This window comes from Temnothorax nylanderi, unplaced genomic scaffold, assembly GCF_030848795.1.
Source record: "Temnothorax nylanderi isolate EJ_2023f unplaced genomic scaffold, tnyl_v1.0 TNYL_tig0651_pilon, whole genome shotgun sequence".
In the NCBI taxonomy this organism is placed as follows: Eukaryota; Metazoa; Arthropoda; class Insecta; order Hymenoptera; family Formicidae; genus Temnothorax; species Temnothorax nylanderi.
The window spans coordinates 307-72,395 of record NW_027249713.1 but is presented as its reverse complement, the minus strand read 5'-3'; the positions used below and the strand labels follow the sequence as shown (position 1 = coordinate 72,395).

The following is a 72,089-nucleotide window of genomic DNA, read 5'->3' as shown; positions in this document are numbered from 1 at the left end:
CCTTTTCGTGAGATGCTACACTAAAGTGCAACGGCGCGACTTGGCTTTCGCACTCGCGTGAACCAAACGCGTCGCTGCATGCAAACTTCGCGCAAGCGAACCAAAAGTCACTCGATTCGCATCGAGTGACTCTCAACGTCACTACAGACGAATCCTATGAAACCAGGTAAGTATTAATTTTCTCTTTCTTTCAGGTACCCGGGATCGCTATGGAATCGTCTCATCTAATCACCGGAGTCGGTGTAATAAAGGTAAGTATAAAAGGTAAGTGTAACGCGGCTTAAAATTACCGCACGCATAATTGCATAATAATGAATTCTTAATTCGACAGGGAATAATGTTTAAGTATGAAAATCATGAATATAATATCAAATTGGCTGAATGCCGTCTAAAAGTGTAGCAAGTTCACAAAAGTGTAATAAAGTGTAACTGAATATAATGAAAATTAATGCAACATGCAATGTTAAATAAATCTTTGCCTGGAATAACTCCATTTGGCTGTTTTCTCTTCCGTGAGATGTAACTGTAAATAATATCTAAGAAATTTAATGAATTTAAGGAATCTGCACTCAGAGTGCTAAAAGTGTATCGAAAGTGTAATCGCCTTGGCTGGCTCATCTCGCACGCTTATTCTAAGACGTCGAGTGTAGAAAGTGTAAAAAGTATAGCACCTTTCGGTGACTTTGTCTCGCACGCTGTCATGCAAGTGTAGAAAGTGTTAATAGTGTAATCTAAAGTGTAGAGCCTTCGCTGACTCGTTTCGCACGCTGAATCTAAGAAACAGGTGTAGAAAGTGTTGGAAAGTGTAAAAGAGTGTAAAGCTTACTAAATGTCTTAAAATGTTATAAATAATCGTAATTGACTTTATATTGACTCGAAAGGTCATTTCTGTATTAAAATCTTTGAATCTCTTGAATAAAGTGTAATTTGAATTGTACTCGTGCACCTCGTGCATCTCTCTGGCTGAAGGCCTTAATAATATTGTTTAAATGTTGAAAATGTTAATAAAACTGCTAAATATATTGATTTGGAATCTCTTCCGTGTACAGATTGTCTCTGCGTGTTTCTATCGGCTTTAGGCCTGTAAAGTGTAATTATCGCTGTAAAGTGTAATACAGGTGTAGTTGTAAATAACGCTTGTAAAATTGAAATAAAATATGCTCGTATTCAGGAATACGTCCTGCTCGCTATTATTGTCAAAAGTGTAACTTAAATGTTATGCATAATAAAACCGTCACTCGCGGATCGGTCGCGGATCTACTCCCGCTCCTAATATTAATATGTAAAGTGTGAATAATGCGTAAAGTGTAATGACCATGTCTGTGTCTGGAAAGTTTATTATTAATGGAAAAAATATAATCACTGAAACTATTAAATATTCTTTTAATTTCATCTTGTTGTACTTAGGGTAAGTGATATGGTTGTGACTCTGGTAGCACTTTGTGCGAATATGTAAGTAATAGAATGCAGACTACTGCGATTGCAAATAAAACAAATATAAATGATAGAACTATTATTTTAAATTTATCTGAGTCCATATTGATGTTTTTGGATTTGTGGAATAGGTAGGTAAGTATCTTGTACTTTGTATACGTGTATCTATCGTTTTATTATTTCGTGTGTTGTACTTTGCGGTGTACTTAGTGTAAATGTTTCTTACAAATACTGTCTTAATCACTATAGCGTCGAATCGCTGTCGCATCGGTAATAAAATTATTAAAATAATCAAATCTTAAAAAAACATAAAATTGTCTCAACATATGCACTTCGCGTGCTCCTCTCTCTTTAACTTTAACTCGACTGCTCGTCGATGTGCGCTCAGCGCTTGTAAAACTCTATATTGAATAATTATTAATAAAACATGCTTAAAATAATATTGTCTTGTTACATTAGAAAAACTGTGTGTACACTTGTGAGTGTAACACCTCCTCTTCTTGGTCCGGCTGGCTGGCCTCCTCGTGGTACAGCTCCTGCTGCACTGCTTCCGGCGTTGCAAGAATCCGTGACCCGGGCGATGACGTCTGTACTATGCTGGCGACGCCCTTTGCCATAAGCCTTTTGACCTCCTAGTCGTCTACCTCCGCTTGTCTCTTAGTCTCGGCTGCTTCCTGGATTTTCGTCAGGATCGCCTAAGATCCTTCCGATTGCTCCCCGATCTGTTGGTGTCCCTCGCTCGGTTGCACCACTTGCACCTCCTGCACCTCGCTCGCGTTCTCGGGGTCGTGGGACATTGTACGTGTCTCCACAGATGATTCCCGGCTTTCCTCGGAAACGGGTGCTCTGTCATACGGTTCCAAGGTGTATTACACCTTATTACTGCTTGTATGTTGGCAAGGTTGGGTAGTATTCCATTTTCTGAAATAATGTGCCCTAAATATAATACTTCTTTCCGCAAGAATTCGCACTTATTTGGTTGAAGCTTGAAACGATATTTTCGTAATCGCTGTAATACTTCGATTAGGCGCCTGTTATGTTCGGTCAAAGTTGCTCCGTATATTATGATATCGTCGAGATAAACGAGACATTTGATTCCTTCTAGACCCATTAATGCTGCTATTATTGCTCGTTGAAAGGTCCTTGGCGCGTTCTTTAGTCCGAACGGCATTCGGTTAAATTCGTAGTGTCCATTGGGAGTGGAAAATGCTGTCTTCTTTTTATCTTTTTTATGCATCGGTATCTGATGGTACCCGGATGCGAGATCTAGGGTTGTAAAATATTTTGCCTTTCTTAATTTATCATGTATTTATGCAATATTCGACAATGGGAATGAGTCTCCGATTGTAAGAAAGTTTAGCTTGCGGAAATCTATAACAATTTGAAATTTTATTTTACCTGAGGCGTCCGTTTTTTTTGGTACTACTAGTATTGGGGAATTCCACGGACTCGTGCTAGGGCGGATAATTCCGTCCTCGAGCATCTTGTTAATTTGTCGGTTTACTTTCTCCTTGTGTTTCTCCGGCAGGCGATAAGGCCGGATGTTCACCGGCGCGCTATCAGTACGCGTCGGGATCTCATGTTTCACCGCTGGGGTACACGTTAGTTTGTCGTTCTCTAAGTGGAATACGTCACAAAAATCTTCGCATATTTGCTCTAACGCTTTTCTTTCTTCGTCATTTAAATGCTCCATTCTTAATTTACGACGTACCTTTTCGCGTCTTTCTGTGATAGATTCGCGCTCTTCGGTCGGTTGTAACGTGAGTATGTCGGCCGTGTCAGTCACCGGTGCCTCTTCTAGAGTTACATGCGGCGTGATAATTTCTACGGTCTTTTCCGTAACGTTTACGATGCTCACCGGACAGATAAAGTCTACCGGTTTTACCATGCAGTTGCCGATAAATACTCCCGGAATTACCTCTTCGCTCTTTACGATACCTACTTTATTCGTGTTGGTTATCGCGGATATTATGGTTTCGCTACGCGGGGGTAAGGTAAACTTTCGGTACGGCTGTAGTTTAAATGTCGCGGTACCGATTTTTAATCGATTTTCAGCGTGGTTGGGCACGGCTTGATGTTTTTTCAGGAAATCGATTCCTAGAATGCCTTCGTAGTCCATCGGGAAATCGTCTCGTACTACGTACATTGTATGTCGTATTATTTCCTTGCCTATTAGTATAGATGCTCGTATTTTCCCTAGGGTGTAGATCTGATGTCCGGTTTTCCTAATTTTATGAAGGTGACGGCGGCTCCGGAGTCCAGCAAAAAATTTAATTTTCCCTTAGTTGCTTCTAGCATCGGGAGAGTGACGAGGTCTAGTTTAGAATTCTTATCGGTTTTACCTGTCACTTGAGCTACTCGATACTCGAGCGCGCGTCGCGCCTTATGCTTTCTCTGTCTCTCTTGTTTATCACTACCGCTGCTGTGGCTGCTGCTGCTGTCGCTATTTGACGTTTCCTCTTCTGACTCTGGGGTCCTGGTTCCTTGATTCTTTTCGGTCGCATTTATTTGTTTCCCTTCCCGCGGGTTATATTTAGATGGGCGAGTCCGTTCTTTCTCGGGTCGTCCGTTAAGCGTCCAACAGTCTTCCCGTTTATGCCCCTCTTTCTTGCAGTGGAAGCAATATTTCTCAACGGTATTTATTCCGTTGGGGTTTTCCGCTCTCGGGAGAGAATACCTATTAGCGTATCGGCTAGTACGGCATTCTTGTCCGCTATGGCCTATCTTTCCGCATTTATTGCACTTAACTCCGACGCTCTGAGCTTGTCGGGTTTGCTCTTGACCGTTTCTGCTCCGGTCGGTATAATATGTCGAGCGTTGAGGAGGTCCTTTCAATTTCTCCTCTGACGTGGCGCCCAAAATTGCTGCTGTGAGGTTAGCATAGTTTCGTGATCGCACGATAGTTTGAATGTCGTCTCGGAGTCCTAGCTGGAAATTTTCTAGCGCTAGCTCCTGTATCGTATCTAATATCGCTTTTCTTTGTTCTGGAGACTGTTCGCGGCCTTTGATCATTGATTGATATAGCTCTATTGATAATTTGTCTACACGGAGTCCGTATTCTCTCGCGCTTTTGCCTGGCTTTTGCCGGAGCATATTAAATTCTTTCTGAATGTGCGTGGTGCTTTGCTTTGCCAAATAGCACATTTCTATTTCTTGCTTCAGTTGAGCGAACGAGTGTATGTCTCGCGTTTGGAAATCGTACATGGCTTTTCCTGTTAATTTCGTGCAAAGTATTGCTTTTAATAATGATTTTTCCTCTGCGGGGTTAATTTCGTTCATCGCATAGGTGCTTGCGTTTAAGAATTTCTGTACTTGATTGCGCGAAGTTCCGTCAATTTCCGGAATCATATCGCAAGTTTCCTTTAATTTAAGGTACGTATTTACGGGATCGTGTTGGTTTCTGACGTCTTCCACCGTTCGTCCGTAAGTTATGTCGAGAGGACCTTGGCTGCGTACGCGGCGACCTATATCGTCGGGGCGATTGTAATTTGCGGCTTCTAGCCTGCTTACGCGGTCCTGCATATCGCGCATTGCGCGAAGGAGTTCTACAGAACGATCGAATTCCGCGGCCTCTGCACGGTTGATGCGATCCTGCATGTCGCGCATCATGTTCAGGATGTCGTCTAGCACGGAGTCCTGTGCTCCTGGACCTGCTCGCGCCGGCTCAGGGGCTCGGCGTTGGTCAATTTCGGACGGTCGCCCGTTTACCGAGAGTCGCGTTATTTCCGCGTCGATCTGCTCTGATGTCCCCGGCATATCTCGAGTTTCGTCTCGGGGTGTATTAACCGGAGCCGCTCTTCCTGGCTGGCTCATTTTGTTGGCCCGGGGGGTGTAATCCTCTTCCGTCGGATCGAATATTTCGCTATCGTACGAGGTCAGGGAGAATTCTCCTCGTTGAGAGATTCTGCTAATCGTACTGCTTGCAACGTCGGAGTGTGCGTCTGCTTGTGTCGGGGTCAGTCTATCGTCGCCGTTACCGCAATTATTATTGTTATTTTCACGCGCTAAACTTGCGTCTATTTCGTCGAACGGAAATTCCCGCTCTATAATGACGTTCAGGTGCAGTTCTAGCACCGGTGTGCTATCGTCCGAAAATTGCGAGTCTAAATTCTGTCGCACGCGGTCTAATGTTTCGCTATTGGTATGTCTAGTGACGCGTACGGGGCTTCGCGAGCTATATTCAATCGCGCGCCGTGCTGGCTCACTGTGTAGGAACGACGCGTTACGGACGGGGCGGAATGGGGTGATTTCGCCGTCTGACATTAATCGGTTCTCACTAGCTTGTTATGTCGCTCGCGAATTTTTACATTCGGCGCTCGCGGTTGCGGGGGACGCTAACAGATTCTATTCGCGGCGCTTGCCGTTATCGGCTTACAAATTGGTTCGGACTTACAGTATCGCCGCGCTGCGCATCTTGTCCGTTTTCCGCTGGGTTGTTGTCCTACAGGGCCGCTTCGTTGCTCCGTCGTCTCTGCTTCGCTGCGTCTCCGCTTCGCTGTTTCGCTGCTTCCCTGCTTCGCTGCGTCTCTGCTTCGCTGCTCCGCTGCGTCGGGTGGCGAGTCCGTGCGGTAGGTCGGGGCCTTCTCCGGTGTCGCTGATAACACGCAGGGGCTACTACCGTGGCTTTTCTCGCTCTGGATCTGGTCGGCTGTTCCTCTCCGGGATGTTTTACCGCCTTTTGATGATCCGCTCCTTTTTGCAGGCGTAAGTCTGGCAGGATGTCCTCTCGTCCGGTTAGCAGATCCTACCGCTGCCACCAATTGTTGTGCCGCCGCCTTGAATTGGAGATTAGGGCCGGCACCAAGTTCTTTGGATCCGCCGATTAGAGGGAGGACACTGGCGATATTTAGTTAGCAGTCACGTTTAATAAAGGATGGTTTTATTAATACACTTGTGGATATTCACTACCCTGACTTGCGGGTTACAATTAACGTTTCGTTGACTCGCGGTACGCGCTCTGTTCTTAGACTGCCCGCCGTTCCTTGGAAGGGCGGGCTTTTTATTACCTCGGTATTTGCTGACCTAGCAGTCAGCGGATTTTGACTTCGCGACGGCCTAACGGGCAGGTGATGTCCGACCTGCCCATATTTGGTCATTCCCGAGGCTTGTGCAGGTCTTCAGCCGGGCGCACGACTTCAGCTCACGACGATTTCAGGTTAGGTTTCCCTCGAGCGTGATTCTATCTTTCCTTGCACGTGCGTCAGTTTGTATAGGAGGGAAATGGTACGCACGTATTGTCGCAAAACGGGTGTTTTGGCCGACCGAAAAGATGGCGGACCGTTGTTTTTGAGATCGCTCGCGCTCACGGCACGTTGGCGAGGTACGGCGAGGCACGGCACGGCTCTGAGATCCTGCAATTTCCGCGCGAGAGTTGACATGCCGCGCGCGCGGTAGATCGTCGTTGTTGGTCGTTGTGTCAGTGACAGTCGCGCGTGCGACCGCATCGTCCAACGTTCGCCGCATCGTCTCGGCGTCATTGTCGCCGGCGTTGTAGTGGTGGTGGTGTCGGTGGTGGTCATCGTCGTCGTCGTCGTCGTCGTCGTCGTCGTGGTGGTCATCGTCGTCGTCGTCGTCGTTGTCGTCGTCGTCGTTATCGTCGTCGTCGTCGTCATCGTCGTCGTCGTCGTCGTCGTCGTGGTGGTCGTGGCCGTCGTCGTCGTGGTGGTCGTGGCCGTCGTTGTCGTCGTCGTCGTCGGCGCGTCGAGGAATCGGCGCGAGGACGCCGTCGAGTCGGTAAAATGGTCGCGCTCCACCGCGAGCTTTTCTAACCCCCCTGTCGCTATTTATCGCTCCCCCGCGAGAAACGCGGTTTGGTTAGGTTGCTCGAGGGTCCGCGCTGATCCTATGGCACCGGAACGCCGTCACGCGTGTTCCCCGTGGTTGCCCGCGTTGACAATATGACGTGCCGTTGGGGAGTTTGCGATTTGGTTAACCTCTGTATTCACCTGCCTAAATTGTTTTATGGAATAGGTAAAACAATTATTTTTTAATAATGTTTTGCATAAAAATTTTAAATAAATTTTTATATTTTTTTCTTAAAAAACAATTATTAAAATGTATCCTATCATTTTTCCGGATTAGATGTACGTATATGTATTGAAAATGCAGTGTGACTGATTAGCCCCGGGGGGGTGACGCTTAAATCCCGGCATTTTTTAGATTTCAATTTTTCCACCGTTGTCGTTTTTGCTCTATACCGGTTAAACAAAGCGACGCACAGTGTGATATTTCGACAATCTAGGGGGACTTAATTCTTATTCCGAAAATAATGCGTCTTTTTAAACAATATATTGAGGAAAAATCTTTATAATGACATTTAACCCTCAAACACGGCATTTCTTAGGCTACTCATTAGCATGGCACATGAGTTAGCGAAGTTAGCGTAATCCAGAGTTTTCTTGTGTTAGTATTTAATGCACCAATTTTTCTTTTTCTTTTATTTCAGTAGTAATTTTTGCAAAACTTTTGCAAAATATAAGCAAATGTAGCATCAAATCTTACTGTTGATTGTCTATGTTCAGCCCAAATATCGAAAATGGTCTAGCGCAAAACTGTGAAAATTCATTCTATAATTGAGGAGAAATGTAAAAATCGCAAACAATCGCAATAAATTTTCAAATTTCTAGATACCTTATATATAAGTCCTATTTTAATATAAATTTAATAAAAGTCCTATATAATACCGTATAACAAACTTAAAAATTAAAGGAATTTAAAAGTGAAAGAATTTTTATGTTATATGGTATTATATGGGACATTGATTAAATTTATATTAAAATAGGACTTATAAGGTATCTAGAAATTTGAAAATTTATTGCGATTGTTTGCGATTTTTATATTTCTTCTCAATTATAGAATGAGTTCACATTTTGCGCCAGACCATTTTCGACATTTGGGCTGAACATAAGCAATTTAATATTTGATGCTATATTTTATTTGCTTATATTCTGCAAGAGTTTGGTAACGTTTCGTTTCCGGATGATGCATCATCCGGATGTTCAACCCAAATGTCGAAAATGGTCTGGCGCAAAATGTGAACTCATTCTATAATTGAGAAGAAATATAAAAATCGCAAACGATCGCAATAAATTTTCAAATTTCTAGATACCTTATAAGTCCTATTTTAATATAAATTTAATAAATGTCCCATATAATACCATATAACATAAAAATTCTTTCACTTTTAAATTCCTTTAATTTTTAAGTTTGTTATACGGTATTATATAGGACTTTTATTAAATTTATATTAAAATAGGACTTATATATAAGGTATCTAGAAATTTGAAAATTTATTGCGATCGTTTGCGATTTTTACATTTCTCCTCAATTATAGAATGAATTTTCACAGTTTTGCGCTAGACCATTTTCGATATTTGAGCTAAACATAGACAATCAACAGCAAGATTTGATGCTACATTTGCTTATATTTTGCAAGAGTTTTGCAAAAATTACTACTGAAATAAAAGAAAAAAAAATTGGTGCATTAGATACTAACACAAGAAAACTCTGGATTACGCTAACTTCGCTAACTCATGTGCCATGCTAATGAGTAGCCTAAGCAATGCCGTGTTTGAGGGTTAAATGTCATTATAAAGATTTTTCCTCAATATATTGTTTAAAAAGACGCATTATTTTCGGAATAGGATTTAAGTCCCCCTAGATTGTCGAAATATCACACTGTGCGACGTAGATAAAAATTTCCTATATAAATTTTGTAGCTAAAGGTTCACTCTTTACAGTGGTATACCACATTTAACTAAAATTATTTATTTTCTTGTTAAAAATCGGCACCGAAAAAAAAACTGACCTTTTAGCCCCGGTCTCCCCTACATTTTAAAAATCGGGAATTTAAAAAGAATTCTTTTTCAATTCTCCGTGCTATCTGCGCGTTATCTTTATTACGTGCTAAGTGAAAATGCAAATAATGCAATGGCAAATAATAATCTTAAGGAAAACCTGTCATGGAAAAAGGAGCAAATCAAACTTACTCTTTGCAAATTTTACTTTATTAAATAGAAATATAAATAAAAACTTATTATTATCATAATTAATTATCAAAAACTAGAAAATACGTTGCCAAAACAAACATTTGGAAATATATTGGTATATTGATCACGTTCCAATGTCGCATAATTACATATTAAATTCTTAAATACAGCTACAATCAAATGCATTACAATTATATATTACGGTTATCGTAGGAAAATTAATAGTTTGTGGAAATGTGTGCAAATAAAAGTATCACGATAAGGTCTTTTATCACCTAAGCTAAATTAAACCGTGGCGCGGTATGTCTTTTGATTGTTTCGTTGTTCATATAAACGCATAGTTATCAATGTGATTTATGTGATCGTTATATTTATCTAATTTATATGATTATTACGTTGATGAATAACTGCAATCTCTCGTTGGTATCACCACGTCGATAGCACACACACCGCAAGCTGGTAGGCTCAACATCCCGCGCGACGGAGAGTACGCGTTCACTCAGCTCGGCCAAGACATTCGGACGAACGGCGCCGACGACGACGACGACGACGGCAACGTTGGGGAGGACAACGCGACGGTGCACGAGACGGTGTTCGCCCGCTCGGACTGGCAAATCCACCCGTGCCGATAGCGAGCATCAACGCGGACGTTGGATGCGCTCGACGCTCAAAAGAAGGTAAGTGGCCGTGGAACGAAGAGGCAGTCATATATAGGTATGATTGCCTGGTATGGTCTATAAAAAGAAGAAAAATAAGCTCAATTTAATTATTTATAAACTTTTTCTATTTTGAATTTTAAAAAGTAATTTACTCAAAGAGTAATATGTTTCAGGTACGGTGTCTTACCTGAAGTGAAAACTTCTCTTAAATATATATAGGAGACCGATCATGACGACGGTAGTGGAAATTTAAAAAAGCATAAATTGGCATCTTTAAAATTATCTCGGATAGCTTTTACCTTAGAACGCTCTTATTCAATATTAATTCATTCCTTCAATCATTCATTTATTCATTCATTCCATTCATTTTATATTATAATTTAATAATGTTTCTATATTTTAAAATATAGAAACATTATTAAATTATATTATAATATTTCATCGAGATTGTTCAAGCTACAATCATTCAATATCAAACATTCATTCATGCATAATCCATGGAAGGTCACATAGTATTAATACCGCGTGACACTTCCATGGTTCTCTATCACCGCAGTTCATCTTTGGGGCATAGATTGCACCAAGTTCTGGAATAACGCGGGCCTTGCGCGGAAACCCTCCCACACATTAAGAACGTGTTGCTCAAGTTCCTCGCGTGTACGCCGAATTCGTGGATTCCACTCTTGAACAATTATGCCCTAAAGATTTTCGATCACATTTATATCCGGAAATTTGGCTGGCCAATCCAACGTCTTAAGGTTGGGTTGTGTGGCCAACCAATCCTGAACCAATCTCGATCGATGCACTCCTGAATTGTCTTGAACAAAATTAACACGAGGTACACCAGGAAATGTTTCCGCCACGTATGGCATCATCACATTAGACAATATGTCTACATACTCCGCACCGTTCATACGTGGTGTGGTGCGTACCAACGGTCCAGGGCCGCGCGAGGTCATGCACCCCCAAAACGCTAATGTGATGCGGCCACTTTGTTCGCGGAAATACACATTATTCTCATCGTACCTCGTGCCTTTTGTTCTCCACAATGTCACACGTCCAGATTCATCCGTTGAGAATACTTTTTCATCAGAGAAAATAATATTCTCCCATTCATTCTCCCAAGGCAAATGTTCTAAGGCAAAAGCCATCCGTCGGTCTTTGTGATTATCCTTTAAAGTTTGCTTTTGAGCAGGGATACGATGGTGATATCCCTGTTCTCGCCATCTACGCCGAACAGTTTCCGCGGAACAATTCAAATTATTTTCCACTACCGTCTGTTGTGCTGACCGGAATCCGTTCGCTTGCATCAAATTGTGGAGAAGTTCGTCGTCTTCAGCGGAAGTACGTCGCGGTCAACCTGGTATCGGTCGTGGTTTCACGTGCCCTTCTACTTTCATTTGTTGCAGTAATCGATATACTGTATTCCTCTGCAAAATACGTTAAACATATATTTTAAAGATTAAATTAAATAACGCAATAGATGAGTTTAATGACGTGTAACTTATCCAAATAGAGAAATACAGTAACACAGAATAATAAATGCATGGATACTTTACATTTACGTGACATATTCTCGAAACCTCTGTTGGCGTCAATCCTGCATTTGTATATGCAAGTATTTCACCTCTTACACGTTGCGAAGTAGGACCAGGCATTTCAATATTGTATTTACACAAATATTTATCGTTGTCTCAGTCATCAACTTGTCTCAGTTTAATAACATAAACACGTTGTCAACATAAACAAGTTGTCAATTGTTATTATATAAGGAGATATATAATATTATATAAGGAGATATATAACCCAGGTCGACCGCGACGTACTTCCGCTGAAGACGACGACACTTCTCCACAATTTGATGCAAGCGAACGGATTCCGGTCAGCACAATAGACGGTAGTGGAACATAATTTAAATTGTTCCGCGGAAACTGTTCGGCGTAGATGGCGAGAACAGGGATATCACCATCGTATCCCTGCTCAAAAGCCAACTTTAAAGGATAATTACAAAGACCGACGGATGGCTTTTGCCAGAGAACATTTGCCTCGCCCAGTAAACATTGGATATTCTATGTATATACATAGAGTGTCTGTAATGTGAAAATAATATCATGTATTTGTCATGTACATACATAGAATATAGGGAGTCCCCCCGTAGCCTTCGGCGGGGGAACAGGTAGAGCAGAAAAAGGGAGGATAAGAGCGGCGATAAAAGGTGAAACAATGGAGAGGGAAGGTGGAGGAAGAAAGATAGGTGTGAAGGAGGCAGAAAGGAGGTGGAGTAAATGGAGGCGAGGTGAAAAAGAAAGTGGGACGGCAGAAATCAGTTTGAGATGAGGAGGCCGGAGAGTGAGATTAGGACGACGGGAGCTTGGGCGAGGGAGGAAATGGCACGAGAGGCGAGAGCAACACAAAAGGCTAAGGCGGATACGCAACTCGCGTCTTCGCATCGTGTGTCAATGGATAAACGGCGAGATCGAGAGATCGAAGGAAGGGGTCGATGGAGCGAGGTGAACAGGCAAGGTAGGCACGTGGCGGCAGTAGAGCGGGTGAGCCATGAGACGAAGCGAGAAATAGCAGAAAGTAAGCGGTGTTTAGCGAAAGAATTGTGTGCGGAAGGATCGAAGGTAAAGGTGGAGGAGAAAGAGATAAGCGGGATAGGTCGGAGGGAGAAAGGGGGAAGGGAGAGAGAGTAGAGTAATTTGAGTAATTTAGGTACTGTTACAGATAATTTAGGATGGAAGGAAAGGGAAGAGCAATAGCAGAGGCGGTGGAGAAGATTGTAGAGGAGAAAGTAAGGAAGATGCTGAAGGAGGTGAAGGAGGACGATAGAAGGAAGGACGAGAGGTTAGAGGAGCTGGAGGAGGAAGTAAAGAGATTGAAAAGAAAGGTGGAAAGAATGGAGCAAAATGGAGGCAAAAGAAAGAGGGATGATAGCGAGGAGAGTAGGGCTGAGAAGAAGAAATGGTGGGTAGTGGGGGGTGAGAACGAAGACGAACTGAGAAAAAGGAACGTGATACTAAGGATAGAGAAGGAGAAATGGGAAGGCAAGAAATCAAATTGGGAGAAGGTAAAGGAGTTATTCACGGTAGGTCTGAAAGTGAAGGTGGAAATAAGAGAGGTGAGGGTGGTAGGGCAGAGAGGGGCTTGGCTAACGATATTAGTAAGATTGAGAGATGAAGAGGAGAAATGGCGGGTGCTGGAGGCAAGGAGGAAAGCAGGGAACAGTATAGGTGTGAAGATAGACGAGGACAAGTCGGTGGAGAGGAGGGATAGGGAGAGAGAAGAGAAAGAAAGGAGGTTAGAAAGGAGGAGGGAAGATTGTAGGAGCGCAGGGAGATCCGAGGAGGAGGAGATCACCAGAGGGATGGAGGAGAAGCTCCTCATGGAGTCCGACGAGGACAAGGAGGACAAGAGGAAGAGAAAGTGGGCCAAGTAGGAAGGGACGTGACAAGAAAGAGGGAGGCAGATGAGCGCAGTATCGGAGGAAGCAGAGAAAGAAGAAGAGGAGAGTATAGGGACGCGGAGAGGGAGGGAAAAAATAATGTTTGTGAGGTCGCAAGAGGCCAGGATTACGGGAAAGTAAACACTGTAAGAGGTTTGGGTACGTTCCTCATAAAAACGCCTTGTAAACCCTACGGGGAAACGCAATAAACAAATCATACATACATAGAATATACAGGAATGGATATACATTTATAGGACATACATAGAATATTGTATGGATATATGTGATATGTATATTTATTCGAGATGATAGCTGAAATATACGTGACACATACGTCTTGTACATTTCATGTATGTACATCGAATGCACATACATGCAACATACATGGATGTATATATTGGGTGTACAACTTAGTTCGGTCCGTTTTCAAAAGATGGCTCTAGGTGCTATAAATGGTTGACGGCGACAGCTGATTTTTGCTGTATCGTGAAGTGTCAACATCTGTCAACCAAATATTGTTTACAAGCCTTTGGGTTTTGCACAACAAGTTTAATTTTTACTGCGTTGAAAATGTCGAGTTTCGTTCCAAATAAGCACCATTTGCGGGAAGTTTGATTTTCTGTTTCAATTGGAAGAAAAGTGCAGCTGAAGCGCATCGAATGCTTGTGGAAGTGTATGGTGAATCTGCACCATCGGATAAATCTTGCAGAGAATGGTTTCGACGATTTAAAAGTGGTGATTTTAGTGTTGAAGACAAAGAGCGTTCGGGTCAACTGAAAAAGTTTGAAGATGAAGAATTAAAAACATTACTCGATCAAGATTCGTGTCAAACGCAAGAAGAGCTCGCAAAAACATTGGAAGTTACTCAACAAGCTATTTCGAAACGACTCAAAGCCGCGGGATACATCCAAAAGCAAGGAAATTGGGTCCCATATGAATTGAAACCGAGAGATATCGAACGACGATTTTGCATGTCCGAAATGTTGCTTGAACGGTACAAAAAGAAGTCTTTTCTGCATCGAATCATTACCGGGGAAAAATGGATTCACTACGACAACCCGAAACGCAAAAAATCGTATGTAAAGCCCGGCCAACCGGGAACATCAACGCCGAAGCCGAATATCCATGGTGCCAAGGTAATGCTCTGTATTTGGTGGGATCAGAAGGGTGTGATCCACTATGAGCTGCTAAAACCTGGTCAAACCATCACGGGAGACTTCTACAGGCAACAATTGATCCGTTTAAAGCGAGCTATAGCCGAAAAACGTCCAGAATATGTGACCAGACACGAATCCATAATCTTTCACCATGACAACGCTCGGCCTCATGTTGCTGTTCCGGTTAAAAACTATTTGGAAAATATCGGATGGGAAGTTCTGGCTCACCCGCCTTATAGCCCAGGCCTTGCCCCTTCCGACTACCATTTGTTTCGATCGATGCAGAACGCTTTGACTGGAATACGCTTCACTTCAGAACAGGGTATCAAAAATTGGCTCGATTCATTCTTGGCTTCAAAAGATGAACGCTTCTTCCGCGACGGAATCCATAAATTGTCAGAAAGATGGAAAAAAGTAGTGGCTAGCGATGGACAGTACTTTGAATAAGGTATTAATTCATTTTATCGTTCAAATAAATGCGTTTTTTAAGCAAAATGGACCGAATTAAGTTGTACACCTAATATATTTATGAATATTCATAGAATATCGTATAGATATATGTGATATGTATATTCATTCGAGATAATAGCTGAAATATACGTGACACATACGTCTTGTACATTTCATGTATGTACATCGAATGCACATACATGCAACATACATGGATATATATACCGTGGTGAATCTTAATGGATGCACCAACTTTTTACCATAGGAGATGAGTTACCGACCGCAACTGTAATGAACCGAACGATCCATAGGTGACACCAGCTTGAATCGACCGCTTCGATCGACGAGTCCGAGGTGATGTACAGGCAAGTTAAAAACTGTGAATCAAATAACGTATATCGTATGTACATACTTTTCTAATATATCCAACTGTCTTACGCATTTTTCTTTTTACATATAATTTTATTTAATAACACGATTTCTTATTATTCTTCATCTATGCGCAACGTATTTACCGCATGTACTACGTTTACGCGAGCGTTACTTTTGTAGTAACTTACGATAATTTACTCGCTTACGCAGAGTAAATTATCGTAAGTTACTACAAAATTTCTTTTACGCGAAGGAATTATCGAAAGTTACTACAGAAGTAACGCTCGCGTAAACGTAGTAATGTAGTACGGGATCCGGCCGCGTGATTTATACGTTTATCTGTTATTTTATCGAAATGCGATTTTAATGGAAGATTACATATCAGGTCATACATCGCGGCCGGTGTGCCTAGCAAAATCTTGCCGCAAGTACCCTCAATTAGAGCTGTTTTAATTAAATTTTTTAAGACAACTTCGTTCATTTGTTTGCGAAGTAAATGAAGCGTCATCTGAAAAAGAGTGATCTAAAAAACTTGAAAAAAATAGGTTCCCACCTCTCAGTCTGCCGCAACCTCCTGGCAGCCAGATGCAAAAAGGTTCTTTTTGTTAATTATCAACGTTCATCGTGTATCGAGACAAATTTTACACAAATTGAAGCTAAATTTTTCCTCTACACGATGGAATATGGTTGCCTGCGTAAAAGCTGCCGCAATTAGTGATTGCCAGCATTTGAATGACTCGTTCTCGCCTGCGCGAGCTCTTCAATCTTACAATGTGTTACAATGGAATAATCACAGCAATTTCCTTGCATTTCTTTAATATTACAATAGTTCCTAAACAAGTTTTCAAAAATTCCTTTTATAAATAAATTCCGCCGCTCATTCGTCTTCCGACTCGTCTGAACTCGCAACATCATACTCCAAATCATCAGAATTATCATTCGCGTTTTTAGATCTTTCATTCATCGACACGCGCAATTTTTGTAAATTCGATGTGGCAAAATGCTACAGATCCGTGTTGTATTAAATTACGCGCTGAAGATTGCGGTTGGTTATTAGATGGTTTTTTGAAACCAACGTGGTTCGTTGGGTACCCAACGCCGTTGAAAGTCGACGATGTATTGCGCGTGTCGATGAATGAAAGTTCTGAAAACGCGAATGATAATTCTGATGATTTGGAGTATGATGTTGCGAGTTCAGACGAGTCGGAAGACGAATGAGCGGCGGAATTTATTTATAAAAGGAATTTTTGAAAACTTGTTTAGGAACTATTGTAATATTAAAGAAATGCAAGGAAATTGCTGTGATTATTCCATTGTAACACATTGTAAGATTGAAGAGCTCGCGCAGGCGAAAGCGAGTCATTCAAATGCTGGCAACCACTAGTTGCGGCAGCTTTTACGCAGGCAACCATATTCCATCGTGTAGAGGAAAAATTTAGCTTCAATTTGTGTAAAAATTGTCTCGATACACGATGAACGTTGATAATTAACAAAAAAGAACCTTTTTGCATCTGGCTGCCAGGAGGTTGCGGCAGACTGAGAGGTGGGAACCTATTTTTTTCAAGTTTTTTAGATCACTCTCTTTCAGATGACGCTTCATTTACTTCGCAAACAAATGAACGAAGTTGTCTTAAAAAATTTAATTAAAACAGCTCTAATTAAGGGTACTTGCGGCAAGATTTTGCTAGGCACACCGGCCGCGATGTATGACCTGATATGTAATCTTCCATTAAAATCGCATTTCGATAAAATAACAGATAAACGTATAAATCACGCGGCCGGATCCCGTACTATATTACTACGTTTACGCGAGCGTTACTTCTGTAGTAACTTTCGATAATTCCTTCGCGTAAAGGAAATTTTGTAGTAACTTACGATAATTTACTCTGCGTAAACGAGTGAATTATCGTAAGTTACTACAAAAGTAACGCTCGCGTAAACGTAGTACATGCGGTAAATACGTTGCGCATAGATGGAGAATAATAAGAAATCGTGTTATTAAATAAAATTATATGTAAAAAGAAAAATGCGTAAGACAGTTGGATATATTAGAAAAGTATGTACATACGATATACGTTATTTGATTCACAGTTTTTAACTTGCCTGTATCACCTCGGACTCGTCGATCGAAGCGGTCGATTCAAGCTGGTGTCACCTATGGATCGTTCGGTTCATTACAGTTGCGGTCGGTAACTCATCTCTTATGGTAAAAAGTTGGTGCATCCATTAAGATTCACCCGGTATATATTTATAAATATTCATAGAATATCGTATAGATATATGTGATATGTATATTCATTCGAGATGATAGCTGAAATATACGTAGCACATACGTCTTGTACATTTCATGTATGTACATCGAATGCACATACATGCAACATACATGGATGTATATATATTTATGAATATTCATAAAATATTGTATAGATATATGTGATATGTATATTCATTCGAGATGATAGCTGGAATATACATAATATATACATTATTCCATCCATGTTCATGCAACAAGTAAATATATGCATGAAAATACTGTTGTTATTAATGTTTTTCTAAAAGAATAGGGTAGAATCAATCTATTCAATTATTAAAATAATAATATAATTATTTTCTTATCTGATAAAGCTATAGAGAGGTTTATTATCCCTACATGTAATTTTTATTGGTGGCGTAACGGCTACTGAATTATTTAATAAAAAATTTAAAGAATAACTCATTAGTTATTCTTTTATCATTTAAAAAATACATATTTTTCGAAATAATATATACTTTTTATTCAAAATATATTTTAATATTATATTTATACTCTTTACAATTTATATTTTGTAATATTTAAAAAATATATATGGGGCATTCTACGTCACAGGAAGACCCCCTCTGTCCAAAAATGGTTTCAACCGAAAAGGTTCCACTTAGGCTTAAAATGTAGGTTATTATGTCTACTTGTAAATGCAAAGTGGCACCTTTTGAAATTGCAAATGGCGGATCCAATATGGCGGACAATTAAAAAAATAACGCGATATTTCGACATTTTAGAACACTCTGAACATATTGGCATCAAAAACTCAAAAAACAATCTTTTCTTTGGTTTCTTTTACCCCTATTTCATATATAATTCACTTAAATTTGGTTGACTAGACCCAACTTTATACGCAATCAAAGGTTCATATACGAAATTCACGAAAACAAAGCTTCCTCTATGAGGAAGCAACAAAAAAAGTAACCAAATACGCTTGAAAATTTTTACTTGGGGGTTTTTTGGGTCGTTAAATACAAATTTGACATCAAATTTTTAAAATTCAAAATGGCGGACCCCAAATGGCGGACATAATCAAAATTTTTCAAACAACGGGCGGATTTGATTGAAACTTGTTATTTGGGGGTTTTTGGGATCACTGATTATGAATCCGAAGTCTGATTTTAAAAATTCAAATTGGCGGATCCAATATGGCGGATGAATTTTTTTAAAAACGAACGAATTCGCTTGAAACTCGTTGCTCGGGGATTTTTGGAGTCGCTGATTATAAATCCAAAGTTGAATTTTAAACATTCAAAATGATGGATATAATATAGCGAGTGATTTGTTTAAAACAAATTATACATTGTAGACAAGTGTTGATCCTGCAGAAGCATTAGAATACCTTTTTATAAGTAGTTCCTTATTACTGTTTGAGATAAAGCAGTGATGTTTTAATATCCCTGGTACAGCTGGAGCCTTGTCAAATCTTTTTCTCAAGAACTTTTCAATTTTGTCGTGTTCTTAGGTATTCTAATGCTTCTGCAGGATCAACACTTGTCTACAATGTATAATTTGTTTTAAACAAATCACTCGCCATATTATATCCATCATTTTGAATGTTTAAAATTCAACTTTGGATTCATAATCAGCGACTCCAAAAACCCCCAAATAACAAGTTTCAATCAAATCCGCCCGTTTGAAAAATTTTGATTATGTTCGCCATTTGGGGTCCGCCATTTTGAATTTTAAAAATTTGATGTCAAATTCGTATTTAACGACCCAAAAAACCCCCGAGTAAAAATTTTCAAGCGTATTCGGTTACTTTTTTTGTTGCTTCCTCATAGAGGAAGCTTTGTTTTCGTGAATTTCGTATATGAATCTTTGATTGCGTATAAAGTTGGGTCTAGTCAACCAAATTTAAGTGAATTATATATGAAATAGGGGTAGAAGAAACCAAAGAAAAGATTGTTTTTTGAGTTTTTGATGCCAATATGTTCAGAGTGTTCTAAAATGTCGAAATATCGCGTTATTTTTTTAATTGTCCGCCATATTGGATCCGCCATTTGCAATTTCAAAAGGTGCCACTTTGCATTTACAAGTAGACATAATAACCTACATTTTAAGCCTAAGTGGAACCTTTTCGGTTGAAACCATTTTTGGACAGAGGGGGTCTTCCTGTGACGTAGAATGCCCCATATATAACACAATTCAATATATATAACACGTGTGTGTGGGTGTGTTAAATAAATATGGATTTCAATGAATGTAATTACCTGAGTCGTCACATGTAATCCATTTGTTCGTCTACGTTGAAGAGTAGGTTGAAGAGTATTACATAAGTAATGAACCGCATCTTTAGATAATCGAAAGATTTTAACAAATTGTTGGTCTGTCAGGCTAAAAGGATCAATAGTATCTCTTAATGTCTTCATTACAATAGAGTTTTCTCTCATTACTTCCTCTTCTTCTAAGAGATCCCTCATCAATGCAGCAAAAGCCATCTTAAAGTCAAAATATATAACCTGTATAATAATATCATTATTGCAAAAGTTTAATTTATACCAATACAAAATTACCTATATAAATATATATTTGTGTAAATAAAAGTCACGTATGCATAGCCAACAAATAATTACCTTTGTGATTGCGTTATAACCTTCTTCTTCAGTCTTATTACACAAAACGGGCTCGATACGGATCGCGTTATGATGTTTAACGCTGTTCAACAACCGACGTTACCATTGCGTTATGTAACGCAAGCCAAACGCATTAAAATTGCGTTAAAGTGGCTTACAGAATATGATTTTTTAGTGGAAAATAGTATAACGCAAACTGTAACGCATATTGCTAACGCCGTTACGTTAAGATGCATTTCGGGAATTCGAAATCGTAAAGCATACGTTACGAGCTATATAACGCATGCGTGATAACTATAACGCATGCGTTAAACAGTTACAGAATAGGGCTGCAGGGACACCAGGACGACGTAAAATCATTAGTCGTCCACTGTGGGGTCCCCTAGGTGGCCCAACAGTCCCCCACAGCCGTTTTCGAGATCCTCTCAAAAACTGCCGAGGGCATGCAGAGATCACGTGTGAACACTTTTTCGTTCGTAGCACAAAATTATTAATTGCGACCGAAATTGTTGAAAAGGTTATCAAGAGTTGTATATAGCGCAATACACAGACGCGACCAGAATCACCTTATTATAAAGTTTCTCGAAAAATAGCACAAATTAACAGTATTTCTGAGTATTTCTAAGGTAGCACACGGTGATTACGTGCACACGCGTGTACGTGTGTAACACAAAATCGTTGATAATAACCATAGTTATTGTAAATTTAATGAAAATTATATATAACGCGGTGTAGAAACACGGCACGAATTACCCCATATCAAAATCTCCCGAAAAAAGCACGATTTGAGAACTCAAGTACGGTACTTATACGGAGCACACTCAAGGCACGTCCGTCTCTTGTCGTGTCTCCAACCAGACTCAACCTTGCAGCCGCACACTTCGGGTAAGCAGCCGAGAGCGGGTGACAGCCCGCGGGGAACGCGCCAGCGGATACAGGGACCGGCGGAGCGAGCGGAGGTGACGACCGGACCAACACCCGGCAGTTACAGGATCCCAGGCAGCGGCAGGAGCCCAGAAACTCGCGAATTATATTACGTTCCATTTAAGAGGATGCTGGAGCCGCAGGCGAACTCGATCAGCGTCGATAAAGAAGTGCTCACCGACTATATCTGTCCTTGTATAGACAAGGATATAGACAAGGATAGCACCTAACCTTGCATCTTCCACTGGTCTAAGTAATATCTTTTTTTTAGGCTTCAAATCTTACTTCTAATTGCACGATATTATTCCTGACAGTTTTTTGTAGAGGGCTGCATCACTATTTTCTATAGAAAAACTGCAGAATTTTTGTATAAAGCAAATATTGTCGTCAGGTGAAGACAATATTTATAAAAATAAAATTTTTTTTTAGTTTATCAGAAAAAATCATGTACAGCCCTCTACATTTTTGTGCGTACTTTAATCGTGTAAAAGGATTTTCCATTCTGTTCAGCCAATTCAAAGATATTGCTTAGACCAATTATGCCTTGTCGCTGTCACTCCAGGATCCCCTTAAAAGAAAGAGGCGACGCGTGATTGATGGAGAACGCATCCGTTGCAAAATGAAAATTTATCTCCCGGGTAGTACAAAAGGGAGACTAGTCATGAGGATTAAGCGGCAAATTTACGTCCTCCCCGATACGAAGGTCTTTCGTTTACATGAAATGTACTCAATAAAGTACTCGCGTGTAGATAGTCACGCCCATAAGGCAACCGTTGTTTTCATGATTTGTAGATTATGGATATATTCTAGGTTCTGCTTGATCTTCCGATACCAGGCGATCATTCATGCCATTGATTTTGCTTATAGGTTAAGGACTGCGTGTTGCTCATAAGGCAGTAGATTTTGCTTTTAGGTTAAGGACTGCGTGTTGCCCTATATGGCCGTTGATTTTGACCTGTAGTCGTAAAATTGCGTTATGCCCATATGGCAGGTTATTCTGACTATTAAATATAAGGTGGAGAGTTGCCCATATAGCAGTTCATGGGGGTCACTAGATATAAGGACGCGTGCCATATGCAGCAATTAGATTTAAGACTGCGTTTGGCCAATAAGGCAAGTTTTATTAATATATAGAGTTAATGAGTGCCGATTCAAGGTTATGATTATTTCGTTGAGCTCTTGCAATTGAATAAAGATATTTATTTTGAACGCACGCGAATCGGTGCGGATTGTGCGAATCGAGTAAGAGCCTCGCCAATCTCCAGGAATAAAATACCCGAGAAAAAATGATTAGATATAATCACATATGATTATATAAAATCGACATTAGATATAATTAGATATAAAAAATGGCCCGATATAATTGTATATAATTGTATATAACCACATATAATTATATAACCATATATGGTTATATATAATTGTATGTGATTATATGTAATTATATACAATTATATCGGGCCATTTTTTATATTTAATTATATCTAATGTCGATTTTATATATAATCATATGTGATTATATCTAACATAATAAATATTTTATATATATTAAAAAAGAATTCTGTTAACTTCGATTAAGGAATAAAGCATTGGTAAATTAAGTGTATATTTTTTCAAAAGCTAGAATCAAAAGTGAAATGATTTACATATAACTTGGCGCTGCTTGGCGTGAGATACTGCCGTGTCTCTTGATACCATTCTTATACCACTGTTTGTCAAATTTTAAATACGAGAAATAAATCCTATCGGATGCCATCTATCGGATAATCCGAATTTAAGTTTATATATGGTTATATATAATCATATATAATCTACATGGTTAATGCTTAATTCTTATATATATATACTTTATATATAAATTATATGAACTTATATATAATCATGTCAAAATGTATGTGAAACTTTATATATATATAGGGGGAGACCGGGGCTAAACCGCCAACGGGGTTGAACCGCCAAATCAAATATCTCGGAACCTGTATATTGTGCGAACTTGCTATTAACATTGTAAACGCTGCTTATGGTACCCATGTGACCAACGGAGTTTCGGCAGGTTACCTGCCGTGTTATGATTTTTACGAGGGCAAACGTGTTTTTGGAAGGTGAAAGTGAAATTTTCTGCGCGTGGAAATATTGTAATATCTGCAATAATATTTGCTCTCCAAATCTCGAGGTACGTGATTATAAAGAGTAATGCATGCTGAACACGAATCCAGTGTAGTTTTTTCATTATCGTTGATGTCTAATATTTTGTGGGCGATCAAACCTGAAACTTATGTTTGGGGCTTATCCGCCAGTAAGCACCCGGGGCTGGTCCGCCAGTCTCGTCACTGTGGCGCGCCGGGCGCACGACTTCAGCTCACGGCGATTTCAGGTTAGGTTTCCCTCGAGCGTGATTCTGTCTTCCCTTGCACGTGCGTCAGTTTGTGTAGGAGGGAAATGGTACGCACGTATCGTCGCAAAACGGGTGTTTTGGCCGACCGAAAAGATGGCGGACCGTTGTTTTCGAGATCGCTCACGCTCACGGCACGTCGGCGAGGTACGGCGAGGCACGGCACGGCTCTGAGATCCCGCGATTTCCGCGCGAGAGTTGACATGCCACGCGCGCGGTAGATCGTCCCGACTCCCGGCCGCGGTAAATCGTCGTTGTTGGTCGTTGTGTCAGTGACAGTCGCGCGTGCGACCGCATCGTCCAGCGTTCGCCGCATAGTCTCGGCGTCATTGTCGCCGCCGTTGTAGTGGTGGTGGTGTCGGTGGTGGTCATCGTCGTCGTCGTCGTCGTCGTCGTCGTGGTGGTGGTCGTGGCCGTTGTCGTCGTGGTGGTCGTGGCCGTCGTCGTCGTGGTGGTCGTGGCCGTCGTCGTCGTCGTCGTCGTCGGCGCGTCGAGGAATCGGCGCGAGGACGCCGTCGAGTCGGTAAAATGGTCGCGCTCCACCGCGAGCTTTTCTAACCCCCCTGTCGCTATTTATCGCTCCCCCGCAAGAAACGCGGCTTGGTTAGGTTGCTCGAGGGTCCGCGCTGATCCTATGGCACCGGAACGCCGTCACGCGTATTCCCCGTGGTTGCCCGCGTTGACAATGTGACGTGCCGTTGGGGAGTTTACGATTTGGTTAACCTCAGTATTCACGTGCGTAAATTGTTTTATGGAATAGGTAAAACAATTATTTTTTAATAATGTTTTGCATACAAATTTTAAATAAATTTTTATATTTTTCTCTTAAAAAACAATTATTAAAATGTATCCTATCATTTTTCAGGATTAGATGTACGTATATGTATTGAAAATGCAGTGTGGCGGATTAGCCCCGGGGGGTGGCGGTTCAACCCCGGCATTTTTGAGATTTCAATTTTTCCACCGTTGTCGTTTTTGCTCTATACCGGTTAAACAAAGCAACATAGATAAAAATTTCCTATATAAATTTTGTAGCTAAAGGTTCACTCTTTACAGTGGTATACCACATTTAACTAAAATTATTTATTTTCTTGTTAAAAATCGGCACCGAAAAAAAACTGGCGGTTTAGCCCCGGTCTCCCCTATATATTCGATAGGATTCGTTTCTCGTATTTAAAATTTGACGGACAGTGATATAAAAACGGTATCAAAAGACACGGCACTGTCTTATGTCAAGCAGTGCCAAGTTGTAATATATGCATGGAATAAATCATTTCACTTTTGATTCTATAGCTTTTAAAAAAATATACATTTTAATTTATCAGTGCTTTATTATCGAAGTTTAACAGTTCTTTTCCAATATATATTGACTATATATGGTCATTATAATTGTTGGCGAATTTTTATGTTTTCCGGGCGTAACTCCGGTTCGCCAATTGGCGTAAGACGGGTCGACCCCGACAGGGATCCGACGTGCGGTTTGAATGAGACACTTGATTTGGGAGGAATGCACAAATATCGTTTAATTGTCAGGTTAATACAAATGCTGGTTGCCGCGCTCTCATGTGAGCACGACACTCGGCGCGCACGTGATTCGATGAGCGCTGATCACGTGATACGAAAGTGTTCGTAGAGCGCGGAGGCGATGGCAATTAAAACGCGCAATGTAGCTTGCACGTGATGAACGCACTTGAGGCGTTATACAGCAGTCGCACTTGTTCGTAACACAAGACGCGAGAATGTTCACAAAAGTCGGCTCGATCACGATGATCGAGCGCACAATGGCGAGGCACGCAGGGTGACTTATACGCGAATGTTCACTGCTCGCGGAGGCGAGAGCGAATTGCAGCACGCACGAACGGCGCGATAATTAGCGGTGCTCTGACAGAGCAGTAAACTCGGATGCACGACGGTATACGACCTCGTGAACCGGAGTAACTTTTGCTACTGACCGCGAACTCTCGTGTTTCGGGAGCTTTTCTTTGCGCGACGCGTATCGACCAATCACCTGCGTTTCCGGGATCATGCGATCACGGCATGACAGGATCGATACGTGCCGCGAGAGACTTCGCGGTGAGGGTTGACGGGGAGAGCGGCGCGAAATCCCTTCGTTCGGAGGGCGACTGACGGATGGCGTTACCGGTACGGTATTGATCCGCGATCGCGAGAAAATTACGGAACATAACCGCCCGCCGCGAATAACAATTCGCAACAATTCAATGCCGCCCGCCGTGACGAATTGTTGATCTCGAGCCGCTTGCCATGCGGAGCACTGCGTGTGCTGAAACAACTTAAACTAGAATGATCAATTTACATAAGACATAATACATAGGAATATTTACAAGTATTTACGAAGTTTTATAGTCTTATAGGCATCGTGGAATGTCACTCCGGAGTGTTTATATCGACCGGCAAAAATGATAGCTTGACCACGGCACGTTTGTACGTGGATCGCGCTGTTTTAACCGAGACGACTCGCGTAGTCCGTCGTCGCCGGGGTGACACTCGACGATTCTTCCCAATTCCTATCTGCTGGGAGGAGCGAGAGGATTTCGCAGAAGTACTAAGCGTCCGACTCGAGCTAGATTCTGAATTTGACGCCACTTGGGGCGTTGCTGCAATGTATGCAGATAGTCATTTGACCAAAGCTTCCAAAAGCTGTCGCGCATCTGTGTAAGTAGCTGCCACCGAGTAAGACGCGTTTCCTTTTCCTCAAGCAACGAGGGAGTGGGAGCGCTTGTCAACGCCGATCCTATCAAGAAATGACTCGGTGTCACTGAATTATAATCATCGAAATTGTCTGAACCGGGAGCGATCGGTCGCGAGTTCAAACACGCTTCGATTTTACATAGGAGCGTGCTTAGCTCCTCGAATGTCAGCGTGTGCGCCCCGATGACGCGTTTCATGTGAAACTTGACGCTGCGGACGCACGCTTCCCAAAGACCGCCGAAATGCGGCGCGGACGGAGGAATGAAGTTCCACCGAACGCCTTGGGTTGCTATTCTATTTTGAAAATTCGAATCGCGAGTGGCCTCACTCCATGTGACGGAGATTTCGCGCTGAGCGCCGTGGAAAGTCGTAGCGTTGTCCGAATACATATCACTGGGAACGCCGCGACGTGCACAAAATCGATCGAATGCAGCGATAAACGCGGGAGTCGTACAATCGCCAACCAACTCCAGATGAGTAGCTTTGACGGCCATGCAGACGAACACCGCGATGTACGCCTTTCTTGATGTGTGTCCTCGACCGGGAGTAGATCTGACCTGTATTGGTCCGGCATAATCTATCCCGCAGTGTAGGAACGCGCGAGGCGTCGACGTGACGCGACACGAGGGCAGGTCGCCCATTAACTCGTGCGCGGCTTTGGCGCTTTCACGAGCGCATCTGACACATTTATGGAGAACAGCTCGTATCGTTTGACGCGCGCGCAAGATCCAGTAGTGTTCACGAAGCAGATGCAACGTGAATTGCGGCCCAGCGTGGAGGGCACGGATATGAGTTTCGCGTATTAGCGCGGTAACTAACGGGTGTGCAGCGAGCACGACCGGGTGTTTTTTGTCGTCCGGAAACGCAGAATTGCGGAGTCGGCCTCCGACGCGAATAAGTCCGTTTTTTATCGAGAAACGGGTTTAACGGTAGCAGTTTACTGCTGTTCGAAATTCGATTTAATGACTCTAATTGAGCGTATTCCACGGGGAATAACATTTGTTGCACTTTCTTGAGCCAGAATTCGCGCGCGAGATTAATTTCTTCCGGAAGAAGTAATATCGACGCGGGTTTTGCGGTCGCATTGACGGAATTTGAGCAACTCATTTCGCGAGCGCGGCGAGCGAATCGCATTACATAAGCGGTGACGCGCACCAGCTTGTTCCACGAGGAGAATTTGTCTCCGAGCTCCCATCGTTGGCAAGGGTGCACCAGGTGCACGGAAACGTGCGCTCGCTCTTCCGGTAGCGATTCTTGCAAATTTGATTGAGGCTCGGAGGGCCATTGATCTGCCGATAATTTGAGCCAGTCAGGCCCTGTCCACCATAGAGATTGCTGAATCAGATTTTCCGGTTTGACGCGAAACCCGCGAAACGAGATCGGCAGGGTTTTGCTGTGATGGCACGTGATGCCATTCGACGTTTGGCAGGAGGGTCTGAACCTCATGCACCCGATTCGCGACAAACATTTTCCAACGTGAGGGTGGTTGCGAGAGCCAGGCTTTAGTGACCTTTGAATCTGTCCAACAATGGTAGATCTGAATAGTAATCGTGAGCGCGGATCGCACGGCGGCGATAGACCGCGCGAGCAGAACCGCGGCGAGCAACTCTAAGCGAGGAATACTCATGGGCTTGAGCGGTGCTACTTTCGACTTCGATAGAAGTAGCGTAATCTCGACTGTTCCGTCAAGATGCGTAACTTTTAAATAAACAACCGCTCCGTATGCGGAGGCGGAGGCGTCGGCAAACCCATGAATCTCTGCGGTGAGTGTATCGGAACCGTAACCGGTCCAACGCGGAATGACGATTTGTCGCAGTATAGGTAATCGAGTATAGTAATCTCTCCACTTACGGAGAAGATCATCAGGGATTACATCGTCCCATTTACAGCGAAGAAGCCAGAGCTGCTGCATCATGATTTTTGCGGTGATGACCACTGGGGCCATCCACCCAAGAGGATCAAAAATTCGAGCGATTGTCGAAAGAATTGAGCGCTTCGTGTCGGGAACCGACTCTGCAAGCGTGACGTCAAATTGAAAGACGTCCGTATGAGGATGCCACTTGATACCCAGTATCTTGAGACGCTCGTCAGATTCGAGCGTTTTTGCGGAGGCAAGGCCATGATCCTGCGGATCGATGCCTTCGAGCAATACGGGATTGTTACTCGCCCATTTTCGGAGGTGAAATCCTGCTCGTTTCAAGAGAGAAATCAGTTGATCTCGCGTCTGAAGCGCGAGCGGTATGTCATCGGCGCCAAACACAGCGTCGTCGACGTACGTGTGAAGCCGTAATACCGGAACTGCCAAAGGGAAATCAGCGCCTTCGTCTTCGGCAACTTGCTCGACCACGCGAAGAGCGACGTTTGGCGCGTTTGCATTACCGTAAGTGACGGTGAGCAATAAATATGCTATTAAGGGCCCGTTTGGCGCGGATCGCCATAAGATCCTTTGATAATTTACATCGCTTTTGTGGACAAGAATCTGGCGATACATTTTTGCGATGTCGGCGGTGAAGACGAACCGAAATTGACGCCATCGCAAGAGAATGAAAGATAATTCGGGTTGTAATTTACGGCCGATCATTAGATGGTCGTTCAACGAGAGACCATTGGAGGTGGGTTGAGAGGCGTTGAAGACGACGCGCAAACGAGTTGTTGCGCTATGCTCGCGGACAACTGCATGATGCGGTATATACACTACTTGACCATCAGGGGGGTCATCGAGAGGTGCCTTGGTCATGTGGCCAAGACGTTCATATTCCGCCAAGAAGTCGTGGTATTCCTTCGCAAGGTCGGGATTCGACCTTAACCGTGACTCGAGACGCGAATACAACGCGATTGCAGACTTTTTTGAGTCGCCAATGTCGATAGGGGGCCCCGATTTGAACGGCAGCCGCACTATATATTGCCCGTTGGGGGCACGAGAATGTGTAGACACGAAGTGTTCTTCGCATTGACTCTCTTCCGGTGAGAGATGAGTTTGCTGAGGAAGTTCTTCGACCTCCCAGAACCGTTTCAGCTGATCGGAGATTTCCGGTAACACCGTGCAGTGGTGCGTTTGAATGCGAGTCGGCCGTGACTGCGACGGCATAGGCATGGGTCCAGACAGGAACCATCCAAAAATCGATTTTTGAGCGACGGGCTCATGAGGGGCGCGATTACGGACCTCCGGCAGTAAAATCGCGCCATACAAATCAGCACCGATAATGACGTCAATCGGCGCCGCGCTAGTCGGATCGTTATCAGCTAGCGTAAGTTCGCGAATGTACGACAGTTTCGTTATATCCGGAATGCGTTGCGGAATGTAAGTCGTGAGCGACTTGAGAACAAGAGCGGAAACGGAGGGCGCCGGGCCCGTGCCGTCACGCGCTGACACATGAACTTTAGCTGCGCTGCGTGCGGTGGCAGCGGTCTCGCCGATCCCAGTGATAGATACGGAGACGCGCGTACGCGGGAGACGCAGTCGCTGAGCTAAACGTTCGGTGATCAAAGTAGTGACCGAACCTTGATCCAATAACGCGCGGACTATACTATGTCGACCGTTGAGCCCGCTCACCTTGATCCAGGCCGTAGCTAATAAAATATTTGATTTTGAAAAGCTGGTGTGAGATAATAAATGCGAAGTTACTTCGTCAGTTGAGTCTGTTTTCGTTTCTGTAGATGAAGGTGAGCTCTCACTTGTCGAACTACCATTATTATTTACATCGGTCGTGTGAAGCAACGTATGGTGCTTCTGCTGACACTGACTGTGTTTACATGACACCGTTAATCGGGTTTTATAACATCGGTAGTTGTCAGGAAGACCAATCGTAATCATTCTTCAGAAGAATGGAATAGCTGTGATTGACCGGCCTAAGAACTACCGATGTTATAAAACCCGATTAACGGTGCCGTGTAAACGGAGTCACTGACGGCACGTGTTTTTGCTTGAACACGCATCGCGAGTGTGCCGTGTACTCAAGCAATTGTAGCAACAATGATATTTCTTCGCGAGATCACGCCGTTGAGCGACGCTTTTATTGTGAAAGTCCGGACACGCGGACAAGAAGTGCGTCTTTTGACACATGGGACATTTGGTCGAACTTGCGTTCGCTGCGTGACTCTGAACAGAGGAATTTTGTTTATTGCCTTTGACTTGAGATGAAGCCGGGAGAACATTCTCGAGCGCACGTATTCGTGATAGAAGAAATTTATCAAGTCGATCGTATGTAGGATACTCTGACGTATCGCCAAGTTGCAATTCCCAGGCCTTTCGTGTGAATTTATCCAGCCTTTAAACGAGCAAATAAACCAAAATGTCGTCCCATGCATCAACAGACCGACCGAGGTTTTTTAATGACTGTATTGCTATGTTCGCTTTATTGCGCAACGCGGTGAGAGCCACTGCGGAATCAGAAGTCGCTTGGGGAAGCGTGTGCAGAGCGTGGATGTGATCATGTACTAAGCGGCGGCGATTATCATATCGCGTTATTAGCAAACTCCAAGCTATCTTAAAATTCGCGTCAGTTAATGCCAGATTGCGTATGGCATCGCTGGCTTCACCCTTCACGCAAGAGTGCAGATATTGCAAGCGATTAACGTCTAACAATTCGCGATTATCAATGATTAAGGCTGTGAATTGATCTCGAAACGCTTCCCACTCGCGAAACTCCCCCGAGAATTTAGGAAGACTTATACGCGGCAGGTGCGAAAGAGAAAACGCGGACTGATCCGTGCGCATCGTCGATGCGGCAAATGACTGGTTGTGACTCACGACTGGCTCCAACTTCTCCAGGCTCTCCGACATGTAGTCCAGGGCTGCTTGGTAGGCGTTGTGCGTAGTCTCGAAGTGATTGTCCTTGAAGTAGGACAGGGATGCTCGCAGGTCCTCAGGGATGGTCTTGGCTACAGCGGCGTGTCCGCTGACGAACTGATTCCATGTCTCCTTGAGAGCGGAGATCCTCGAACGGACCTTTGCTGGCGTTAGGTTGCTTCGCCCGAGCTTCTTGAAATTCTCAAGACAACGCTCGATCACTCTTTGGAGTTGCGGTTGACCGCCCAATTGCTCTGCCATTTCGCACCAGCTGGTTTGACTCGTCCTCAACAAGCACGCCGATCCGGCTCGAAGGACCAGAAATTATGTTGGCGAATTTTTATGTTTTCCGGGCGTAACTCCGGTTCGCCAATTGGCGTAAGATGCCGGGTCGACCCCGACAGGGATCCGACGTGCGGTTTGAATGAGACACTTGATTTGGGAGGAATGCACAAATATCGTTTAATTGTCAGGTTAATACAAATGCTGGTTGCCGCGCTCTCATGTGAGCACGACACTCGGCGCGCACGTGATTCGATGAGCGCTGATCACGTGATACGAAAGTGTTCGTAGAGCGCGGAGGCGATGGCAATTAAAACGCGCAATGTAGCTTGCACGTGATGAACGCACTTGAGGCGTTATACAGCAGTCGCACTTGTTCGTAACACAAGACGCGAGAATGTTCACAAAAGTCGGCTCGATCACGATGATCGAGCGCACAATGGCGAGGCACGCAGGGTGACTTATACGCGAATGTTCACTGCTCGCGGAGGCGAGAGCGAATTGCAGCACGCACGAACGGCGCGATAATTAGCGGTGCTCTGACAGAGCAGTAAACTCGGATGCACGACGGTATACGACCTCGTGAACCGGAGTAACTTTTGCTACTGACCGCGAACTTTCGTGTTTCGGGAGCTTTCCTTTGCGCGACGCGTATCGACCAATCACCTGCGTTTCCGGGATCATGCGATCACGGCATGACAGGATCGATACGTGCCGCGAGAGACTTCGCGGTGAGGGTTGACGGGGGGAGCGGCGCGAAATCCCTTCGTTCGGAGGGCGACTGACGGATGGCGTTACCGGTACGGTATTGATCCGCGATCGCGAGAAAATTACGGAACAATAATTATATATGATTATATATAATTATATATGATCATATAGAGACAAAATTCATATATAACTGCATTATATATAATCATATATATTTATATATAATTATATATAATTTTTTTTTCCGGGTACGCACACATGACCTGCAGTATTATCTTATAATACTGAATTATATAATATTATGTAACGAATTTTTGAATTTAATATCTATAATATATATAAAAACGATTCAAATAAATTTTTAAATTTAGGATTAAATATCTGCAGCATATATAATGACTTGCGAATCTATATCTATACAGATATAGTGCTATATCTGGTTGTACATAGGATAAGATTAGTCACATTAATATATCTGGCTATATATGACACTATATATATCATATATAGTTGTATATAATGCTATATCTAGTTAGGTATATGTAGGATGCACTAATCATATATCATTATATCTGGCTTCACATACATTTATATACGATTAGATATGGTGCTATATCTGGTTGTATATAGCGCCAAATTAGTCACATTAATATATCTGGCTATATATTGGGACCGAGTAATAAATCACTCGTTTCCCAATTAAGCCGGGAATCACCCCTGGAGACGCCAGAAATGTTACACGGACAACCCAGGGTGCAGAGAGTGCAGAGGGAGCAAAGGGCAGCCACACCGGTGCCCATAGAGAGCAGCGAGACCTTGGCGGAGTTCGACAGCGGCCTTTGCGAGGCTGACAGCCAGGTCAACACGCAGAGATTCACGCTGGAGGCAGACGAGGAGGTACGCAGGTTGTTGGAGGTGGGCGAACAGCCCGCTGGACAGGCCGAACGGGAGGGAGTGCAGCCCATGACGGTCGAGGTGCAGGAAGAGCAGCCGGGAGCGACCGACTCGCAAGAGTACACGAGCCTCTAAAGCGTAGGACGCATAAAGTCCATTTTTTATATCCCATTTTTATATTCCATTTTTATATTCAATCTTATTTTTATACGCGAGACTTATCAGTAAGTTATTATTTTTATATTATTTTTATTTGCATGGTGCAAATACACACCAACGAGGTGTACACATTTTATTAAAAAATACGGCAGCAAGCCAGCGTGTTAAATACTAAGTTACACAAGTAGAAGCAACATACTTACACTCGATACACCACAGAGTACAAAAGCAACGTTTTATAATAAAGAAACAAGATTTACACCCAAGAACAGATATTTACTCCAATTACATATCCCATTCCTAAGGAAACCCGTCAAAAGAAATAAATGCCTCCAGAGAGGTTGAAGACAACAATATTAACAATTATATTCAGTTTATTTGCTACTTTAGTAATTTGCATTATCACATTGATATATTCATTCAAAGACAATTAGAGATGCCTTCAGATAAATTTTACGTAACAATAATTACATTCATATTAATACTATTTACAATTTTTATCATTTATATGATCCTGTTATTATATTCGGCAAAAGCCAGTTCAGAACCGTATTATTTACCATGAAATTCATAGAATTCCTAATTGATTCAGTCATAATATTTTTTCCAATAATTACCAATTTCCCTGACACAGACATGGTCATTACACTATACATATTGTTTACAATCTACATATTAATTTTAGGGATAGGAGTAGATCCTCGACTGATCCGCGAGTAACAGCCGAGCGACATGATTCATTTAACCATAAGTTTATATAATTCAAAGTAATTCCAGCCAGCGTCAATAATTCGACATATTTTATATATGATTCATTTAATTTAAGTAATATTCATACATTGATAACGAGCGGGACGAATTCCCGAGTATTTTATGAAGGTTCACATATTTCAGAGCGTTTCAAACATATACACTTTCTTTACACTTTACAGTACTAGCTACACTCACACAGGCATTGAGCCGATTGAAAAACGTAGAGATAATTTACACACGGGGGAGAAATCCCATTTAACTTGTTTTCAGTCATTTAATGACGATTCATTAAGATTTACAACATTAAATAAAAAAAATACGAGGCCTTTAGCCGATTCGGTGCACATGGTGCACACTTTCAGCACTTATTACATTTCACGTTGATAATTCGTAGAGTTCATTACAGAAAACGACCCATTTGGTCAATCAAAAGTCAAATACATTAATTTATAACATTTAGAGATATTTTGAACAGTTACACTTTGTTACACTATCTACACTCGACGACTTAGAATAAGCGTGCGAGACGAGCCAGCGAAGGACACTTACACTTTTGCAACACTTTCTACACTTTCTACACCTACATGTTAGATTTCAGCATACGAGACGAAGCACCGAAAGGTGCAACACTTTCTACACTTTCTACACTCGACGTCTTAGAATAAGCGTGCGAGATGAGCCAGCGACGGCATTACACTTTTGATACACTTTTTAGCACTTTAGGTGCAGATTTCATTAAATTCATTTGATTTTCAATATATTATTAACAATTACATTTTTCAGGATAGAGAAAAGCCAAATGGAATTATTCCAGGCAAAGATTTATTTGATATTTCATTTAACATTAATTGTATTCAGTTACACTTTCTTACACTTTTGTGAACTTTCTACACTTTTAGACGGCCTTTAGCCAATTTAACTATTTCATTGCGATTTTGATACGTTTATATTATTTCCTGTCGGTTTAAGAAGTTATTATTATATAATCATGCGTGCGGTAAATTTAAGCCGCGATATACTTACCTTTGATACTTACCGTTTATTACACCGACTCCGGTGATTAGATGAAACGATTCCATAGCGATCCCGGGTACCTGAAAAGAAAGAGGAGAATTTTACCTGTATACTTACCTGGTTTCATAGGATTCGTCTGTTGTGACGTTGAGAGTCACACGGTGCAAATCGAGTGACTTTTCATTCGCTTGCGCAAAGTTTGCCGTGCAGCGACGTGGTTGGTTCACGCGAGCGCGAAAGCCAATTCACGCCGTTGCACTTTAGTGTAGCATCTCTCGATAAGGTGCCGAGTCCCAAGAGCGACTCGGTGTGCGAAGTGCAGATGGAATCGTACCATCTACACCCCGAGGTACGAACAGCCAGTGCGATGGCTGCGCGCCTAAAATGTAGACTCAGCGCATGCGTGAGTCTAAGGTGGGAGAACTCGACCCGTTCCTCCCGGACAGTCTTTCGCGAGCTTTCGGTGCGTTAACACGTTCACGCGGTTACGCCTATTAATCGAATCCGGAAGTCTTATCCCGTTATCCGATAGCGTCAGTAGCGTGATTTATACATTTGTAGAGACAGTGAGTGCGTGATACGGGAAATCCTATTGCGCTTATTTTGATCATTACGATCCGTACATACGAGAATAGTGGCGGTTCGAGAACACTCGACGTAGTTTCACGCGATCGAGCGAACACGTGCGCGAGTAGAGATTGCTGTACGACCAGTATTAATAAATTGTTATTTGTTTATAATAAACAAGCAATTGTTGATTCGCGACCCCAGTGAACATCCTATCCAATATTACGTAAATTACGCTTCGCTTAACAAGGGCGTGGCCTTGAACACGTCCGCGACGTAGAAACGACAGCCATCTTGCTGAGAAGGAAGGATGGGGCAACGCAGTTGAACCAGATTTCTGTATTTAAGCCTGAAAATACAGTGGCGACCGTAAACACAGCCCAAGTAGTAAGTGGCTATATTTCAATTTTTTATAACTCCATTCGTTGTTCCGGTTACAATATGACTGCATATATAGTTGTATATAATGCTATATCTAGTTATATGTAGGGTGCACTACTCATATATCATTTTATCTGGCTTCACATACATTTATATACAATTAGATATGGTGCTATATCTGGTTGTACAAAGGACAAGATTAGTCACATTAATATATCCGGCTATATATGACTGCACATATAGTTGTATATAATACTATATCTAGTTATATGTCGGGTGCAATACTCACATATCATCATATCTGGCTTCACATACATTTATATACAATTATATCTGGTTGTATATAGCGCCAGATTAGTCACATTAATATATCTGGCTATATATGACTGCATATATAGTTGTATATAATACTATATCTAGTTATATGTAGAGTGCACTACTCACATATCATTATATCTGGCTTCACATAAAATTATATACATTTATATACAAGTAGATATGGTGCTATATCTGGTTGTATATGGGACCACTGATTGCACATGTGGCCATGTATAATTAGATATGACCCCATATAAAAACATATATAATTATATATAATTATATATATACCAGATATAATTATATATGATTATATCTAATCATTTTTTCCCGGGTATTTTAAAGGGAAAAGCATGAACCTGTGAAAGACACGTGGGAACCATCGCCGTCGGTATACAATAGCGGCGCCAGGAGTTCGCGGCACCAACATATCCCTCGAGAATTATTGGTCCAAACGACTTCGGAAAGACCCAAGGAACACGCCCATAAGGTCAGCACCAAGGTCCATTGAGTGCGCCAGGAGTTAGAGGCACCGACGTTTCCCTCGAGAATAGTTGGTCGGAACGTCTTCAAGGGGACCTCAGGAACACGCCTATAAGGTCGGCGTCAAGGTATATTGACTGCGCCAGGAGTTCGCGGCGCTGACATTTTCTCTGAGGAAGATGGGTTGGAACGGTATCAGAGCCACCCAAAAAACGAATCTATGAGGTCGGCGTCAACATACGTTGACTGCGCCAGGAGTTCGCGGCGCAGACATCATCTCCGAGGAAAGTGAGTCGGAACGTTAACAGAGCCATCCAAAAAACACGGCTATGAGGTCGGCGTCAACATTTGTTGATGGCGCCCGAAGTTGGCGGCACCAACGTCATCTCCGAGAACAATCGGTCGGAACGTGACTAGAGCTATCCAGGGAACACAGCCAGAGGGTCGGCGTCAACATCCGTTGACAGCGCCGGAAGTTAGCGGCACCAAGTTCCGCTCCTAGAATTTATGACGCAATCACTGCCAAGGTGACCTAGGAGAATCCACAGGAGGATCGGCGTCATCGGCGGGTGACAGGAAATTAAACCCCACAATTTCGCCGGGAAAAAGCGACGGGAACGCGAAGAGAAGCATCCCAGAAAAGGTGCGCAAGGGTCTACGGCGATGCCCGCGCAAGTTGCACTACTGCTAACCACCTGGGGAATCGGCATCAGGAGGCGAGTGGAAAAACCTCGCGGAACGTCGAGAAATTTCCGTAGATCGAACGTTCGAGAAGGAAATCACACCGCGAGCGCGTGATCGTGAGAACGTAAACACGTAGGCCCGCGCGTGAAAGCGGACAAACACGGCGACGGAACAATAGCGTGCGTCCGAGTGGGGATAGCGAGACAAAGCGGGGAGCGAAAGCGAACACCGTTTCTCGAGGCAGTCTCTCGAATATAGCGATAGCGAACACCATTTCTCGAGGCAGTCTCTCGAATATAGCGATAGCGAACGGACATATCTATGTGTTGTAGGTACAATCGGGAACACAGAATCTCTCGAATACGGCTATAGCGTGCGGACGTATCTGTACGTTGTATATTACAATCGGGAACTCCCGCGTATTGCGCGTTAAATACTCGTTTAACAATAACGAGCGGTACGTCGTTACCATTGTGAACAAAGTGTGTGCCATTAGGCGGAGTGTACTCGCGTGCGAAATTTTCATCTGTACAACTTGGATTGTGATATTGAATCGACGATCTGAAATAAAAGAATCATTAATTGTGAAACATAGTCTAAAGATTAATTAAACATACTTACCTTCTACTTACCTTGGCTGTCAGCGGCGATCCATCAATGTCCAACGTTGATCCGGTAAGCGATGAGGCGATGATCCGGGGAGGTTGATTCAGCAGCAGCGATGATCCATCCGAGGCAGGAACCTGAAACAGAGAAGAGTTAGAGTATTGTTAATGATCGAGACAAAACCTTTACATGACCTTCTCGGTAGTTCAAGGTCAAACTGAGTAGCGACCGTATGATAGGAAGACATATAGCGTGAATCGTGATCTCTAGTAGCATCGTTCGGTTACAAACCAACTCGGGAAACGTCGATTCCTCGTTTCTGAATTTGCTTGTTCAGTGCTCAGCACCTCGATCCCCAGTCCTCCCTTTGCATCGCATCCGCATGCGAGGCAGTGCTGTACGAGCGGCACGCTTTCGGCTGTGGGTGTCTGGAAAGAGGCAGTGCTGTACGAGCGGCACGCTTTCTCGCCGTAGCAACAGGGAGTCAACTGAGGTGTACCCCATTTTTCTATAAATATTTGCGTCATCAATTGACCAGAGACAAATGCCAAAATCGCGACAAGGAGGAATCAAACAACGCACCCGTATGCTGAACCGCCTTCTACATACCTCCCTTCTAAACCCAGTGTTGGGAGTCGAGTTCGAGTACGCGGAGGATCCCGATTACGAGGCATACTTTGTAACCAAACGATGCTACTTGAGAGCACGATTCACGCGATATGTCTTCCTATCATACGGTCGCTACTCAGTTTGACCTTGAACTACCGAGAAGGTCATGTAAAGGTTTCGTCTCGATCATTAACAATACTCTAACTCTTCTCTGTTTCAGGTTCCTGCCCTGGATGGATCATCGCCGCTGCTGGACTTCCCCGGATCATCGCCTTACCGCATACCGGATCAACGCTGGACAACGATGGATCATCGCCGATGGACAAGGTAAGTAGAAGGTAAGTATGTTTTAATTAACCTTGAGACTATGTTTTACAATTAACGATTCTTTTATTTCAGATCGTTAACTCAGTATTACAATGTGTTTCACAGTTGTATGTTCCGCACACGAGTGCCCTACGCCTAACGGCAAACAATCTACTCTCACTGGTAACTGTGTACCGCTCGCTATTGTTAAACGAGTATTTAACGCGCAACACGCGGGAGTGTGTAGATACGTCCGCACGCTACCGCTGTATTCGAGAGACTGCCTCGAGAAACGATGTTCGCTTCGCCTTCCCACCATGCCGCATCGCTCCCACTCTAGCACTTGTTATTCCCGGCTTATTGTGTCGGTTCGTGTTTACCCACGCTATCACGTGATTACCTCATTATCATCACGCGCTCGTTTCGTGTCTTACTTCTAGACTCTTCTACCCGTGGAAGCTTCTCGTCGTTTTCCGGTGGATTTCCACTCACCTCCTGGCGCCGATTCTCCAGGTCGATAGCGTCTGGTCGAGTTGCGCGGGCGTTGACGTGGACCCCTGCGCACCTACCCGGGGATGCTCCCCGTTACGTTCCCGGTGTCGTTCCTCGGCGAAGTCTTTTAGTTTTACCTCTTTGCGCTCGCCGACGACCCCTCTATCGCGTCTCTTATGTCGCCCTGGTGTTAGTTTTGTCGACTGCTCCAGGAGAAGACGTTGGTGCCGTCAATTCCCAACACGGTGGTTTTTGTTCGACGCCGACCTCATAGGCGTGTCACTTGGGTCGCCCTAGTCACGTATTTCAGGAGGAGCCGCCAACTTCTGGCACCGTTGACTCCCGTTGACGCCGACCTCATAGGTGTGTCTCTAGGACAGCTCTGATCACCTTTTCGTCATTTATTCCTGGAGAAAGCGTTGGTGCCGCCAACTCCTGGCACTGTCACTTGTGGTTGACGCCGACCTTATAGGCGTGTTCCTGGGATGGCCCTGAGCCCTTCTATGTACTTTGTTCCAGGAGACGGTGCTGATGCCGCGAACTCCTGGCCTCTTGCGTCGAGGATGACGCCGACCTTACAAACGTGTTCCTCGGATCATTCTGAAGACCTTTATATGGGTTACTCCAGGAGAAGATGCTGGTGCCGTAAACTCCTGGCCCCTTGGTTCGAGGATGACGCCGACCTTATAGGTGGGTTTCTCTGATGACCTTTAGAACCCTTGTTCCCGAAGAAGTCGTCGGTGCCGCCAACTCCCGGCACCGTTAACTCAGGATGACGCCAATCGTATAGGCGTGTATATCGAGTGCCGCGCAATGTATTTCTAACGTCTATTCCAGGCGAGGACGTCGGTGCCTCGAACTCCTGGCCCCGCAACACTACGTTGAAGCCGCTTTTACGGGCGTGTGTATCGGGTGACGCTATTCGCCATTACATCACTGATTCCTGGAGATTTTCACGGTTCTTGTTTATAGAAAAAGTATCTTAATATAAAATTTTCACATTTGGACTTTGCGTCGCAATATCTCCGCTCCTAGGGCACGTAGCGGAAAAATAAAAACACGTACCCCCCCTCCTATCCCCAAATCGACCCCAAGCTATCGATCAAGCCTACTTAGAACTTGATCCGTTCACTCGTTATCGAGATCTCAACATCTCGAGTACTCGCAAATCGTCGCGTCGCGTAAAAGAGTCACGGTCGGTCTCGCTCCGCGTGTACTTGGCGCGAGACACTGCCGTGTCTCTTGATTACGCACGCCATTCGCGCCGATTCGCGTGCGTTTCGGGAAAGGAAACGATTATTATTCTCATCGCAAGAACCGTACAAACCAAACATAAAATTGAATCGGCATGAACTAAATGAAAAGTCTTTATTGTGCTACCCTTGTGGGCGCGGAATAATCATCTTAATATTACCCTTAACCTATTCCTTATCTTATTTGTTATGTCCTAATTACCCATCACCGAATAAAATGTATGACTTATGGGCCAAAACTTGTCTTTTCGTTGATCAATAGAATTAAAAACTTTGAAAGCAAAATAAATCGGCTTCATTAACCCCGTCCTCCTTGATAATTAAAACAAAACAATTGTAACGATGCACCCCAAAAAATGCATCGTTCCGGCATAACACCCCGCCGAGGCCGCCCGGCCGACCACCCGCAGGACGAAGACAGGGCACGTTGTGCCCACATCATTTTTAACGCTTAGCATATAACGTTAGGAAGTCCGCGAACGGGCTTACCGCGGCAACCGCCTCGACGCACCGAGTGGTGCCGAAGGCGGCCGAAGACCGCCGAGCGCGATCGCGGCGTCGGGACGCCGTCACTCCCGACCGTTCCGCCGCACCATTCCGGCGCTCGTGATTGCCGCCGCTATCCCCGCCACTCTGTAACGCCGCCGCGACGCCTATATAACGCGAGCATTTTTAACACAGCGCGATTTCCTGATCAACGTTCCGACCGACCGCACCGATCCTGAATTCCCGCATCTCTCTAGCAAGTCAGAACGAGGGTAGAGCGCCTCCGGCATTTTCTGTCTTCGCCGAGTGATTCTCGATAGACGACCAGCTTTCTTCCACAACGAGCCCGCTAGTCAAAACGAAGGTAGAGCGCCTCCGGCACTCTCTGTCTTCGCCGAGCGATTCTCGATAGACGATCAGCTTTCTTACACCACGCACCCGCTAGTCAGAACGAAGGTAGAGAACCTCTGGCATACTCTATCTTCACCGAGCGCTTCTCGATACACGACCGGCTTCCTTGCACACGGAGTTATCCGAACGGGGGCAGAGCGCTTCTCTGCCTTCACCGAGCGCTTCTCACCGAATACCGCCCCGTCTCTAGACGCTTGTAGCCTGCCGCGGGGGTAGAGCCCCGTACTCTGCCTTCACCGAGTGCTTCTCGGTGGCCAGACTCGCGCCAGAATTATCCTGCCGCCTAACGCGCCGAATTACAGCGATCTCGTCGCCGTATCCGCGCCCGTGCGCACCGCGCTTTACTTCGCGCCACCCGCGACAAGCCGATCGCCCGTCACGATCGCAACACACGTGCATCCGGCCGCTAGTGCCACCCCGCGAGCATTGTCACTCTGTTCTTCTCGCGCGCACCGCGTGCGCCCTGACTCTGTGTCCTGCGCTCATCGCACCGTTGTGCATACCGCGACTGTTGAACTGTATTCTCGACCCGTTGTAAATATCGCGACCGTTCATTATAGAATAAACTCTGTTACGTTATTGCTAACCACGATACACTTCATTTTGCCAAACCTCGCCTCGCGTCCGTTCCTCCGCACCTCCTTCGAACCCAGCCCAGCCGCGAGCTAGATCCGCGTTTCGAAGCAAGGTTGTTTTATGGCGCCCGAACAGGGACCTGACCGTAAGAAACGGACCCAGGAAACCGGCAAAATGAAGGAGTATTTCTATAGACTAAATAAGACCGACTTGATAACCGAACTAAACTCACTCGGACTCGACACCGAGGGCAATCTCGACGATCTACGCCGCCGATTAAATCGATTTATCGACGCCCATCCCGAGCAGTTCCAGGCGAACGCGTCCGATGCCCCCCCGCTAACTCTGACCGTGCCCACCGGAATACCGACGAACGCGTCCGACGCCCCCCCAATAACGCTGACCGTACCCACCGGAATACCGGCATCCCCCGTAACGATAATTCCGGCCGACCGCCCGATGGACCCCGTTCCCCCCACCACCCAGATAATGAATCAAATGTGAAAATGGGGCCTCCACTTCGACGGGAAGGACCCATGGGCATTCTTAGAACGGATCGACGAGCTTCGCGCCGCGTACGAATTCTACGATGACCACTGGCTCCGCGGGCTGCCCGAACTCCTAAAAGGGGACGCCCTCCTGTGGTACCGTAACAACCGCGACGGATGGTTGACCTGGGGGATTTTATCGCCGATTTTAAAGAAACATTCCTGCCGCGACGATACCGACTGCAACTGGTAAATGAAATCCGCAACCGCGTACAGAAAGACGGGGAACCATATGTGAAATACGCGACACAAATGTTGACCCTCATGCGTAGGGCAGGGGGCTACTCGACCGAAGAGCAGGTCGAGCAGCTCTACGAAAGCATGCATCCCAATTATCAGAACCGTATCTGGCGAAGCGACGTCCGCAGCTCCCGGGAACTGCAGCAACGAGCAGGCGAGTTCGAACGATTGCAGCAGAATCGTAAAAAGCGCACCGTCGCGAAAAGCACCACCACCGACCCCCCGGTCACCGCCGCCGTGTACAGGGTGCTTCCGCAACATACACATCAGTATGACGGGTTGCCCATTCGAGCAGGCGCGCATGGTCGTTCACAATTGCGTTGACTTCGGTGCATCACCTATAATCACTCGCATATCTTTTTTACAATAAAATGAACTTTGTAGCGCCCGAAGTTGCAATACAATTGTGACGGATTTCCGTAGCAGTAACGTTAAAACAGAAGTTGAGATGACAATACAGGTTATAAAATAAATTTTATTAAGAAAACGAAAGACATCTTTTCTCTTACAAAAAAAGCTCGTACCACAGTCCATCATAATTATTATATATTATAATTTTATTACTTAAATTATTTTTTGCACACAATGTTTATGCACAGGACAAAAGTCAGCAATTAGCATATGTGTGCAAATTTAAATTATAAGTCGGCTAATAAATTTCATTCAATGTAAGTTTAAATAATGGCATAAATCACCATTAACAAATCTTACAATATTTATTTTGTTACATTAATAAATAATTTATCATTAAATTGATAATTAATTTAATATATCAATACTAATAAGCATTATATAATTCTTTATATAAATGATGCTGCTGCATCTTAAAAATCTTAATCTTAATCTCATAAACAAGAGGTTTATTAGTATAAAATACACATTTTAAATATGATGCTAATGAATAGTTTATATAAGGCAAATTATCATAATATTTAATGAATACTTTTCAGTAATAAATTCCTTGTAGATTTATATGAGATTCAGTAGCATTATTTACATAAAGATGCTTATTAGCATCAGTATATTAAATTAATTATTAATGTTAATGATGAAATATTAATATTTTGAAATAAATGTTGTTAGACATAAGATCCGCTGATAATCGTTTTCCCAGCTTTCTTCGTAAGAGAAAAAAATAAGGCATCCCTCGTTTGTCACGTTTACTTTATAAAATGTATTTTTATACCTTGTCACTTTGGCTTCTGTTTTAACCGATCAATGTTGAAGTCTATTAAAATTGAATGTTTTGCATAATTTAAGTGAATGTCTCGTATTTTGATGGAAATTTGTCGAAAGCGCAGAGATTATTAAACAAATCATCAGTAATCAGTAATATAAATATTAAGATTCGAAGTGTAGGCTTCTTATGGAATAACCAAGTATAGATAGCGGGCTAAATAAAAGCCAGGCGCGGTTGGTGGTGCGCGAATATTATAATAATTAATTTTAACATATAATTTTTCCAACAAAAATTTGTTTAAATATAGCCAGTTATACAGCTTCTGAAAGTTAAATTAATCGGGGCGAGGGAAGGAATTTTACTACTCCAATGAATTTGTGTTGGAAAAATTATGTGCTAAAATTAATTATTATAATATTCGCGCACCACCAACCGCGTCTTGTTTTTATTTAGCCCGCTATCTATACTTGATAAATATATTAAGTATGATAAGATAACTCGATAACTTTATTAATATTAAAAAAATTTCGATATTATTAATATTAGAGATAGTCAATAACTTTATTAGTATTTATATAATAACTTTATTGATATAACATTAATATAATCATCATATTTGTATTTTATCTTTACAGAAGATTATAGAAGGTGTTCAAAATAACCTCCATTTTCTTCCGCACATAACGCGATTCTCCGCATTATGCTTTCTCGCACTTTCGATAACATTACGGGTGTAATTTCTTGACAGGCTGCTTCTATTTTTTGTATAAACTCGTTTCTACAAGGTGGCAATGTCTCATAAACCTGATCTAGTATGTAACCCCATACAAAAAAATCCATAGGTGTTAGGTCAGGAGAGCGTGGGGGCCATTCATGCAGAGTGCTATGGATGCCTATCCATCTGTTAGGAAATCTTTGATTTAGTATATTACGAGCGAGAAGGGATGTATGAGCAGAATGGCCATCTTGTTGAAAGATAATATTTTGTAATACAGCCAATGGAACATCTTCTAATAAATTAGGTAGTGTTTTCTCCAGGAAAGCGGAATAAACTTCTGCTGTGACGTTAATATTTTCCGGAAAGAAATACGGCCCGATAACTTGATTATCTAAAATTCCCATTCAGACATTAATATGGAATTGGCCCTGGATGTGTGTTTCTTTTCAGCAATGAGGATTTTCCTCCGCATAATGATGTTCATTATGTCTGTTTATGCGCCCATCACTGCGGAAAGTGCATTCTGACAAAAAACTGTCACCCGCCGCCGGGAAACGAAACCGGGACCGCGGAAACGCCGGCCGCCCCCCGATCCTCCCCGTAAGATTCACGCCCCGGCCGCAACTCAAAACGCGCATCCGCGACCGCCCGCTAGAGGCCCTACTAGACACTGGCTCCGATATATTGTTTGTCAACGAGCACACCGCCCAGCTCGCCCAAACCCTCGGCTTCCCCGTAACACCGGACGAAGGGCAAGTCCAGCTAGCCAACGGGCAACTAATAACGCTGCCCGGCCGCGTCCGATTGCCGATTCAGACCGCCGGCAAAACCGTCTGGCACTCGTTTACGATTATGCCAAACCTGAAAAACGCAATGTTACTCGGGGTGGATTTTTGGGCCAAGCTAGGCCACGCCATTCCCGCGCCGGATACCACGAGTCACCGCAGCCAGACACCCGCCACCGCGATGACCGAGGGCATCGCCCCGCAAACCCCGACCGAAGAGGAGAGGCTCCGAGCGTTCCTCGCGGAAGAGCTCCCCCTCTTCGACCAGATAACCGGGCCAACCGACAAAACTGCCCACCATATCCGCGTCAAAACGAACATCGAGCCGATTAAGCAGCGGTACCGACCGCGCAATCCGGCCATGCAGGCCATCATTAACGCCGAGGTCGAGAAAATGGAACGGGAGGGGGTGATCGAGCGCTCAAGGAGCGCATGGAGTTCCCCGGTCGTCGTGGTGTGAAAAAAAGACGGGAGCCACCGATTTTGCATCGATTTTCGACGGGTTAACGACGCAACCGAGACCGACGCCTACCCTCTCCCCCAAATCACCGCGACGCTCGACAAATTACGAGGGGCGAAATACCTGACTACGCTCGACCTTAAGAGCGGGTACTGGCAGGTCCCCCTCACCCCGGCAAGCCGACCGATCACCGCATTCACCGTACCCGGGAAGGGGCTCTTCCACTTCAAAGTCATGCCCTTCGGTTTACATTCCGCCCCCGCGACGTTCCAGCGGCTACTAGATACCGTGCTCGGGCCGGAACTCGAACCACACGTGTTCGTGTATCTCGACGATATAATTATAATCACGAAAACGTTCGAGGAACACCTCCGCGGGAAAAGGTAATCGCATACGCGAGTCGCACGTTGAACCAGGCCGAACGAAACTATAGCGCGACCGAGCTCGAATGCCTAGCGGTAATCTGGGGAATCCGCCGGATGCGCGAATACCTCGAGGGATACCCCTTCACCGTCCTCACCGATCACCAGTCCCTACGGTGGCTGCAAAAGTTGGACACCCCGACCGGCAGGCTAGGCCGATGGGCATTCGAGCTCCAACAACACGATCTCGAGATTAAATACCGGAAGGGAGCCCTCAACCGAGTCGCGGACGCCTTATCGCGTCAACCCACCACCGCCGCCGTCACAACACCGCCCCGCTGTTCGTGGTACCGCCGAATGTTACGGGCCGCGCAAGAAAACCCCTGGGACCACCCCGACTACGACATCCGAGACGGATAGTTGTACCGACACGTACTGCATGATTTAAACTTTAACGAGACCCCGCCCGAAAATCAGTGGAAGGCATGCGTGGCCAAAGAACAGCGCACCGAAATCCTCCGCCAGAACCACGACGCTCCCACCGCCGGTCATCTCGGGATCGCGAAGACAATAGCGCGCATCGCCCGGATATATTACTGGCCCGGCATGTTCCGGGAAATCGCGAACTACGTCCGAAATTGCCCCCGGTGCCTAGGACACAAGGTCGCGCAAACCCGACCGGCGGGAACGCTGCACGCCACCTCCGTCACCCGCCCATGGCAGCAAGTCACACTCGACTTAATCGGACCGCTGCCACGATCAAAACAGGGCCACACGTGGCTCTTGACGATGCAGGACCGCTTCTCTAAATGGCTAGAGATGCGGCCCCTGCGTCGCGCCACCGCTTCCGCCGTGACCACGCACATCGCCGAAGCGATTGTATTCCGCCACGGCTGCCCAGACTCGATCTTATCCGATAACGGTACGCAGCTCCGTTCCGGCAAATTGGAAAAGATGCTCGCCGCGCATAACATACGACACGTATACGCGCCGGTCCACGCGCCGCATTGCAATCCGGTCGAGCGTACGAACCGGGTTGAAAAGACAATGATATCCCAGTATGTCGACCGGAATCACTGTAATTGGGATGAGCGCATCCCCGAGCTTCAATTCGCATACAATACCGCCCACCACGAAGCCACGGGCTATACCCCCGCGTACCTCATCTTCGGCCGCGAACCGACCTCCCCACTCAATCCGGACACCGCCCCGAATACCGCGGCCGCCCCGCCTGACGAAACGCGACGTCACCTCGAGGAAGCCTACGAACTTGTGCGGATACATTTGGCGAGCGCTTTCCAGAGGCAAGAAAAATATTACAACCTACGACGCCGTCAATGGGCACCGAAAGTCGGGGAGTGGGTATGGAAACGCGAATACCCGCTCTCCAACAAAGCCGCCGCGTTTAACGCAAAGCTCGCGCCAAAGTTCCGCGGGCCCCTCGAGGTGCGCCAAATAATATCGCCGGTAATCGTCGATCTACGCGACATGAAATCGGCCCCCCCCTGCGACCGAAAAAACCGACAGCGAAAGCGACGCCGAAACCGACGCCGGCGAAAACAGCGACGTCGATAACGAGGATAACAACGACGGGACAAATCCGGAGGACAACGACGAAGCCGACTAATTGCCCCACTCCGGAATATCATCCCTAAGAGCAAAAAGTCGACTTTAAGTCGACTTGAAGTCGACTTCTACCGAAACTGACTTGGCAGAGAAGTCGACATTTTTAAGGACAAAAGTCGACTTGAAGTCGACTTGAAGTCGGCGAATGTCGCAAAAACCACCGACTTAAAGTCGACTTCCCGTCATGATGAAAAGTCGACTTTCCGTCATGACGAAAAGTCGACTTCCCGCCAACTTTTAAAGTCGATAAAATAAACCGCCGCGTACGTCTGGAGGTCGATTGTGTATCTTGAAACGAGGTAAAAATGACAAAAGTTAACAGATTTTACTTGATTATGATAAATAAAATCATAGATACGCTAATAAATTTTCTCACTTTTGTAATTTTTACCTCATTTTTTCAAGATACGTAATCGACCCCTTGCTGGAGGGCTAGAACTGATGCATTTCGATTTTTTTCATATATAAAATAATTTAATTATCTAAAAAACTGTATAATTACAATCCTAATGTTTTATTCTTAATTACAAAGGCGGCCATATCTGTGCCACTTCTGCGTGCGCGGATTCCGGCAGCCACTTCTGGTAAGCTAACAACAGAACTAAAATTAAAACATTTCAGCGTTAATCGCGAAACAATATGCAAAATTAGCTATATAAATAAATATATATATTGTATATATATATATATATATATATATATATATAATTATCATAATGTTGTAAATATATAATAATATTGTTATATATACAGGGTGCCCAGGACCTCATCGACAAACTTTGAGGAATGATAGGTCACACAGAGGGGATCATTTTTTGTTAAGGAACATATGGTCGCTGAGACGCGTCCTTAAGGAGCTATGCATCCGAAAAGTCAGATTTCCGGTAAAATGTTTTGAACAAATAAAATTTATTTTTTCTTGCATGTTCTGACAATTTACAATAATAGCTGTTCAAATTGCCTGCCCTGTACCTCATTACATTGTTGACACCTTCGCAGCATTGATTGTCCAACTCTGTCGAGTATGGCAGGGTTGTTTCGGATCAATGCTGCGAAGGTGTCAACAATGTAATGAGGTACAGGGCAGGCAATTTGAACAGCTATTATTGTAAATTGTCAGAACATGCAAGAAAATATAAATTTTATTTGTTCAAAACATTTTACCGGAGATCTGACTTTTCGGATGCATAGCTCCTTAAGGACGCGTCAGCGACCATATGTTCCTTAACAAAAAATGATCCCCTCTGTGTGACCTATCATTCCTCAAAGTTTGTCGGTGAAATTCTGGGACACCCTGTATATATATATAATATTATAAATATATAATATTCATAGACTTTTATACTAGACCACTAACATCTATGGACGCACTGCCGAAAAGCTGATGCGAGTGCGAGATGCAAGTGGTAGTGAAGGGTGCGGCCATATTGAATTAAGTCACTATCGGGTGTTCAGTTGCTCATGATGTGCGTTTATCTGCATTCGTTATTATAGTACATAACGAAGCAGGCGAATGTTTTTGTGTTAAATATTGGTACATGTTATCAATAAGTTTGTAATTCATGCCTTCGACGTGTAGCGTACTTGGATGCCGAAATCGAACCACTACTCCTGTAGTATTAAACCCTTTCTTTTGAACATTCTGTATATGCCAGACTATTGTATAGAAATCTTGTAGAAAACCACTTGTATAGAATCTGTAGTATAGTATATCTTGACTAAAATCAACATGGCGGCAAGCATCACGGCCGAGATGCCTGTCAGCGGTCTAGTATTGTATAGAAGTCTATGATAATATCTAAATATTATTTTATAAATTAAAATCTCACATTTTTTATCCGAACCCCAGATTTCTAGCAGTTTGTCTTTGGACACGACTCCCTGCGACTGCAGCGTTTGTACTATTGCTTGAGTGCGTGGTATCAACCTGAAAAAATCATATAATGAATGAATTGATATAATTTATTCGATGAATCAACGTGAAATCGAAAGGAGATAGAATAACGATTTACCTGGCCCATGACTTGGTGATGCTCCCAGGTGTCGTCAGCAGCGACGGGACCAATCGTTTCAGCTAGGGCACACTTGACCCTTCAAGAAGAAATACACGAACCACTTGACACCGTCCACGGATGCTCTATACCCATCGATGGTAGTGCCCATCCGCCTTTCCGAATGTACCAGACACGCGGCAAATGATCTTCCCAGTTCCTTGATTATATCTATAAATGAGAATAATATTCGATCATAATGAAGATTAATATCTTTATAAATAAGTAAAAAAAACATTATAAAGCAAGAATTGTGATAAAAATACCTTGGCGGTGGATCAACCAATGCAATGGTTCACTAAGATGGCATAACATGGGAGCGAATTTCGGCAATCATTCGGGTTCTATCGCCGTGACACCTCTCATGTACATCTTATGAACGCACGAAGAATGCATGAACACAGGTTCCTCCATTTCTGGTGTTCTGAAAGATGGTTCAGAATGGAGAGCTGTCGCATTCAATAGGTCTTAATTGTCGATGATAATTAATAACACACCATACCTAACCTGTAAGCATATGTTTCCACTTGGCCTTATCCTGATCCTCTTTTACCTCGTCGGGCGAAAACTTTCTCGCGACTTGATCCGCCATACCTGCAAGAACTATCTGGCGCAGCAATTTCGCTTCCATGTCGGTTGGTAACGGCATTATTCTGTAACAATTCCTCGCACTCGCGTAAGCTCTGCTCCTCCAGCCTCCTCGAGAGGCCGCCATATTGATGAATGCATGACGCGCCGCTTGACTGTTTTCCGTCTTTTTATAAGTCGACTATTTAGAAGTCGACTTTCCGTCATTTTTAGAAGTAGACTAAAAGTCGACTTATAAAAGTCAACTTGCCGTCGACTTTCCGTCAACTGTGCTCTTAGGGATGGTATTAACAATACAATAAATACCGACACCGAGAAAAAGAGCTCACAGACGAGCCATGAAAACCGATCCAAGCAAGTCGAGCATCGAGAGCGATATCCTCGCCGAGATAGAGAAGATCCCAGCAGAGCCGGTGGAATACGACCCGGCCCACCCAGGATTCGGCACGACCTGGACGAGGCTCTTTGCCCCGGGCTCTGCCACCGCCGCCGCCGCCACCGCCGCCGTCGCTAAACCCGCAGTCGCACCGCCAACCCGTAAACCTGTGCCGACGATCGGCTGCGCGGTGCAGCGTTCGGACGGACAGCAACGGCGAAAGATGGAGTGGCTCACCACCCCGCCACCTCCACTAAGCCGGAAGAAGCCGCTACCCACGATCAAGAGTATCCAGAAGACCAACCTGAAACTCACGGTCTTACCCGGTTGTCCAATAACCGAGGCCCTGGCACCGCCACCGGCACCGGCCAACAACCCGCCGGCCGCAACGAGCCCTCCGCCGCTTTCAACGACCGGCACGACAACACCACCGCCGGAACCAGTCACGGCAAGGGACCCCGCGCCCCCTCCGCCGCGACCAGCACCGGCCGACACACGACCCCGACGGGCAGAGGGATCGCAGCCACCACCCCCGATCCCGGTAGAGGTGGAAGACGGGCATTTTATTTGGGTGCCGCATTTTCACGCCCACGTGTCGCGCCAGCACAAGATGCGATCCCGGGGAAAGAGATGGCACATCCGTTTCAATGCGACCGGCTCCGTCCGTACCATCCGCGAAATAAAGCCGAAGACGTAGAGCGCCAAGTTCGCGCTTTTCAAGGAGGGGGGTGATGTAACGATGCACCCCGAAAAATGCATTGTTCCGGCATAACACCCCGCCGAGGCCGCCCGGCCGACCACCCGCAGGGCAAAGACAGGGCACGTTGTGCCCACATCATTTTTAACGCTTAGCATATAACGTTAGGAAGTCCGCGAACGGGCTTACCGCGGCAACCGCCTCGACGCGCCGAGCGGTGCCGAAGGCGGCCGAAGACCGCCGAGCGCGATCGCGGCGTCGGGACGCCGTCACTCCCGACCGTTCCGCCGCACCATCCTGGCGCTCGCGATTGCCGCCGCTATCCCCGCCACTCTGTAACGCCGCCGCGACGCCTATATAACGCGAGCACTTTTAACACACAGCGCGATTTCCTGATCAACGTTCCGACCGACCGCACCGATCCTGAATTCCCGCATCTCTCTAGCAAGTCAGAACGAGGGTAGAGCGCCTCCGGCATTCTCTGTCTTCGCCGAGCGATTCTCGATAGACGACCAGCTTTCTTCCACAACGCGCCCGCTAGTCAAAACGAAGGTAGAGCGCCTCCGGCACTCTCTGTCTTCGCCGAGCGATTCTCGATAGACGACCAGCTTTCTTACACCACGCACCCGCTAGTCAGAACGAAGGTAGAGAGCCTCTGGCATACTCTATTTTCACCGAGCGCTTCTCGATACACGACCAGCTTCCTTGCACACGGAGTTATCCGAACGGGGGCAGAGCGCTTCTCTGCCTCCACCGAGCGCTTCTCACCGGATACCGTCTCTAGACGCTTGTAGCCTGCCGCGGGGGTAGAGCCCCGTACTCTGCTTCCACCGAGTGCTTCTCGGTGGCCGGACTCGCGCCAGAATTATCCTGCCGCCTAACGCGCCGAATTACAGCGATCTCGTCGCCGTATCCGCGCCCGTGCGCACCGCGCTTTACTTCGCGCCGCCCGCGACAAGCCGATCGCCCGTCACAATCGCAACACACGTGCATCCGGCCGCTAGTGCCACCCCGCGAGCATTGTCACTCTGTTCTTTTCGCGCGCACCGCGTGCGCCCTGACTCTGTGTCCTGCGCTCATCGCACCGTTGTGCATACCGCGACTGTTAAACTGTATTCTCGACCCGTTGTAAATATCGCGACCGTTTATTATAGAATAAACTCTGTTACGTTATTGCTAACCACGATACACTTCATTTTGCCAAACCTCGCCTCGCGTCCGTTCCTCCGCACCTCCTTCGAACCCAGCCCAGCCGCGAGCTAGATCCGCGTTTCGAAGCAAGGTTGTTTTACAATTTTATGTCGCATTACGGGGCATCGTCCGCTCTCCTCGTCATCATAACGTTCCCCTCAAAATCGTATTGGGGCATACTCTCGCGACTCCGAGCCGGTGCTCGGACTTTCGTAATCGTCCGACGGCTGGTCCTCGTCCGTGTGCGGCTTCTCGGGGGTCCCCGTCATCACCTCTGGTTCTACCGTGGGCACCTCCACGCGCTGTAATACGAGGCGCGGCAGCTCCGATCTCGGCTCATTCACGATCGGGCCGCTCGAGGAAGCGTGCGGTCGCAACTTTAGCAAGAGGTCCGCGCGCAAGGCGGACGAAAAATCAAATGACAGAAATTTAAATTCAGTGCGCGAAGAGAACACCCGACCGTGTGCTTACGTTCCATTGACCAGAGAAGAGTCTCGGACGAACTATCGGGCGTTCTTGAAAAGCCGAAGTTACAAGTTAATTCCCATAACGAAACCCGAGAGCAACCCCATCTTCCATCGCTGAACCTGATTGCGAAACTCAGAGAGGACGATCCCCGTCAGGCCAGATTTCTGCAACGCCGTGCCGAAATCTTGCACCAGTATTACGGAGGCGCGACGCCTGAGCACTGGGGCACAAAGGACCATCCTGTAGAGCTTGATTGACCACAAGGTAAGTACCAATTACTTTAATTGAAAAGACGAGCAGTATGAACCGGGCACCGTCGATCTCTCTTACGCGTCGTCTCTCATTAGAAACGCAGTTCCGTGTGTTATAAAGATTTAATATTCTTTTTATACTTATTTTCGATAATTTTGTGTGTGCGTTTCATATTTTTTATAATCATATTACTTGTCTATCTGATATTTTATGTGTGTACTAGAATTAAGTTACATCGTTTATACGACACCAACACAACTACCAGATTGGTCGATCACATAATAAAAATACAAAGATCTTTAACATTTACACTATTTCAAGATCCAATCATAATTTACTATTAAAGTCATAACACGATTAAATAACCAAAATTAAGAACAACGATTCACGAGACATTTACAATATAATGACACTCATAACACTTTATACACTATACTTTATAATATTATGCACTAAAGATTAGCCATGATTGGCTTAAGAGCGATATTCGTTCAAATTACATTAATTTCCGCGTCATTAGCGTTATATTCTTTGATTTTGCGTGTATGCATGATTCGAAGCCAATAGGATTAATTCCGGGCAGTTTTATATTATTTTGACGTATTTTAGATAACTTTATAAAGACCGTATAATTTTGTGTGGCAATCAGCCAATCAGAGCACTTTGTGCAGTTCACGGCAGGGCCGACAAACTCAATATATGATAGGCACGGACATTGGAACCAACTAGCGCCACCCGTAGACATGGGGGTCAAACAAATTTAATGGCGTCGTATAGCGCCGGTTTTCTAATTATCTTAGACCCATTCTTTTTAGCTGAACTTTTTGCACGGTTTATCTTTTCTCTTTTTTTTTTCACGTTGGAGAAAAACAGAAAAGATAAACTGTGCAAGAAGTTCAGCTAAATAAAACGGGATCTCTTATATCTTAAAAGAGATCCCGTTTTATTTAGCTGAACTTCTTGCACAGTTTATCTTTTCTGTTTTTCTCCAACGTGAAAAGAAAAAGAGAAAAGATAAACCGTGCAAGAAGTTCAGCTAAAAATATATAAAAAGCTTAAAAAATATATAAAAAGGTTACGAAATTAAGAAACGCATATTAATGAAATAAAATGTCAATTTATTTTATTGTAATTAATGGAAAATTACAATCTATAAACATAAATATTCCATAAATATAACATAAACTGTTAAAATACATATAATAATGTAATATGACAAAATAATAAGAGAACTTGTGAATTAATATAACATCTTGTGAATATAAAACCTGTAATTAGAAACGCATCTTGAAAAACTAATAGTAATGTTTTTAAAATATAATCCAAATCTTTATAAACAGATGTAAGATATTTATAAAGTAATATAAATTTATAAACGTAACACATCTTTTAAACTTGTATTTATATCTGTAAATATATATGTTATATGTGAATACAATAATTTAAACTTTTTTGCTGTGTTTTATGAAATAATGTTGCGCAAGTTTTATTAGTACAGTCGTTCACGGAAAGGTTGCAACACTTTTTTTTGGATGGGTTTTGGAACGCACGAATATTTAGAGACTGCGAGCCACTGCGTCTAGGGAGCTGCCGTGACGGGCCGTGACCAGCAGTGAGCTGTAGTGAGAGGTTAAGACAGCTGTCAAAAGAGCATATACAGGGTGTGTATACACAGCAAAAGACATCTTACAGCGTAACATCTGATAACAGGTAGGAACAAGACATCTTAAATAACGTATACTTTTTACGATATTTTAATTTAAATAAATAAATAAATAAATAAATAAATAAATAATTAAATAAATAAATAAATCTATTTAAATTAAAATATTTAAATTAAAAAATAGAGTAATTCCAATAACTTTCAAGTCTTAAATTATTTCTCTTACATATTTCGCGACGTTTGATAAGTCTATCTAGTTAAGATATAATATGAGCTAAACGATTTGTTATATATTTCTATACGTTGTAGAATTTTGCCAAAGGACTGGAATAAGAGAAAATTTTATTTTGCAATAAATATTCTAATATATTTATAATTATAAGTCAGATATGATTTGCTTTACAAAGATGCAGACTGTAGTAATCATCATATATATTCTTGCAGATAATATAAAGAAACGAGGAACTGTCTCCTTGCGCAATATATGGCACACTCTTCTGCGTGTTCACAAGTGGATGAGCATGAGTGGATAAAACATCTATTCATGGCTTCCGTGAACCATTTCCAAGGAAAGTCCCACGCCCACCTGCAGGTTGAACGATAAATAAATATATCATTCAGAATAAAACACGAAAATTCGTTAGCCTAACTGGCAATAATTTTAATATTAATACAACAACGTTTCGACCTCTACTTTGGGTCCTTATCAAGTTATAAGTTATTTAGCAATGATTGAATTGCGCGTCAGGTTTTGAATCTAATGTTCGCTATGTTATACTTCCTGACCACATAGTTTAACGATGATAATAAGATTCAAAACCTGACGCGCAATTAAATCATTGCTAAATAACTTATAACTTGATAAGGACCCAAAGTAGAGGTCGAAACGTTGTTGTATTAATATTAAAATTATTGCCAGTTAGGCCGACGAATTTTCGTGTTTTATTATTTTATCACTGGCGAAGAATTATTTTATGGATTATTCAGAATGTTTTTTCTAACGAACAATTGTCCAAGGTGAATAGATTCGCAGAAACTTATTTCAATCAAAATCCAAACACTTTGTCAAGCATTATAAAGCTGATAGAAAAGCGTAAAAATAATCTTAAAGAGGCCGTACTTATTTTTACAAACCGATTTGGGAGAAATGAAAGTGACCAATTGATCTGATCAATCAAAAATATCAAATGTGACGCAAGACATATAATTATCTGCATAATTTTTCAAATAATATTATGTTTATTTATTATTACCGTTTTGTAAATAACATTGTATTCAGTTTTAATTATTTCTAATACGTCTTAATATTTTTCGAGTTCAACGAGTTCTGAGCTGAGCGTTGAATGGCGGCCGAAGAGGACGACCACGACCACGACGGCTCGCGCCGCCACGGAAGCCTCGCAGCAAGGAAGATCCGCGGGAGGCCAAGGCACGGGACCGAGCTCAGATCCCCGAGACTGGCGCGAGAACGCCGATCGGTTCACCTCGCCATGGCCCGGCACGTGAAATAATGGCGTCGCTTTTTAATATTTAGTATTTTATTAATAGACTGGAAGTTACTGATAAAATTATCTACGACATATTACTGTTGTGTAATTAACAAATAATTTATATAGTATTATAGATTTGATGAATTTATCTGTAGAATAAACATTGTATTTTCTGTTGAATCTTCAAAATTTAATATTATTCGACAATCATCTGCATTCTCCGACACCACTGCACAACTAAATATCTCTTCCAGTCTTCCTGAACGCCGGAAAATTAAATACAGTATCCAAAGTATTAAATCCAATTATAATATCGATATCCTTTTGTTGCTGTAATCGAATTTCCTGCGACTGGCGAACAATGTTCGGTGGCGGACTGCAAATTGTTGGACTTCTTGCCGTTTGTGTGCGAGCATTGTCAGGCCACCTTCTGCAAAGAGCATTTCAATATGGTATCGCACGAGTGTTTAAAAACGGAGACCGCAAAATTCGTTATGTAGGACAATCGGCAAGCTTCCTGTGCTCTAAGGAATCTTGCAAGGATGCGTCGTTGATCAAGATGCCTTGTATCAAGTGTAAGCGGCATTTTTGCGTGGCGCACAGGCATCACGGAGCTGAGTGAAACGGAGAAGACACAGAAACTGAAGAAATGGCAGATACCAAAGAAACAATTTGCAGAAGCAAAAGCTATAGTGGATCAACAAATCGCGGACAGTTTGAGGAAATACAAATATACAACACTGGCAAATAAAGTACTATTACATGTTATATATAAAACAGAAAATATATGTTTTAACGGAAAACGTAAGCATAGATGTGTATTATACAAAGAGTGACCGCAAAAATAGCCTCTTTTTTCACCCTTGAATTTAGACTTCTACTTACAAGTACTAAATGATAGTCTATAATGAGTCATGAATCCTCAGAAAGTTTCAGATATTTAGCTGGCTTTTTATTTTCAAGATATGGAGGGTCAAAGTTGTTGATTTCACCAACTTCACAGGCCCACAAAAAGAGAAAAGTTGTCTACGCCATGGACTAGACCATGGTATTCCCATGTATTTTCGCCTGCTGAAACCGAATATGACCTCAGTTTTGCCCCTACACGTCAGGATTTTTTTCTACAACCAAAAACAGGGTGTTTTGTAAGGGCAAAATCTTATTATCATCGTTAAACTATGTGGTCAGGAAGTATAACATAGCGAACATTAGATTCAAAACCTGACGCGCAATTCAATCATTGCTAAATAACTTATAACTTGATAAGGACTCAAAGTAGAGGTCGAAACGTTGTTGTATTAATATTAAAATTATTGCCAGTTAGGCTAACGAATTTTCGTGTTTTATTCTGAATGATATATTTATTTATCGTTCAACCTGCAGGTGGGCGTGGGACTTTCCTTGGAAATGGTTCACGGAAGCCATGAATAGATGTTTTATCCACTCATGCTCATCCACTTGTGAACACGCAGAAGAGTGTGCCATATATTGCGCAAGGAGACAGTTCCTCGTTTCTTTATATTATCTGCAAGAATATATATGATGATTACTACAGTCTGCATCTTTGTAAAGCAAATCATATCTGACTTATAATTATAAATATATTAGAATATTTATTGCAAAATAAAATTTTCTCTTATTCCAGTCCTTTGGCAAAATTCTACAACGTATAGAAATATATAACAAATCGTTTAGCTCATATTATATCTTAACTAGATAGACTTATCAAACGTCGCGAAATATGTAAGAGAAATAATTTAAGACTTGAAAGTTATTGGAATTACTCTATTTTTTAATTTAAATATTTTAATTTAAATAGATTTATTTATTTATTTAATTATTTATTTATTTATTTATTTATTTATTTATTTAAATTAAAATATCGTAAAAAGTATACGTTATTTAAGATGTCTTGTTCCTACCTGTTATCAGATGTTACGCTGTAAGATGTCTTTTGCTGTGTATACACACCCTGTATATGCTCTTTTGACAGCTGTCTTAACCTCTCACTACAGCTCACTGCTGGTCACGGCCCGTCACGGCAGCTCCCTAGACGCAGTGGCTCGCAGTCTCTAAATATTCGTGCGTTCCAAAACCCATCCAAAAAAAAGTGTTGCAACCTTTCCGTGAACGACTGTACATCATCTGTATTAGTCGGGAATGAGCGTAATGATCCTTTTAAAATTTTTCTGATTATTTCAAAATACTCTACGATTACGTGATCAATATATTTATATATCAATGTCTTCTTCATTGACATTGAATGAGCGCATTCTAAAAAGTCGAAGTCAATTTTTTGCATTACATCCTGTTTAATATAATTTGAAAACTGTGGAAAATGTGATATTAATGGCAAATAATAACGAGTTATAAGTTCTATATTTGCCATGCGATTCATAAACGTTGTATTTTGTTCCAGCAAATTGTTGTTCATGGAGCATGTTTCACAATTATTTGTAAAGAACTGTGACATTACTTTTTGCAATTTAAAATTCTGGATACTCAATATTACATTGTTGTTAATTTCATATTCGTCAGGTGTTTCTATATTTGGTAATATATTTGTAATTTGATTTTCTTGCGATATTGGTGATTGCAAAAATTGCCTCAAATTTATTAAATATCTGCTTGTATCAGATTCACAATTTTCATACACTGATGAAGATTTTACATATGCATTTATCAATAAACTTTTATAGTAACCTTGGAATGCACTACAGTTAGGATTCGTGTTTCTAACACCATGTTGTCTTACTTGTCCAAAAAAATTTTCCACAGGATCCTGATTGAAAGCTCTAGTTACTAATTGAGTAAAGCCTAATTCTTTAAAATATTTAGTCAATAACTTAAAACCCTGAATAGTATGAATCCAATTTTTAAGAACATTTGGAGTTTTTTTATCATGTGGTTTCCTTTTTTCATATTCCATTGTTCTAAAAACTGTAATAGCATCATTCCATAACTGATCGTATTTATCATTTCCTATATCAATAGTTCCATTTACACTATCAAATAATGTATTAAAAAATAATAATAACTCAGCAGTATCTTTTCCTTCTAACGACATATATTTACTTCCACAAGAACTTCGACTTTCGCTGCAACTCATTAATGACATCACTGAGGCCACGGTTCGACTAAAAATTTGCGTGCAACAAGAAACCTTCATTTTTTTAATTTTATTTGGCACTACGTGAAAATCTGTTAATTTGCGCATTATTCTTAAATGACCATTACTACAATCAATAAAATAAGCGTCTTCCACATGTTGCCATTTTGCTATTCGTACTATCTCATCATCTTTTAATTTGTATTTTAAATCTTTTGTTAAAAGATTGTTACGAATACATTTTAATAAATGTGGTGGATCATAGAGAGGAACTATCCGTTGATTATTAATAATAATAACATTATCTGTTAACGTTTCATTACTAATAAGTGCATGCCGTTTTGAATCTAAAATAAGATTTTCTATCGCTTTGCTATTAGTGCTTCCTTGATCACATACTGACGCTACGATTGTTAAGCCTACATTTTGCGCTCGTGTAACAATGTTCTTAAATGAATGAACAATGTCTTCCCATGGTGTAGTACCTTTACAGAACGAAAATGCAACTGGTTGTTTCCATGGACAAGTGCCATATATACCTTTTAGCATCCAAACCAAAACATGATCTGCTAATTCCATTTTTCTATTATGACCATTATCTACGTAACCTTCAATTAAATCAGCAGCTGAATTAAAATTTAATGAAACATCCAATTTCATTTCGTCAAAAATTAATATACAATATTTGTATTTTTCGTCATCAAATGCTTCTACACGATGTTTAATTTCTTCGAATATGCTATCACATATTCCTGGTGTTATAGGTACTTTTAATAAAAATTTTCTTAATAATTCTCTGCTTGGCAAATGAAATATTCTAGCCATATATCTGTATGTTGTCGGACTTTTCTTGTATAATGTTAACGCAAATGCTTTGTCCTCGAAAGTATATATTCTTTTATATTTATTTTTTCCCATGTTTCTCAAGTGACATATGAAAAAATCTTTAGCTGGTTGTGGTAATTCATTGAATATATTTAACGGTTGATCCTTTAATAATTTTTCTGCTTGATGTAAACGTTTCAACAAGTCATCTTTTCTTTGTTTACAACGTCTAACAGTTCTTGTTAGTGAAACAATAAAATTGTAAATTTTTCGCTCCTTTGCTTGAAGATGGACGTTCTTACTGACTTGAAATAATTGCAGAATGGGAACTAAAAGGATATTTTAAATAAGAAGCATTAAAAAATAGAACAATTGAATTTTCAGATTAATCCATAAAAATATATATTGAAAAATAAACTCATTAAAATTGAAAATGATTTATAATATTTCCCGAGTCTGACACACTTTCTCAATGACTTTACATTATTTATAATAATTCTAAAAATTGTTAACAAATCATGTTTCCAGTATTGAACAAAATTTAACAAGTAATTTCTCAAAATAAAAAACAATTTTTAGTTGATATTTTTCAGAACTTTTAACTATAAAAAAGTGATTAAAGTGTGTAAAACTTATGAGAGTGGCATAATTTATTAAAAATTTTAATTTTATTTTTTACATAAAATGTGATCGGTATTATATGTCTATGATATTTTTATTTACAAATTTCAAAACTTAGTTATAGAAATTAAAAATAATGTAATTAGTTACAAAAATTTGTTTTAAGAATAAATTGTTATTCGAAATAAATTAGACTGGATGCTTCTTACTTTAATCCGAAAGGATGACCTTTAGTGAAATCCCTCTAAAATTGATTTAGGACTATCCAAATTATTATTTATTCACATAAATTCTTTATTGTAGATTTTTTCCTCAGTCCTTATTCTTATTTTAGTGACACTTATTCAGTATGAAAATATTACATGCATAATTATTTTAGAATAACAAATATGTATAAATTATTACATATATTGCAGTAAAAAAATATTATAAGAAAAGTAGTTTTTTTTTACAGTTTCATCTGGTCAACCATAAACGGTAGTCGAGCTTTGACCATTGGGATCAACTTTAGACGGATTGGATTTGTAGTTATAGGAAACATTATAAATGTGTGGTAAAATTATTCTTATTTTAAGTATGATTTTTGACACAGTTGATTGACTTTAACAATAATTTAACTAACATTTCATCCTTTTTAAAATTCTATTACTGTAAACACAAACAGTTAGTTAAAATAAAATTCAAGTTAACTGTTTTACTATGATGTTTCATAATTATTTTATTCAAAACCGCTCTTATTATATGTATGTACAGACAGAGCAAGCTGATAAAAGCATATATATATATATATAAAGCTGATAGAAGTATATACCATTTTAGATCAACTAATTATTATGTCAAAATAACAGGGAGAAGACACTTAGACACGAAACATTTGAACACAGTTAACATTTAGCAACAGATATTATAGTTTCTTTTCGTAGCAAAACAGTTAATAAATGGGTGTGTCCAAGCTGACAAAACAACCAGCCTGCTCGCCGAGCGATTGAGCCTGATTGGTTCTTACTTATAGATCCAATCAATCACATTCAATCCCTCGACAAAAAGCTTCGTCCGTGTTCAAGCTAATATTACATTTTGTAATAATGGCTTAAACATGGCCATTATTATATTTTGTTATAACAAGAAAATAAGTATACCTCTTTCTTTCCTTTTTAAAACTTGCTTTGATGGATGTTTAATCGAAGTTCTTGATATCTGTGATAAATTATTTAATTTTTTACCTTTTTCACATAGTGTACCTGTATAACATATTAGAATAACATTTCAGGATTAATACAATGTATTACTATTATTGTATGTAATACATCTACAATGAAATAAAAAATAATAGAGTAATAGATTAAGAACTTAAATAACTATATTCTTTTATGTTTATTACTCTATTATTAAATGTTATTATAAATAACTTCTTACAAATAGACAATATATTTTACCTAATCTATTATCATCTTCATGTTTTTCTTGATCTTGATAAACCAGATCTACTTGATTTTCTTCATGTTCATTTACTTCACATGCATCTGTTAATGAAACAATTATAATTTATATATATAAATACCATTTACTCTAAATATGGAATAAGACACTATAAATATATAGATTTTTTAAAATTACCATTTGATATATAAACAGGCTCGACTGAAGCAGTAGCAGTCATAGACATTCCTGCATCCTGTGGATAATGTTCCTCAAGATTAAGAGGTTCTGAAAAAATAAAATGAAATGTTTTAAAGTATAATTGTTAAAAACTTTCTTTCATAATAATGTTCTTCTTACAAATAGACCAACATATTTTACCTAATCTATTATCATCTTCATGTTCTTCGTAGTCTTGATAAATCCGATCCATTTGATCTTCTTCATAGTTCATTTACTTCACATGCATCTGTTAATGAAACAATTATAATTTATATATATAAATACCATTTACTCTAAATATGGAATAAAAGACTATATAGATTTTTCAAAATTTACTATTTGATACATAAACAGGCTCAACAGAAGCAGTAGCAGTCATAAGCATTTCTGCATTCTGTGGATAATGTTCCTCAAAATTAAGAGGTTCTGAAAAAACAAGATAAAATGTTTTAAATTATAATTGTTAAAAACTTTCCTTCATGACAATGTTCTTGCTTATTTTAAACGTAAATTTTAATAAAGCTTATGACAAATTAGTTTATCAATTTATATAAGCAGTACCTGGCAATAATAGAGTAGGTATAGCATCCTTGCTTAATTTTTTGGAAAATTTATATTTATCTTCAAAATGATCTTCACATATAGTCCGGTTACAAATTTTATTTTCTGGTACCTTCAATAAGTTCGTATTTCCAGTTGCTGCTAACCATTGTAAATATCTTTCTCTATTTACAAATGGTTTTGGAAATGTAAACATCCGTTTACTTGTTGACGTACAACATAATATTGCACATTTTTTATGACTCATTGTGACTATAAATATTAATAGTGATTAATAGTAAGCAATAGTAAGCAAACAGCAAACCAAAGTAGATTTGAGCAGACTTAAACTGATTTGAACCACTTGGACAGACTCAACATGAACTTACAAACAGTAACCTATAACCGTAAATTCTATAAAATTTCTTGACGATACTAGTGCCCTCGGTAGACATGGGGGAGAATTACTGAGACCTCGCCATTCGTATCTCAGTTTGTTGGCCCTGGTTCACGGTAGAAACACGCCAGAGCCGACCAATAGGAAGCGAGCATTTCGTAAACAGCGAGATTCGGTTTAATTGCGTTAATACCACTTTTATTTTCATATTTTAATTATTCCCTGTCGATTGAAGCATGATTTTAATAGTTATTCATTATTTTTACGATTGCAATAATTTTAAGCATTTTGTAGTGCATACTTACTCTTTTATACTTACCAGTCCATTGATTGGTCGAGACGATCCTACGAAGTCCGGGTACCTGAAAGAAAAAAGAGAATTAGTAAGACTGATTCAAATAAAGCATATACTTACCTGTAGATTCGTAGGACATCTAAATGATTATTCTGTGGTCACTCGGAAACCGTTCCGAGTGACTTGTACGCGAAGTCGCATTTTATACGTGTGCGACGGCGTCATTGGTTCACGCACGCAAAGGTCGAGCGATAGCCGATGAACGTCGTCCAATAGGGTTTCAGCAGTAATGTTTCGAGGTGCTGAGTCCAGATAACGACTCAGCGAGAAGGTGATTGGAGGTAGGATCGTACCGCCCGTCATCCGGCAATACGATTGGTTGACGGACCTTAGACGCGAGATGCAAACTTCGCGCCCGAAAGACAGGCATGGCGCCTGCGCAAACCCAAAGTTGGGGGACGAACAACGGTCCTCCCGGACAGTCCTTCGCGAGTCTTCGACCGGGTAACACATTTCGATACTCGGATAAATAATCAAACTCGTTGGGCTTATCCCGTTGTCCGCTAGCGTTAGTAGTGTGAAGATTGAAATTGTACAAATACGCGTAGTAACGGGAGAGCTTACGGAGAGCCTCCAACGCGTCGTAAACACGGTAGATAGCCGTAATTCGCAGCACCTCAATACCGGTAGCGTCGTTCTATAATCCTCGACGTATCTTACGCGATCGAGTAAACGCGTCCACGAAGAGTGTTGTAAACCTGAAATCAAATTGTTATTTGTTTATAATCCGAGAGTGATTGTTCGCGACCCTGAATACACATCCTGTCCTGATATCCGTATATTACGCATCGCAACACAAGGGCGTGGCACAGCGGCCATTAGAGAACGTCCGCGACGTAGAAGACGGCAGCCATTGCTGAGAGGAAGGATCGGGGCAACGCAGTTAAAGAAGCTTTCTGTGTTTACGCTTAAAATACAGTGGCGACCGTATTATCAGCCCGAGTAAGTGGCTTAATGAAATAATAGCATGATAATAGTCGTTTGTCCGGTCACAACCTTGCAGCCGTACGCTTCGGAGACGCGGCCGGGAGCGGAGGACGGTCCGTGCGAACCGCGCAAACGAGAGGAGGTAACGATCGGGCAGTCGGAGGTACCGACCGAGCCGACACCCGGCGGCCACGAGAGCCCAGGCAGCGGCATGGGTCCGAAAACTCGCGAATTGCCGGACAATCGGGCTAAGACAAAGAGGCGATTCATAATGGCCGGAAAGCGCATCCGCGGCAAAATAAAAATGATCCTCGCTTATGCCTTTTCCTCTCGTGATACTTTCTGTTCGCGGTGGTTGTATCTAGAAAAGCGTCGACAATTGCCTCACTCGTTCCGTTCACGAATCGGTTAGTTTGCATGCCTAAGGACGCGCATATTGGTGATGTCCTAAAGGCAAGTGGATAGCCCTTTAATATTATAGTATAAGGTTTAGATGTAAGACTGCGTTCCACCCATAAGGCACATTTCCGTTATTCTTTCATAGAATTAAGAATACATCGGCTCATAAGACAATCGTTTGCCACCAGGTTGGGCATTCGGATTAAGGGTTTCAGGCCCACGAGGTCACAAAAAATAAATTGATTTCGTTATCGCTCACTCTGATCCGGCTATTCGATTTCATTTTGTTTGGTTCTCGCAGTAGCATAGGTTTGTTTTTAAGTCTGCGTAAGCGCACGCAAACCGGCATGTTAATCGTGCGAATTAAGTACGCAGCGCGATAAGCGTCACGCGGTACACACGTGCCAATGCTCAGCGTTAACCTGAATAAACGGTGCCAGGAGTTCGCGGCACTGACGCTTTTGCCTGGAATAAATATTGCCAATATAACGAGCGTCGCTCAGGGTACACGCCTATACGATTGGCGTCAACCGCGATCAACGGTGCCAGGAGTTCGCGGCACCGACGCTTTCTCCAGGAACAAAGGCTGGAATAGTCACCAGGGGCGCCTGAGAATGACGGCTAGTCGACCGGCGTCAACGTCGGATGACGGTGCCAGGAGTTAGCGACACCGACGTCCTCTCCGAGAACAAAGGCTTGAATCGACACTAGAGCCACCCGCGATACACGCCCATGAGGTCGGCGTCAACCGGAGGTGACGGTGCCAGGAGTTGGCGGCACCAACGTCTTCTCCTGGAATAAGTGTGGAAAACATGATCAGAGTGACCCGAGAGACACGCCCATGAGGACGGCGTCAACGACAGCGGGGCCAGGTGTTCGCGGGACCGACATCTTCTCCTGGGAGAATCGGCGGAATCACGACCACAGCGACCAAGGAGCAGGGTTGCGAAACTGGTAATTAAGAAATTAAGAAATCATAAATCAATTTTGATTTGTGAATTAAACAGTATTTAATTCACAAATCAAATTTGATTCGTGAATTACACAGGCTTTAATTCATAATTCATATTTGATTTGTGAATTACACAACTTTTAATTCGCAAATCAATTTTAATTTGTGAATTACACAGCCTTTAATGCACAAATCAATTTTGATTTGTGAATTACACAGACTTTAATTCACAAATCAATTTTGATTTGTGAATTACGCAGGCTTGAATTCATAAATCAATTTTGATTTGTGAATTACACAGGCTTTAAATCACAAATCAAATTTTATTTGTGAATTACACAGGCTTTAATTCACAAATAAATTTTGATTTGTGAATTACACAAGATTTAATTTACAAATCAATTGTGATTCGTGAATTACAACAGCTTTAAATCATAAATCAACTTTGATTTGTAAATTGCATCGGCTTTAATTTATAATTCAAATTCGATTTGTGAATTACACAGGCTTTAATTCACAAATCACTTTTGATTTGTGAATTGCATCGGCCTTTAATTTATAATTAAAATTTGGTTTATTAATTACACAGGCTTTAATTCATGATTCGTGTTTTAAAGCTGGTATAATTTACAAATCAATATTGAATTCTGATTTACAGGACTTTAATTTGCAAATTACCCTAATATTAACTTGTAAATTAAGACTAAAGTAAACCATGATTTTATATTAAATTATTGTGTACATATTACCTCTAATTAACAATTCAGATTTGAATATTATTAATTAAAAGGTTTCAATAATTTAAAACTTACAATTAAAGTAAAAAATATATAATTTTTCTGTCTACGTGGCCTAGGTCGCCGATGACAGCACCCCATGCAGGCAGTGCGCTTCGTAGTTTTCGGTGTCTAGGTGTTTCAAATCCTCGAATTCGATGTCTACGTTTCCCAGGTCGCCAATAACCTTTTTTCGAAATTAATACAAACATTTATTTCATATCACGAATTTACTACCATAGTCATGTAATAAAGAAAACGGAAAGGAAGAGGACGTTGATGACTTTTTTTCGAAATTAATACAAACATTTATTTCATATCACTTTATTATTGTAGTCATGTAATAAAAAAAACGGAGAGGAAGAGGACGTTTAAAGAAATAATTACCATCCAAATTTCTCTATAAATTTTGCTTCCTCATAGAGGAAGCTTTGTTTTCGTGAAAAAAATTTTTTTTAGATATCTTTGGCAACGTGTTTAGAATGTTCTAAAACGTCGAAAAATTACTTTTGTACAAAATGTCCGTGTGTATGTATGTATGTATGTCTGTGTGTGTGTGTGTGTGTGTGTGTGTGTGTGTGCGTGTGTGCGTGTGTGCGTGTGTGCGTGTGTGCGTGTGTGCGTGTGTGCGTGTGTGCGCGTGTGCGTGTGTGCGCGTGTGCGCGTGTGCGTGTGTGCGCGTGTGCGTGTGTGCGCGTGTGCGTGTGTGCGCGTGTGCGTGTGTGCGCGTGTGCGCGTGTGCGCGTGTGCGCGTGTGCGCGTGTGTGCGTGTGTGCGCGTGTGTGCGTGTGTGCGTGCGTGTGTGTGTGTGCGTGCGCGTGTGTGTGTGTGTGTGTGTGTGTGTGTGTGTGTGTGTGTGTGTGTGTGTGTGTGTGTGTGTGTGTGTATGCGTGTGTATGTAACTTCCGTAATTTTTGAGATATCGAGATGTTTTTTTTTAATCGATAGAGTATCATGTAAGGAAGGTTGGTATTGAATTTGGCAATGATCGGTAAAGAGGTTCTTTTTTAAAAAAATTTTGAATTTTTTTTAGAAATGTCCGTGGTTGCTCTAACTTCCGCAAATTTGGAGATATCGATCTATTTCTAGTTTTATTATATTTTTCAGTCTTTTCTACCTCTATTTTATATATAATTTTTTAAGATCTGGTTGATTAGACCCAGCTTTATACGCGATCAAAGGTCCATAATTTTGATCGCATATAAAGCTAAGTCTAATCAACCGAATTTAAAAGAATTATATATGAAATAGGGGTAGAAAAGACCGAAGTAAAAATTGTTTTTTGAGTTTTCGATGCCAATGTGTTGCTTATGTTCGAAAACGTCGAAAAATCATAGAGTATCATTAAAAGTAGGTTGGTGTTAAATTACGCAAATTGGGAGATATCGATCTATTTCTAATTTTATTATATTTTTCAGTCTTTTCTACCCCTATTTCATATATAATTTTTTAAGATTTGGTTGATTAGACCTAGCTTTATACGTGATCAAAAACAAAATTAATATAAACGAAAAAGTATAATTAAAGAAAGTTAAGGAAGGATAGAGGCAGATAGACTTTTAGGAAAAAAGTAAGAAAATGCAGCTTGTAAATTTTATAAAAAAATTTGAAAAAAAATTGTGCAAATTAGAAATTTGCACTTGGCTTCCTTATCAAATTAAAATTGTGCAAATTAGAAATTTGCACTTGGCTTTCTCATCAAATTGAGATGTGGAAATTTGCACATAGCAAAGTCACAATTTTGAAGTGAGAGAGTAGGAAATTAGCAAATTGAATCCACAACGTATTGCTACGCGCGAAAAGCTTCCTCTATGAGAAAGCCAAACTAAAAATTATGCATCTAATAAAATACAAGATTCCTCATAGAGGAGCTTTGAGCGCGTAGCAATACGTTGTGGATTCAATTTGCTAATTTCCTACTCTCTCACTTCAAAATTAAACCTAAACCGTGTCTCTCAATTTCATCTTTCATCCTTTCATGATGATTTTCTTATATTGAAATATTCTGATTAATTATACCGTCTGCTGAACCTGCCTGGCACATATTGTCTCCCCCTTGTCGAATACTAATTTTGCCTGCTTTGACCAGCAGCTCTCCTCCATCTTCCTCTTCCTATGAAAAAATATTAATTTTTTTTAGTAATTGGATTTTACTCCCCGTAAAATAACTGCTAGGTTTTTATCCTAGTCGTTATAAAATATGTCAACAAATATTAATAATTGTTAATGTTAATGTTATTAATATATTAATAATGTGTGTCAATTTTGCGTGGATACAAAAGTTGTTTGGTTTGAAAAGAGGACACATGATTCTTACGTAAGCTATGTCGTAGATGTCGTTTTTAAGAAATTTTAAAGGCGACTAATTTCTTAAATAACTTGATTTTGCCCTTGGGAGAAAAGTTGTAGATCTCGTCGAGACGTTTTCGAAACACTAATAAATCTCTCTTTCGTTAAAGATTTCTTGAGATATTTTAAATTTTTTCATGATATTTTTATAATATAAAATATGAAATATCTCGATCGTTAGTCTCTAAAGTATTCACTTTTCGACTACTTTACCTTGACACTTTTGTATATAAAATAATGAAAGAAAGCGTATAATAATAAAATTAATTTTTACATTTGCAATTTTGCAAAATTGAATGCGTTTACAAAATATAATCAAATTTTTTAAAATTATTTTTTTGTTCTTTTTTTACAACAATCGATTTCTTTCATTATCTACGTATAAAAATATCAAGATAAAGTCATCGAAAAATGAATGCAGCGTAACGTAACGTGGGTCAGCGCACTAGAAACGTATCGGTTACGACGTTATACATTTTTTTTGGTATTTAAGCAGTATAGGGGACCACCTCCGATGACCTTGACCTTGACATATGTTGTCAAGGTCACCTTCTGAATGACCTTCAGAAGGTTTTAGCCCTCGGTCATTATTCGTTAAAAAGTTATTAACAAAAAAGTTTGGAAAATATAGCAGCTATTTTGAGTATTGGAAGGCATAAATGACTAATGAAAAAGTCGTAATAGTTCACGCATACACTTTCCACGCGAAACGAGTTGTCACATGGGTTCGTGGCGTGCTTTACGAGCTCTTTTAAGTAGAGGTGATATTAAACAAGATAAGTTAGTCGATCATCTGTGTGAATATTTGTGGCGATATATAATAAACGAGCTCGTAAAGCACGCCACGAACCCATGTGACCACAGAAGGGCGGAACCTACTGCCCCCACGCATATACTTTCCACGCGAAACGAGTTGTCACATGGGTTCGTGGTGTGCTTTATGAGCTCGTTTAAGTAGAGGTGGTATTAAACAAGATAAGTTAGTCGATCATCTGTGTGAATATTTGTGGCGATATACAATAAACGAACTCGTAAAGCACGCCACGAACCCATGTGACCACAGAAGGGCGGAACCTACTGCCTCCACGCATATACTTAAAAAAAGACTATTGTTTTGAAACAATATCTATTATGTATTCCATAACTGAAAATATCAATGAATAAAATATACATTACAACATTTAAAGCAGTAAAATGTTGATAAATTGAAGTCTTTTTGTTAAAGCAGAGAATACTTTATTTCGCGAGAAAGTCGCTGCTTTACCAAAACAAGTTTTTCTTCTGAAGTAGAGAATACTTTATTCACTGCTTTAAATGTTGGGTTTGGTAAAGTAGTGACTTAAGGTTTTTAGCCGTCGCTTGTTTTTTTTATTAAAGTTATTAATCTTAAAAAAAAACCTGCCAAGTTCTGTGTGTGTCTACTATGTATCCAATATCTGAATAATACTAACTGAAATATATAAAACTACTTAGTTTATTGTAATTCTTTATCACCCTCCTGCGGTCACATGGGTTCGTGGCGAAAGTGTATGCGTGAACTATTTCAACATATATATTAGTCATTTATGTCTTCCAATACTCAAAATAGCTGCTATATTTTCCAAACTTTTTTTGTTAATAACTTTTTAACAAACAATGACCGAGGGCTAAAACCTTTTGAAGGTCACTCAGAAGGGTGACTTTGACAACATATGTCAAGGTCAAGGTCATCGGAGGGTGGTCCCCTATACTACTTAATTACCTTTTTTTTTGTGCGTTGACCTACGTTACGTTACGCTACATTACTATACGAGAGTTTTGTGCGGAGGCTCTTAAATTACTCGGCAAAGTTGTCCCAATATATATTTTAAGAATATTTTATAATAATATATTTCAAATAAATAAATAATTAATTAATAATATAATATCAAAGTATATTAATCTATATATATAAAGGAAGATGTCCTGACTCACTCACTCACTCACTCACTCACTCACTCATCAACGCCCAGCCCAAACCCCTGAACCGAATTTTTACCAAAAGTATATGAAATAGGGGTAGAATTTTCCGGGGAGTGCCACTAAGAAGGGATTTTTAGAAATTCGAGCCCTAACGGGGTGAAAAGGAGTAAAACGTGTTTTCACGGATTCTTTAATATCGCTCAGCCTAAACCTCTGAACCGAATTTTTATCAAAAGTATATGAAATAGGGGTAGAATTTTCCGGGGAGTGCCACTATGTGTATAGTTTTTTGTTACTGATTTTCTGGAAACCGGTTTTTTTACTTTTTCTAATTTTTCTAATTTTTGTTTTCTAATTTTTCTAATTTTTCGGGAAATAAT

At 41.9% G+C, this 72,089-nt stretch overlaps 2 protein-coding genes, 3 long non-coding RNA genes and 1 pseudogene across 6 annotated transcripts; all 6 read right to left on the bottom strand.

Annotated features, from left to right (window-relative positions):
• Window positions 1-27,717: 27,717 nt before the first annotated feature.
• LOC139784627 (uncharacterized) lies at window positions 27,718-31,458 on the bottom strand. Its single transcript, XM_071723806.1, has 2 exons — window positions 31,159-31,458; window positions 27,718-30,147 (listed from the first exon to the last, which is right to left on the bottom strand). The coding sequence occupies exons 1-2, from the start codon at window positions 31,456-31,458 to the stop codon at window positions 27,718-27,720; spliced, it is 2,730 nt and encodes a 909-aa protein (XP_071579907.1).
• A 13,203-nt stretch (window positions 31,459-44,661) lies between these two features.
• Window positions 44,662-45,506, bottom strand: LOC139784626 (uncharacterized; annotated as a pseudogene).
• A 3,047-nt stretch (window positions 45,507-48,553) lies between these two features.
• LOC139784629 (uncharacterized) lies at window positions 48,554-50,492 on the bottom strand. Of its 2 annotated transcripts, XR_011721617.1 has the most exons (4): window positions 50,419-50,492; window positions 50,114-50,323; window positions 49,931-50,028; window positions 48,554-48,702 (listed from the first exon to the last, which is right to left on the bottom strand). It is a non-coding gene; the product is annotated as an uncharacterized lncRNA (long non-coding RNA). The 2 variants fall into 2 exon arrangements; XR_011721616.1 differs by lacking the exon at window positions 48,554-48,702 and having other exon boundaries at window positions 49,819-50,028.
• A 5,235-nt stretch (window positions 50,493-55,727) lies between these two features.
• LOC139784625 (uncharacterized) lies at window positions 55,728-59,011 on the bottom strand. Its single transcript, XR_011721615.1, has 4 exons — window positions 58,800-59,011; window positions 58,255-58,402; window positions 57,763-57,998; window positions 55,728-57,491 (listed from the first exon to the last, which is right to left on the bottom strand). It is a non-coding gene; the product is annotated as an uncharacterized lncRNA (long non-coding RNA).
• Window positions 59,012-62,124: 3,113 nt separating this feature from the next.
• On the bottom strand, window positions 62,125-63,290 carry LOC139784624 (uncharacterized). Its single transcript, XM_071723804.1, has 4 exons — window positions 63,233-63,290; window positions 63,050-63,139; window positions 62,869-62,955; window positions 62,125-62,673 (listed from the first exon to the last, which is right to left on the bottom strand). The coding sequence occupies exons 1-4, from the start codon at window positions 63,282-63,284 to the stop codon at window positions 62,549-62,551; spliced, it is 354 nt and encodes a 117-aa protein (XP_071579905.1). The 5' UTR covers window positions 63,285-63,290; the 3' UTR covers window positions 62,125-62,548.
• Window positions 63,291-63,299: 9 nt separating this feature from the next.
• LOC139784623 (uncharacterized) lies at window positions 63,300-64,116 on the bottom strand. The gene is made up of 3 exons (XR_011721614.1): window positions 63,635-64,116; window positions 63,410-63,499; window positions 63,300-63,320 (listed from the first exon to the last, which is right to left on the bottom strand). It is a non-coding gene; the product is annotated as an uncharacterized lncRNA (long non-coding RNA).
• Between the last annotated feature and the right edge of the window lie 7,973 nt (window positions 64,117-72,089).

Bases quoted from the DNA above. Each gene is read 5' to 3' on its own strand.
- LOC139784627 (XM_071723806.1), bottom strand. From the start codon at position 31,458: ATGGCAGAGCAATTGGGCGGTCAACCGCAACTCCAAAGAGTGATCGAG. The intron at 30,148-31,158 runs GTGAGTCACAAC...AAACACAGTCAG, and splicing joins TGGAGAAGTTGGAGCCAGTC to TGTCAGCAGAAGCACCATAC.
- LOC139784624 (XM_071723804.1), bottom strand. From the start codon at position 63,284: ATGGATCGGATTTATCAAGACTACGAAGAACATGAAGATGATAATAGA. The intron at 62,956-63,049 runs GTAATTTTAAAA...TTTCATTAACAG, and splicing joins GCCTGTTTATATATCAAATG to ATGCATGTGAAGTAAATGAA. The intron at 62,674-62,868 runs GTAAAATATATT...TATGTTATACAG, and splicing joins TGAAGATGATAATAGATTAG to GTACACTATGTGAAAAAGGT.